The 72,089-nt window shown below is 34.0% G+C and overlaps 6 protein-coding genes across 10 annotated transcripts in view; 3 read left to right on the forward strand and 3 right to left on the reverse strand.

Annotated features, from left to right (window-relative positions):
• The first annotated feature begins 14,757 nt into the window (after window positions 1-14,757).
• On the forward strand, window positions 14,758-21,196 carry LOC115981975. Its single transcript, XM_031104436.1, has 4 exons — window positions 14,758-15,280; window positions 17,313-17,507; window positions 19,059-19,240; window positions 20,569-21,196. Exons 1-4 carry the CDS (start codon window positions 14,974-14,976, stop codon window positions 20,884-20,886), a joined length of 1,002 nt encoding a protein of 333 aa, XP_030960296.1. The 5' UTR covers window positions 14,758-14,973; the 3' UTR covers window positions 20,887-21,196.
• A 4,796-nt stretch (window positions 21,197-25,992) lies between these two features.
• On the reverse strand, window positions 25,993-26,805 carry LOC115980641. Its single transcript, XM_031102872.1, has 2 exons — window positions 26,524-26,805; window positions 25,993-26,409 (listed from the first exon to the last, which is right to left on the reverse strand). Exons 1-2 carry the CDS (start codon window positions 26,803-26,805, stop codon window positions 25,993-25,995), a joined length of 699 nt encoding a protein of 232 aa, XP_030958732.1.
• Window positions 26,806-26,823: 18 nt separating this feature from the next.
• Window positions 26,824-27,375, reverse strand: LOC115980642. Its single transcript, XM_031102873.1, has one exon. The coding sequence runs from the start codon at window positions 27,373-27,375 to the stop codon at window positions 26,824-26,826; it is 552 nt and encodes a 183-aa protein (XP_030958733.1).
• Window positions 27,376-32,474: 5,099 nt separating this feature from the next.
• Window positions 32,475-36,085, reverse strand: LOC115980065 (GDP-mannose 3,5-epimerase 2). Its single transcript, XM_031102270.1, has 7 exons — window positions 35,920-36,085; window positions 34,641-35,051; window positions 34,436-34,529; window positions 34,208-34,337; window positions 33,984-34,116; window positions 33,176-33,383; window positions 32,475-32,968 (listed from the first exon to the last, which is right to left on the reverse strand). Exons 2-7 carry the CDS (start codon window positions 35,048-35,050, stop codon window positions 32,813-32,815), a joined length of 1,131 nt encoding a protein of 376 aa, XP_030958130.1. The 5' UTR covers window position 35,051; window positions 35,920-36,085; the 3' UTR covers window positions 32,475-32,812.
• An 11,785-nt stretch (window positions 36,086-47,870) lies between these two features.
• Window positions 47,871-52,362, forward strand: LOC115980066 (V-type proton ATPase subunit F). 3 transcript variants are annotated; one of them, XM_031102272.1, is made up of 6 exons: window positions 47,871-48,037; window positions 48,257-48,303; window positions 48,407-48,488; window positions 49,451-49,532; window positions 51,427-51,509; window positions 51,922-52,362. In XM_031102272.1, the coding sequence occupies exons 3-6, from the start codon at window positions 48,426-48,428 to the stop codon at window positions 52,084-52,086; spliced, it is 393 nt and encodes a 130-aa protein (XP_030958132.1). In that variant the 5' UTR covers window positions 47,871-48,037; window positions 48,257-48,303; window positions 48,407-48,425; the 3' UTR covers window positions 52,087-52,362. The 3 variants fall into 3 exon arrangements, with proteins under 3 accessions (XP_030958132.1, XP_030958131.1, XP_030958133.1); XM_031102271.1 differs by lacking the exon at window positions 48,257-48,303; XM_031102273.1 differs by lacking the exon at window positions 48,257-48,303 and having other exon boundaries at window positions 47,871-47,998; window positions 48,406-48,488.
• A 19,247-nt stretch (window positions 52,363-71,609) lies between these two features.
• The window catches only part of LOC115980119 (light-inducible protein CPRF2-like), a 5,799-nt gene continuing 5,319 nt past the window's right edge, over window positions 71,610-72,089 (forward strand). For all 3 annotated transcript variants that reach the window (XM_031102396.1, XM_031102397.1, XM_031102398.1), the window contains exon 1: window positions 71,610-72,089. This exon is cut by the window's right edge and continues 98 nt beyond it. In XM_031102396.1, the coding sequence (XP_030958256.1) occupies window positions 71,651-72,089 (439 nt within the window). In that variant the 5' untranslated portion in view covers window positions 71,610-71,650.

Raw genomic sequence — 72,089 nt, forward strand, 5'->3', positions numbered from 1 at the left:
ACCCCAGGGACGGAGAAAATGGGCTTTTGCCCTTTTTTTTTTTTTTTAAAAAAAAATCCAGTATTTTACCCTATTTTCCAAACTAATTAGGGAAATGCTCCTGTTTTAAAACTCAATTTTTGGACAACTGAGTTATAATAAACTGAAAATAAAAAATAAAAAATTTGGAGCCCTATAGTGGCGTTTTAAGGAGACCTATAGTGACATTTTAAGATCCTATAGTGTTGTTTTGGAACTCGAGTTCCATGCAATTTTTTTTTTTTTAAGTTTGATCATCCCATACCTATAGTGACGTTTTAAGGACCCTACAGTGGTGTTTTGAAACTCAATTTTTTGACAATTGAGTTATAGCATGAGCATTTTCCTAATTAGTTTGGAAAAATGGGTAAAATGCTAGATTTAAAATAAAAATAAAAATAAAAATGGTAGAGGCCAATTTTCTCCTCCCAGGGACCTATGGCCCTCTCTCCGTCCACCACTGCCTAAAACACAACTAAGTTTTGCCCAAGTTTTAACGAGTTTGGTTTTTGAATTTGGTATGATTTTTTTATTTAACAACCTTCCGTCCACATTCAATAATAGCGTGAGAGTTTCCAGTAATGGTTCATATATATGATTTTTGCAAATTTCAATTTGACAAGAGGCATACATGCATGCATGTCAATCGTCCGCATCTAATTGAAGTGTCCAAACACTAGACAACCAAACAAATAAAAGAGTGAAGAAAAGAAAAGAAAAGCAAGAATTCTGATAGGCCAAAAATGAATTGACCCCTTATAATAAATTAACTAATTAATTTAGCCAAGTGAATTAATTAAGTTAATTAACATGCAAAGCGTGGTAGCACAAACAAACCACCAATTAAACTAAGTATGCAGTGGAAAATAAATTGACACGGTAATTTATTTACGAATGGGGAAAACCTACACGGCAAAAACCTCACCGAGTGATTTCAAGGTTACTACTTCCGAAATTCTGCTATTATCACAACAAGTGGTTACAAGTAAAGGAATCTCAGTATCTTTTACCAACCTACAGTTGAACCCTTACACCAATGCCCAATTGGACTTGTTCTGTAGTAACAATTTCTCCTTTTGATACACGTCTCCCAATACATGACTAACCAATTGTGCGGATCCCAATACGCGACTTCAAACACTAACTAGAGAAGATTGTAGGCTGCAAAGTTCTTCAATTCATCCCAACGATGAAGATCAAGAAGATGCTTGGTCACAAAACCCTACGGTGCATAAACACAATAACTTCTTTAGAAGAATGATGAACTAGAGCAAAACTGTATCTCCGGTCATAATTTGCTCGAACAAACTTTGCTCAACACTTGTGCAACTTGTGAACACTTTGACGGCCCTTAAAATAATCCTTTTATATGTCTAGGGTTGTGAAAAAAGAAAGTTCAAACACATAATCACAAATTGGAGTCGAAACAGAACTGAAACTCTGTTTTTCATAAACCTCGATAGATGCCTATCTATCGAGCTGCAGTCTAGCTACGGCGTTGGAACAGCTTCTTAAACTCGATAGATGGCTAGCTGTCAAGATTTAATGATAGGTACTTGTTCAACTTGTTTCTTAGACAAACTTGCATGTCTTTAATTCTTGATCTTGAAACATAGTTTCTTGAAGTATTAAACACATTCTAGATCTACCCAAATACAAGTAAAATGCGTTTTGTCATAGGATTAGTCAATTACATAAAATAGTGACATATATTCCTAACAAATGAATCACATATGTCCTAACAAATTCTTTAAGGATATGGAATCATTTCCAAAAATCTTCCAATCCCTCTAGATTACAGTGAAATAGTCATGAGTTGTGGTTGTTTCTAATTTTAATAATAAGTAGAAAAGTACAAATTCTCTTTTACCATTAAAATAAGCTTTAACATAACCTATAGTTGAGGCTTTTATAATCTTTTTTAATAAAGTCTCTCTAAATTAGTTTAAAGAGATACCTTTAAACTATCACAAAAAAATTAACATGGATATATATATATTTGAAAATTTAACCGATGGACTACATTTTCTTTATGTTTTTAACATGCATGTCTATATGTTTTTAGACCCCTTAAAACACAAGTTGTTTAACCTAGTTATTTAGCCAAGTGATTACTTAGGTAAATTATTCAAATCTTGGTTAACACAAGTAAATCATATCAAGTAAACAATGCAAAAATAAAGAACACAACGATATGATACCCTAGGAAAACGAAACCGGTAAAAAACTTGGGGAGGATTTAACCTAGCCATCCTCAAGGTAAAACATATTCACTATGAAAGAATTGAAGTTTTATAATAGTAACTTAGACCACTAACATCCTATTACTACCTTAAGTAAAAAAACTTACTACCATGACTTCGTGACAGCCTCGAGTCCGTGGACTACCTCTTTCTTGGATTCATAGCAACCACAAGTACTCCCACTTGTGTTTTTTTTTTTTAAGCTCTTTATGCAGCAGCTGAAGTGATCACCAAGCTCTCGACATCAATCTTGATCTTGATAACCCTAAGTATGTATGAAGGTAAACACCTCTAGATCTTACAAGAGATTCACACATACAGCATAAACAACAACTTCAAAATTTGGCTAGGGTTTTTCCTTTTATACTTAAGGAAAAACATAAAACCCTACACGTCATATGGGCTTGGGCTGAGTTGGAAAATTTTGCAGAAAAATATTTTGTACAATGTTCGATCGATCGAATCTAATTTTTGATTGATCGAGCCTTGCAGAAAGTGAACAGTAATTTTCTACAATTACTCAATTCCAACTTTACAATAAACATGCTTTGAGCAGCTTAAATCTAGACTCTAAGTTTTGATCATTTGCCAATATTACATATTGAAGTTCTAAAACATTTAAATCCTAAATCCTTAGAACCTAAAAAACTCCCCCTTTGGCAATCCATGACAAAACACATAATAAAACAAAATGCTCAAAGTTACAAAACAGCCCATTACAATAAAATTGCCCAACCAAAAACAATTCAACCTAACTATTATCTATCAGTTGCAAGTGTAGACAGCAACACAATTGAATCAACCTGTATAATCCTATAACACTTAACAAATACATAAACGCATGTGTGGAAAATACAAGTAAAACAAAATAAATTCTTGATCTCACAAAACATAAAATAAAAGACATATATCATAAATAATCTCATAATATAAATCAATAGCCAATGTAGCACAATGTGAAACAAGAAATAGAAATAAAAAAACATAATGTCTCCCCCTAACATATATAACACATAAAAATAAATATATCAAGATAAATACATCATGAGCAAAAAATAAATACACATCATGAAGCATCTAGATATAATCTAAAGCTCCAAAAACTCAAAAATCTCCCCCTATCTCCATCCATATGTACTCCCCCTTTTTGTGATGAATTGCCGAAGGGCAATTAAGACTCATCATCAAAAGGAGGTGGTGGAGGTGTCCGCCTAATGCTCACCAAATCCGCACGTAGGGCCTGAAGCTTCGTGAGCACATCCATCAAAAGCTGACCATGAGCCGCCTGAACGATCATGACAGTGTCCAACATACTCCGAATGCTAGAATCACCCAAGTAGAAGGTGGAGAATCAACAGCGGCCATCAAATCAACATACTCCTCAGCCTCATCCGAGCAGCTCTCTGCCAAAGGAAGGTGGCATATATGGGAGCTATAATGTGTACGGGCTCAGATGCAGGAAACCCATCTAATCCTAGATTTGACAAAATCCGATGAATAAAAATAGGGAAGAAAAGACCATGTGCAGTAGAACTACTATGAACCTTAACCAAGGATCGAATGAAAAGAGTAGGAAAACTTATAGGAGTATCTGTCACAAGGGCATACAAAAATGCACATCTCACAATAGGAATGGTGTGCAAGTGAGAGATGGGCCAGATGGAATGACAAGAAATTCAGAAAAACAAGTAATGAATCTCGGTCAACTCATAAGAGGTAATCTAAGGATCTGTACCCCATTGAATGGAAGTATTAATGAGATATGAAATAATGTCATCTAGAGGAGGGGTATCATCATAAGGGTACACAGGCTGTTGTATCTTAGGCACCTTAAGAGCAGAGGCCACTACCGAGGGAGTAATGACATATTCTTCACCCCGTATCCAACTCTTCACAATCTAAGTGTTGGAATCATTGGAGTGGATAGAGAGGTTCGAGTAGAACTCTCTAATCAAGGTAGCTGGAGGAGGATGATCTATATCCAACAAAGGTAACCAGCCCCTACGCTCAAAGTTCCTCCGAATTCTCGAATCAAGCTCATCTAACCCTACCTTCCTCTTAGCCCAAACAGATCAAAGGATGTTCAGCTTCTCATAGGTTTCTTGGTTTTTCTCAATTCGAAACCTATCACTATCAAAAGCTGGAGTAGAGGAGGAGTTGAATGTCCTATAGGCTCTAGTCTTCCTAACCATGATGCTAAGGGTTGGAAAGGATAGACAGAAAAGAAACCAAAGAAAGAAAACCAAGGGCATACTGCATCAGACAAGGTTAGAGAGAAAACAACAATTGAAAATATCACTCTATATGATGCATGAACAGAATAAACACATGATGCATGCTCTAATGCAGTGAGAACAGTCCAATTATACTTTTAAAAACCAAAAACTGACTTGAACATAGAGTTTATAAAAAAAAAAAATAAATAAACAACCCCAAATTTTGAAAACCCACTTTCAAAAATTTAACCAAATCGAGTGATTAATCATTACACTAGATAGAAATCAGCATATAATGACATAATCAATAAATTTCACAAGTCAATTTTACCAAATTAAGTCCAATTGAACAAAATCCCCAAATCCGTGTAGTTACAAGCCCTAGGATTTCAAATTGTTCTCAAATCACCAAAATAATCAAATTAAAGCATTGTAAACATGTTTACATCATCTTAGAACAAAAACCCATTGATCAATTTGGGCAGAAATCAACTCAAAAATCGAAAACCCCAAATTTTTATAGGTTCGAAAATATCCCTAAAAATGAATGATAATAGTGAATAAACTAAAAAAGAAGGGGTATAAAGGTCACATCGGCACTAGAAGAAAAAAACCTTGAGAAAAATTTGGAAGGAAAATGACAAAAAGTTTACTTGAATCTAGATCGGTCGAAGAGAGAGAGAGAGAGAGAGAGAAAAGCTTTTTGAAAAGTCTGAAACAGTGAAGAACAAGTGAAAAGCTTGTTTTAAAAAACTCTCTTAACAATTTTTGATCAATCGAAAATTAGATTCGATCGATTGAAAATCACATTCAATCGATCCAACATCAATCAAGCAGCAATCAAGCTAGGCAGATTCAAACCAAGTTTTTTATTGCACTTTCAATCGGTCGAGCAATAGGTTCGATCAATTGAAAATTTGGAAAAATAAATTTTTTGAAAAACAAAGCCTTTTAATGTATAAACTCCTTAAAGCACAATGTTTTATGAATAGAATGTATGAGTATGAGATAAAAAGTTTTTCAAAAACACTTGAATTCAACCCAGATCTTCCAAAAACAAGTTTTTCAACTAATTTGTCTTCAAATCTCAAACTTTAAACACATTTTGCATTAAAATTAAGGAACTCTTAATCTTGGTTAGCCACAACAAGATCACACACAATATAATGTACTAAGTTTAGGAAAGAGTAACTTGTGTAATGTGTGCAACTAGAAATAGTTTGAGATATATGTGAGATGATAAGTAAATAGTGATCAATCACAATTTTTACAAAATTCATCACATAAGTTTGAAAGTGACTATCACCTAAAAAGTTACAACATATAACTCTCACATCTCCTAGAATAAAAGCTTGCAATCATGTCAGTTTCTTGTTTTGCCTCATAATATACATACCAATTTTATTTGATTTGAAATTTATTATATTCCAATAATATACACACCAATTTTATTATTATAAGCCGAGACTACACCTTCTGTTCTTTTTGTGCATGTATTACACTTTCTCAAGCACAAAATCTTATGATATGCATTAAGGTAAATGTTTGGCTAGTAAACAGTGGTAAAATGGTCATTTATACCTTTCTCTTAGGATTTTTTAGTCCTTACAATTAAAAGCATGTGACTTCAAGATCAAGATCATGTGATCAAAAGTTATAAACAACTCCCACAAAACATGCACTACAAAGTTCAAACTAATAAAGAGCAAAAAAAAAAAGCTCATCCAAGCTAAACAAGGTACATAAACATGTTATGTAAGGATAATATGGCCAACCTTGATTTCAAATCCAAGAAAAATAATGCAAAACACATTTTTCTGTCATTTTCCCCTTTTTTTGTTTTTTGTTTTTTGTTTTTTTAATTTTTGAAAATAATAACAAAAACAACATAGTATGAAATGCATAAATGTTATGCAATGCAAATCCTAGAAACAAAGAAAACAAAAACAACAAAGACGAATGGTCACAAAGAAGATGAAGCACAAGGACCATGTCAAAAAGACTTAAATAGATTGAGCCTTTTGCATCTAAAACTTTTTAGATGCAACTCTTGCATTAGAGTTATTATTCATATTAGAATGCTAAGCAACTCCAAGATTGGAATAAAGGTTTAAAGCCTTTACCAACTCACCAATAAGTACCATAGGATCTTGTGCTTGAGGTACGAGTACTTTTGGCTTATTTGCTCGCTTAGCAGCTTACAACTTGAAACAGTTTGGACGAATGTGTCCAGACTTTCCACAAAAATGACAAACCCACATAGGTCTATCATGCAACTTGTCCTTAGAAGGGTTAAGAGTCTTAGGTTTAGACTCTTTAAGATCAACCCTAATCTTCCTAGGAGGAGTAACTTCTGCTGGTTTCACAATCTCACTCACGGGAGGCTCAAAAAAAGAAATAAAGTTTGTGGAATCATTCTTAGGCACAAAGATGTTATCTTCAAAACCTAGACCAATTTTTTCTAAGGTAAACTTCTGAATACACATCATGTGTTCAAGTTTAGAACTAGCAAACCAATTTGTTTGTTCTCTAGCAATAGATAATTCTAGTTCCAAATTCTTAGCTTTATCAAGCAACAACATGTTCTTAGTCTTCACCTTATCAAGCAATTCATTAACATCAAACAATTTCAAGAGCAAATTTTTCTTATCAAGTTCAAGAGAAGCAATTTTCTATAAACTTAAATCAACATTCATAACATCCTTTGCAGTAACCTTGCAAAGCTTATTATAGGCTTCTTACAAATCAACATTCTCAAAGAGTTCCCCATCAGAATGGTTCTCAATAACCACAACACTTTCATTAACTACAGCAGTAGCTGTGAAAGCAATGAAGTTTCCATCCTCATCACTACCAAACTCATGATCAGAACTTCATCATCACTAAGTGTTATAGCCAAAACTTTACCCTTTGATCTCAAGAATGTAGAACATTCTGGTTTCACATGACCATATCCTTGACAACCAAAACATTGTTGACCCATAGAATTATTAGAGGTTTGACCTACTTTTGCCTTAGTTTTTTCAGTATTGTTCACTTTAGTGGGATCATTCCTCCTAAAATTTCTAGGTTCAGCATTGTTTTTACCTCTTGCCCTTTTGTTCTTGTTCCTAAGAAAATTTCTGAAGTTCTTGGCAAGATAAGTAATCTCTATAGCAAAGAGTTCATCATCAAGTCCATTCCCATCAACATCATCAACTGACTTAAAAGCCATTGATTTGGATTTGTTTGTCTTGGGTAGGTCCAACTCATAGGAGAGATCCTACAAGTTCATCAACAGGGATGGAGTCCACATCCTTGCTTTCAGTTATGGCAATCACTTTGGGTCTAAAGTCCTCAATCAAAGATCTAAGTATCTTCCTAACAATCTTAGGTTAATCATAGATTTCACCCAAATTGTAAGCAAAGTTAACAATATCATTCAATTTAGCATAGAATTTATCAAAATAATCATCATCAGGCATTCTAATACTTTCAAACCTAGTAGTTAACAGCTGTAGTTTGTTAATCTTAACTGCCTTTGTGCCTTCATCCATAGTCTAGAGAATATTCCATGCATTATGAGCAACCTCAATATTAGAGATTCTCTTGAATTCCTCTATAGAAACAGCATTATAAATAACATTCATAGTTTTGCTATTAAAAGCAGTTGCTTCTTTCTCAGAAGTTTGCCATTCACTAATAGGAGAAGTGGGCTTCTCCCATCCGTATTCAACGGAATTCCAGACTCTCTCATCAATAGATTTCAGGAATGCTTTCATCTTTACTTTCCAATAGGCATAGTTGTTCCCATCAAAATTAGGTGGGATCATAAGAGAGTGATCGTGTTCCATGACAACAGGGTCAAGGATCAACTCTTAGATCAAAGGATCTAAATATTAGAGCTAACCCGCTCTCATACCACTTGTATGTTCTTAGACCTCTTAAACACAAACATATTAACCTAGTTATTTAGCTAAGTAATTAACTTATGTAAATTATGCAGATCTAAGTTAACATAGATAAATTATAGCTAAGTAATTATATCGCGACGACGCTTGCAGTTTCCCCTCCTCGAGACCCTTATTTGAGAAGAGGGCACAGAGCTCAGCTGCTGTGAAAGAGGGTTAAAAAAGGAGGAACCTCTAGCATGTGACTAAATTGAGTCAATTTTAATCTATTATTACTAAATGTAATGAAGTCGCCACCAATCATTGGACTTTTTCTAAAGTGTGATTAGTCATCTAATTCTATTTGATTTTATTAACAGTCCTAGGCTAAAAAAAGTGGTCATTTTTCCTAATCTAATATGAATTGTAAAAAATCTTGATTCTTGAGTTCGGAAGTTTGATTACATGTGGGGAAAGTGTTAGGCACTCTACAATACCATACCCATCAAATATATAAGTTTTCTGTCTCACCATACCCTGATAATGGGTCCAATAGACTCGACATTCTCTAAGAGGAGTGTCTCCCAAGGGTTGCCTCTCCATGTCATCTTCCTCTAAGTCATCGATTGTTTCTTCACGAGTTAAGTCCATTAAGCTATCTTCAAATAATCAATCCAATAACAACAATAAAGTCTATCAACTCAACCGAATCTTGAAAACTCCAATTTAACTTGGCTATTTAATCAAACAGAAGATTAAACTTGGCTATTTGGTTTGTGTTCAGTTGATACGTGGGAGGCCCCACACCGTTTGGATTTTTTTTTAAATTAAGAAATTAATAATAAATTAAATATTAAATATTAAATTAAGGCCAAAATAATGTCATTTTAGAAGCTCTTAATGGAAAAACAGTGGATGACAAGTTGACGGAGGACTAGATGGAGCAGTTTTGAAACTTAGAGCATTTAAATGAACGAATTCAAATTTAGAAGATTGAAATGAAAAATTGTGAAACTTAGAATGTGGGTTTTGCATTTTTTTTCAATAAACTTTCTCACTTTTATTTTGTATAAAAATATGAAATTTGGTGAGTTCTAGTTAGCTCAACTGATAAAATTTATGATAATTAAATAAGAGATCTAGAGTTTAATCTCCACCTACACGAAAAAGCAATTGATATTTTAGTATAATAATAAAAAGTGCAATCATCAAAAGCGGTCGCTATAGATTGAACTTTATAAAAAACAATATATGAAAATTTAATAGTTATGACTTATGATAGTTGTATATGAAATATTAAATATGAAATTTAATCATTATGGTATTTATTAATAGATATTTATTATGATTTTGTTTTTATATGAAACAATTAAATATGTAATTATGATAAATATTTAATACAATTGTCTTCATTTATTGAACTACCTATTATGTTATTTGGTAATGATTAAATATATAATAGAATTTAAGTCCAATTAAAAATAAATATAAATTAGCATATGTATGTATAAAATAGTGAGTACACAAAAGCTTATGTAAAAAATTATTTCAAGGTTGGGAATTGTAATTAACAAAGGGAGAGAGAAAAAATAAAGCTAATATTAAATGCGCAATAACAACATATCCCAAGGAATATCCATTTTCTACAATTTTTTATTAATTCTAAATTTGTTAAATGTTGAAGTAAAAGTAATATATAATAGGAAAATCAACAAAAATAATACCCAAGCAACACTCAGTTGTCTCCCTCCAACAACAAATCTCAATCAAACATCATGAGTCCATTCATTAGATTAGCATACTTGCTGCTTCTCTTGCTCAAAACTACGTGCGACGCTTTTTTTTTCCCACCAAGAGTACATATGAAAGTCTCTAATAATTTGGAAAATGGTTTGGTCTTGACCACCCATTGTCAATCCAAAAATGACGATATTGGAGTCATTTCACTCCCTAAAGGTGGCACATTTGGATTTAGTTTCAAACCTAACATCTTCGCCACTACAATATACTTTTGCAGAATGGATTGGAAGGGTGCATCACACTATTTTGATATTTACATCTACAAAAGAGATTATGATCATTGCCCACACACTTGTTGGTGGAGTGTAAAAGAGGGGGGTCCTTGTCTCTACGATATTGATAGTGGCAAATATGATCTTTGTTATCCATGGAATAAATCCCAGAACAATAGCCATCCTTAGACAAGTGGTTCCTTTTGGAAGAAAGGGAAAATTCATGTTATGCCCTCTCATAGTCTCATAGTCATGAATTAATTTGTAAGAGTTTGTTTCTTTTTAATGATATTAGTATCATTTTTCATTTCTTATATGTAAAAATTAATATCAGGGCAATGTTTTAGCTAGTTTGGTTTCTTCAATTGCTTATAAGTCATAAGGGTATTTGATGTTTTGATTTAACCTTTTATCCTTATTATATGATAGGGTGAGACTGAGAGTTACGAATATGGATCATGTATACGTTGTGCAGATTGCCATAGAATACTGAAAAATCTCATTTTGTGAAAATAGACAGGTTTGCATGCATGATAATTGCTAGCAGTGGTGTAGCTAGAGTGGCCATGGGCCCCTAGCTTTATGAAATTCCCATTTGTGGTGGTACTAAACTTAATAATTATCTTAAATTAAAAAAAAAATACTTGTTTTGGATTTCTCTCAAATTTTAGACATGGGGTTAGAAAAAATCCAAAAAAGTAATACAAAAAATGATACATGGAACTCAAAATTAATAAAATCTAGCCCATTGATTAGCCCATAGCCCATCCAAACAGATAAAAACAACAATAACATCTTCAGTAAATCCCAAATCAGCAATATTATAAAATAAAATATTTAAAAAAAAAAATAAGAGTCTATATACTGTTTCACTAAAAAAAAAAAAGTAAAATAATATTTTTATCTCTAAACTTTACTAAAAGTTTTTTTTTTTTTTTCATCCCTAAATTTTAAAAAGTTCTTCTTTTTATCCTTATATTTTGTAAAGAGTTTTTTTATTAGTTTAGAGACAAAAATAGGGTTGAAAAAAGAATTTTTCAATAATTTAGGGGACAAAAAATAAACTTTTGGTAAAATTTGAGGATGGAAAGTAAAATATTTTCAATAGTTTAGGGACAAAAATTGAACTTTTCAATTGTTTAGGAACCAAAAAACGAGAGTATTTTAAAGTGTAGGAATCAAAATAGTATTCCCCCCCTCCCCAAAAAAAAAAAAAAAAAAAACAAATCCATTTAGATAAAAATAATCCTTATGTCGGTCTACACACAATGTTGCACACTTTGCCTCCATAACTTGCCAATAAACCCACACCTAACTACCTAAGCCATAGACGAACTCCACTTCAGTCATTGGTGTGCTGTGTGCAATGATATCTCATTATCTCTCTGTGTTTAGAAAATTTATTAAGTAATTCGAGAGTATACTCCCTCCCTCTCCCCCATGGTAGGTGGGACCCTCCCCTATGTGAGAGGGAGGGAGTATATTAGAGCTATCTTCATTTATGATTTACAACTATCTTCATTTATTTTAGAATATAATATTATTTTATATTTGATAAATTGCAAATTATACTCCTAAATTTTGAGAGTATTTAGATTTTACACCCTGAAATTTCAGAATTTGAATTTTACCTCCTGAAATTTAGAGGTATTAGATTTTATACCCTAGCGTTTCAAAATTTGGATTTTACCGCCTAAAGGCTAAAGTTTGAAAGTATTTGAATTTTACACTCCAAAATTTTGAAACTTCAAGGTGTAAAATCCAAATACCTCCAAACTTTAGGAATGTAACTTATAATTTATCCTTTTATATTTAGTATTGATAATTGTACAATCTCTTTTCATTAATGTTTTAGAATTTTAATTATTAGTTTTCAGTTTTGTTTATCTCTCTCTCTCTCTGTCTCTGTCTCTCTCATATATATATATATATATATATATATATAATAGTGGTTTAAACAATTAAATTAATTTATTGTTGTACTTAAATGTTTGTTTATGATAAATATTTATATTTTCAAATAATAATGAGTACTTATCTATTTATTTTATCGAAGTAATTCAATAAACACAAGTTTTTTTAAAAAAATTTGTTATGATGAATTTTCTCAAATTAAGAGATAACACTTAACAACTGTTTAATTTAAATAAAACCAAACAATTAAAGTGAATTTGTATTTACTGATTTACTTTGATAAAATAAATAAATAAATACTCATTATTATTTGAAAATATAAATATTTATCATAAACAAACATTTAAGTACAACAATAAATTCATTTAATTATTTAAACCACTATTATCAATATATATATATATGAGAGAGAGAGAGAGAGAGAGAGAGAGAGAGAGAGAGAGAGAGAGAGAGAGAGAGAGAGAGAGAGCGTTTAAGTCTTGATAAAGGGGAAAATGAGAAGAAAAAAAAAAGTAAAAATATTGGGCTTAGTGGTCCTAAGCCCAAAAAAAAAAAAAAACAAAAAACAACCTGTGTTTTATTTTTTATATATAATTTTTATTTTTAAGAATCTAATTTATAAGTGAATAAAACAATTTGAAAATCAATGGAAGAGTAACCCTATTTTTTATGTAATGTTTTAGTGAGAGTTTTTTTTTTTTTTTTTTTGACATTATCTTTTAGTGAGAATTAGAGTTATATTTTTACCAAATTGTCTTTTAGTTTTGTCTCTTCTTAAATATAGGAATGTAAGGGCATTTTTTAACCAAAAAAATAAGAATCCCAAATAAGGGAAGCCCCTTAAATAGTAGTATAAATAATAAACTTTTAGTTTGAGTAGAATTTAATTTATTGACATTTAAATGATAATATTTTACCTATATTAAAAAAATTTTAAATATCATTCCTTAATTTGAGGAAATATATTCTAAAAAATAATATAAAATTAATTTACTAATTAATTTAAGTAAAAAAATTAAAATTTTATGTAAGAGAACCAATAACTTAAATGGGTGTCTATTGTTTTACTTCTTTATATTAAGCTACTTTTTTTTGAGAGAATATTAAGCTACTTTTGGCATAATATCCTTCACGCAAATTTAAAAGCAAAGAACAATAAGTAAGATGGATTTATTAAAAATATAAGCGTAAGTTGCATATTGGGAAAAACAAAATACAACAATGTGGGGTGTATCATGTGGGATTCAATTATAGAGATGACTTTATTGGTTAAAAGAAATTATATCGAAAAGTCATGTCCTTAATATGTGTATATATATATATATATATATATATATATATATATATATATATAAATTAGTTGGAGTAGAATTTAAATTTCTAAAACTTAAATGGTAAAGTTTTATTTAAATTAAATTATTGTTACATCTTATTCTTTAGTCAAGAGTCTTGTAACTTAATATTCTAATAAAATATTAATTTATTAAGATGCAACTTGAGGAAAAAAACAAAAACAAAAAAGTGAGATGTATGGGATTTAAGTTTAGAAAATTTTAATGATAGATTTTTAGTTTTATTTTAATTACACAACTGTTGAATGTTACCCCTTAATTTGAGGAAATATATCATAACAAATAATATAAAATTAATTTACTAATTAGTTGTTCATAAAATGTTGATAAGAGACTTTTAGTTGGAGTAGAAGTCAAGAATTTTTTTTTTTTTTTTTTAAGAAAGAATACGTGGGTTGTTATTTGGGATTTAAGTTTAATTTTTTTTATAATAGAATTTAAATTTATTGAATTTTAAATATATAAAATTAATTTATTAATTAGTTGTTCTTAAAATATTGGTAATAGAGTTTCAGTTGGAGGAGAAGTTAAAAGGTGGGTTTTTTTTTTTTTTTTTTTTTTTCAAGAGAAAAAATGGTTGTTATTTGAGCACCTGTATGTTTTGGCATGTGTCAACATTTCACTCACGATTCATCCACTCGAATCCCATTTCTAATATATATATTACTTTATTTAACTTTAAAAATTTTTATAATCTATACTATATATAAGAGAATTTACTTCTTTCAACTGTACTTTTATGTGATTCAAAAATACCCTCATTATTAAGGGGTAACTTCATTTAGAAATACGGTCATAAATGTCAAATAACAAATTTCATTTTAAATTCAAAAAGAGAATTCCTAAAATTTAAGATTTTTTTCATTCAAAAAAAATTACATTTACTGCTTATCTTTAAAGTTTTTCATTTTTATTTGTTTGAAAAATAAAAATATATATTTCTAAATTGTAATAGATTCAAATTATTAACTTTTATATAAAAATATAAAGGAATCTCTAAGTACGCATGCTCAGAAGCTCATAGGTTAATAAAGTTTTACCTAAATTAAATAGTTGCTAAATATTATCTCTAAATTTAAGAAAATTAACTGTAACAAATAATATAAAATTAATTTATTCACCAGTAAAAGTAACTATTTAGCGCAATCAGATTTCAATCTCAACTTTTATTATTCAGTATAGAAATGTATTTAATAATGCGCTAGGATGTCAATTTTCAATAAAAATCAACAAAATGTCCCAAACAAACAACATTTCCCATTTCAGAATTCAGACAACAAAGCCAATTTAGTTCAAACCCACCCAAAAAAAAAAAAAAAAGTCTTCTCTCTCTCCCTCTCTTGGCGAAAATGTCAGACGGAGCGTTGACCATCGTAGACGGGACTCAGCTGAGAGCGGCGGACTTGACGGTGGTAGCGAAGGAAGACGACGCCGATTTGATGACCGGAGCTAAGGTGTTGGAGCTGGCGGAATCAAGAGCCTCCTCCGCTCTCTTCGGTCTCTCATTACCCCAAACTCTCAAGTCCTCCGCTCTCCAAAGCATCAATCTCAACGATGAAGACGACGTCGTCTCGTTCCGCCAAACCCATCTCTCATCTGACCAAGCTTCCCTCAAGCTCAACCACTACCTCACCGCCATCGCTGACCAACTTAAAGGTACCCACCTCTAAAAGCAAACATATTATATTCATATTTATATTTGTATAATGTATAATAATATAATGTCACGACTTGGACACATAATAAGTACTGGTCACATGTGTTTTAAAATAGATTGGTTATAATTGGAGCTCCTCGTAATTACTTATATAGGCCAGATCGATATAGTATATGTACGGCTTGGACACATGATATAAGTGCCAGTCACATGTGTTTTAAAAAGTACTAGTTATAATTGGAGCTCGTCGTAATTGCTTAGTCAATATAGTATATATACCACTTGGACATATAAGTGCTAGTCACATGTGTTTTAAAATTTAAAATAGACTGGTTATAATTGGAGCTCGTCGTAATTGCTTATATAGCCTAGATCAATGAAGTATATGTATGGCTTGGACATATAAGTGCTAGTCACATGTATTTTTAAATATATTGTCTATAATTGGAGCTCATCGTAATTGCTTATATAGCTTAGATCAACGTTGTATATATTCAACTTGGACATATAGATGCTAGTCACGTGTTTCGAAATCAACTGGGAGCTCGTCGTAATTGCTTATATAGCCTAGATCGATATAGTATATGAACGACTTAGTAGATGCACATATAGGTGTTTTATACATGTATTTAGCTTGATCAGCAATTGCTTATATAACCTAGATCGATGTATTATATGCACATATGGGTGTTATATACATAGATATGGAGCTTGATCAGCAATGATCTTAAACGTTTTCTTATAGTTTGTTAGTTGGTTATGTTTGGTGTTAGGGAAATGTGAGAAATGGAAAGAAAAATCAACTTTTTCTGATCTTACACAATCAAAAATAGTGTGTTTGTGTGTGTTAATTTGGCCTTGTTTGGTTGTTGGGAAGATGTGGGAAAAGGTTAAACATTGTGTAATGTAGGCTATTTGGAAAGAGAGGAACAAGAAAAAGAGAGAAGCTGAATGTTTTTGGATCTTGAAATTCTGTTTTTTCAAGTGCTTGGACTAATTAATAGATGATTCTATGTATGTTTGTTTGTGTGTGTATGTATAATTGAGCTCAAATGCCTATGATGTTAATGTGTAATGGTATATTTTGTTAGAAGTTTGGACTTTTGGTTGTCCTTGTTGACTGAGAAAATGTGAGAAATGGAAAGAAAAATCAGTGTGTATATATATATATATATATATATATATATATATATTACTTTTGGCCTTGTTTGGTTGCTGGGAAGATATGGGAAAAGATTACACGTTGTGTTATGTAGACTATTTAGAAAGAGACGAACAATCGTACTTTTGAAGGGGTTGAGAGATCCATTAACGATATCAAGTTTGTATAAGGGGAAAAAAAATGGGAAAAGAAAAAGAGAGGATGAATATTTGGATCTTGAAATTGTGTTTTATCAAGTGCTTGGAACAATTAATAGACAATTATATGTATTTGCATGTATAATTGAGCTTAATCGCCTTTGATGTTAAAATGTTCTGGTATAATTTGTCAGAAGTTTGGACTTTTGGTTGTGCTTATTGGCTGAGGAAATGTGGGAAGAGAGAGAGAGAGTGAGTGAATGTCTGGATCTTATTGATTGGAACAGTTTATATGAAATTGTACATTTCATATATACATATATATGTGTGTATGAATTTATAATTGAGCTTAATTATCAATGATGTTACATGTTATGATATAATGATTTGGCCTTTGGGTATGCTTGGTTGCTAATAAAATGTGAAATTCGGAAAGAAAAATCAACAATTACGATTATTAAACAATCAAAGACAATATGTTTTGTTTTTTACTTTGCCTATGTTTGATTGCTAAGCAATTGTGGGGCAAAAGACAACTAGAATTTTTTAATCCTAAAATCATATGACAACTAGAATTTTTTAATCCTAAAATCATACTTATTAATTGGTGGAAATAATTAATTTACATTCATAAGTATATATGTATATGTTTTTGTATGTATGCACATAATTTTTGTTAACATTTTTTATGGATTGAAAAAGATACATGCTTGTGTGCAAAACTTTGGTCAGATGATCCGCTTGTTATATCGATATTGGATGGGAATATTCTCCGATTGTTTTTGGATGACGAGGATGACTTTGCAATGATAGCAGAGGACTTATTCACAGACTTGGATGCAGAAGATAAGGGAAAGATCAGCAAGAATGAGATACGAAATGCACTTGTCCACATGGGAGTTGAAATGGGCGTTCCTCCTTTCTCAGGTTCGCTTTTCAAATGACTACTAGTAATAATTTTTTCTGGTAAATTGATTTGTGATTTTTTGGTTGACTTTGGATCCTCTGAATATTCTTCTGATATTTCAGTTTTGGATTGAAATCATTGTCTATAAAAGAAAGAAAGAGAAAAAGGAAGCAGGATAGGAAAAGAAATTTTGAATCCTGGAAAAGGGAGAAAGTAGAAGAACTTAATAGACCTAATGGAATGGACTACTTGGAATTGATACTAACAACTTCTGGCCAAATATTAGTCATTGCATTATCCCCTAAAGGTGACATGGGGAACAACCATCTGCCCTCCATATAATCTGAAAATGTTTTTGCAACATTATCAATGAAAAATACACATGCCCATTCATGCTCAAACTGACACATACGCATTAGACATGGTTGATATTATGTTTGTTCTTGCTATTTATATGACATCTCAATGGCCTTTGTCTACATAGTAACTGCCCTCAGAGTTAACTTTTGTCATGTAAAAGCTCCCGTTTAGTGCAAATCTTCTTTTTTGCATGTTGTCTTTGTCAGGTCACCTCTAAAAATTGGTCCTTTTAAGGTGTCTAGGCCTGGCATGAACAGTTCATCAGTCTTCTCCTCCCCCTCCACTCCCCTCCCCTCCCAATTAAATGATTGTAGACCAACCAAACCCCCCACCCCTGCTGCTGTAGTGATTGTGCAAGTATGTTGCCTGGAATCAAGAGAATTTTGTTCTTCATGGGAAGAATCAATTCCCTTCTTCTGGACCAAAGCTAGCTCTTCTATTGACACCATACCATCTATTAGAATAATGGCTAAATTAGATTCACTCTTTTCTAACAATTTAATCTTTTGGGACAAGTGGTAGTTTATCATGGTATTAGAGCAAGTGGTCTTGAGCCTAGGTCCACACATGAGGGGGGGTGTTAGATAATGGTTAGATGATCAAATTTGCAAGCTTAAGAATTTGGGACATGTGGTAGCTTATCACCATACGTGGGGCTATATTGTTTATTCATCTCTTTATTTTTGCATTTTAGTTAAATGGAATTAGACCAATGGTAAAAAATTTTGAATCACAATCTAAGGTAGACAAGTCCACAATCAAAATTATTATCCTGGATATCATAGGTTGGGATCTTATGTGGAAGCAATAGAATTCTTGGGCCAATTGGAGTCCAATATAAAGCTAAAAAATATGCTAAATGGATGGTGTGTTTTGAAGTGCACTCCAATTTAATATTGACATGCGATATCCTCAGAAGGATATACAATTATGTATGTTGCTTGGAATTCTTAACTTTCCAGACATATTATTATGGAAGGCAAGATCAAGGTCAATATTAATTGCTTCCAACCCAGATGACAATAGGAGGAGAGTTCAACAGTGGTACCTAGCCCACAGTGAGAGACTCGCAATAAGCTTGCTGATAGTATTTACTCTTAAACTCGCAATAAGCTTGCTGATAGTATTTACTCTTAAATTTTAAGTATTGGTTTTTAATTCCACTCATTCCATTGTTCTCAATTAATAATCCACAAGGTGAAATTGAACAGAATTTCCTCTGCTAAATGATATCTTGAGGAAACATGGGGCTGAGGGAGAAGAAGAATTGGGCCAAGCACAATTTGCACAATTGCTCCAGCCTGTTCTTCAAGAACTAGCAGAAGTGTTGGCTGAAAAGCCCATTGTTGTCATCCAGAATATCAAGGTTATTAATGGCTCTAAGCTAAAAAAGGTAGTCCAACCCCATATCTTTTCTGTTTATTATCAATTCACTGTGAGTTATTTTTTCCTTTTATTTTTCATTTTTGTCTTTTCTGCTAAGAAGTTTTTTTCTCTTTAAATTTCCTAAATGTATTTATTCAACAACTAGTTTTGTGAAATCTACTTCCTCTTCAGGAAAATGAGGTATTACCGGTCCTTGGGTATAATTTTGAATATAACAAACAATGTTGATTTCATTTCTAGTTAGAAAACTGACTGTAATATGAATGTGGAAAATAACTTACATATATATATATATATAGAGAGAGAGAGAGAGAGAAGGGAGGATATGCTATCATCTAGAATAATTGCAGGAAGTTTGTATGATTCTAATAAGCATTTCCAATATTTTAAAATTTTGTGGAAATTCTAAAGGTGGTATCATACAGGATAAAATATGTTTCAGCTTACTTTTAGACCATTTGACAATATTCTGAATCCTGGATCTGAGGGGCTGGTTTGGAGTGCATTAAGCTGGAACAGAGGCATTTCATAGAAGAAACTTCAACAAAAGCTTGAAAGGGGGGTGTTTTTTATTTTTTTATTTTTATTTTTATAGTAATTTGAAGAAAGGAAGGAGTAGATAAAGGCATTTTTGGTATTTAGTTTCAAACCCATCCTAGAAGGAGTAGACTTGTAGAGTAGCTGTGAGACCCTCGATTATGTGGATAAGGTTGCATAAGTGTGTGATGCGCATATGCTAAGTCCTACATTGAGTGTTTACTAGGTCGCATTGGCTTATATAAGCAATTACGAGGAGTCTAAATTGTAACTTTACTTGCCCTTTTGGGCACAAATGGAGCTTTCCTCTGGTCATGATATTAGTTTAGGCTGAAAGTTGTTTTTCAACAATAAATCAACTAATTTGCTTTGGTCAATTGATTTGTTATAGGAAACTTAATACTAAAATTTCTAATAATAAAACATTAATAAGTTTGATCTTAAAAGTATAAGTTAATGTATATTAGTAAAAACAATATATATCTAAATCATTTTAAAATTAACTTTTTGGCATTGGTAATGGGAAGAAGTATTGGAAAGTCATGTGACATTGGCCGCCAGATTGGCCATGCCTTTTGAGTTTTGCTCTAGTTTTTTACTATCCTAGCCCTTCATCTGAACGATGACCAAACTAATTTTACAAATTTTGCTGGCCTGAAGCTCTAGCTTGTTTCCTGCTTCTTCCAACAAATTTGGAACTTTCTCACAATTGTAAAAGGCATTGTCAATAGGTATTCTATTTTGATAATTAGATTTTTCTATTCAGTAAATTCTGATAAACTTGAGATAACTTTGCAGCTTTTGGATGATGAGAAGGAATTAAACAACATCGTTGACAAGATATGGGAGGAAAAGCATGGTGGAAAAGATGGTTTAGCAAGTGTTGAATTAATCAGGGGCTTCCTTGAGAGAAATGGGACTGGGTTGGGCTTGCCACCATCAGAAGCCAATGAGGCAGTGGTTCTTCTTTATGATGCAGCGTTTGCTGATGTGAAGGATGGAAAAATAGATGTGGAAGTAGAGAAGGATGAACTTGGAAAACTTGTGAAGGAGATCCTTAATAAATTTGCTGAGCTGCTTGAAGCTAATCCCGTTTTTCATGACACTAATCATTGAGTTTGAGGCAGAGACACAGTCGTTACCCGGCATATCAGATTCTCTAGTTTTCAGAGCTTCTTCCTGCTAATGAAGCATTACATATCACCAGTTTTCTAAAGTTTGTATGTCCCCCTTACAGCAATCTATCAACAAAAAGTGCACTGTAACCTCATTCTATATTGGTGGCGTTGGTTGATAACATGTTTCAAATGATTTAAACAATATATATGAGGCCCTTGAGCGGCTGCATGGGTATATATACCTATGTTATAGAAAACATAAACAAGTTTTTAATATAGATTAAACAGGAAAAGAAGGGTTTTTTGATCCAGTTTGATGTCACTGAGCTGAATTGGTTGTTGCTTTACTGTTTGACATATAAAGTGTCTGAGCCAAGAACCATCTCGGATGGAATTGGACCAAACAAAATTTTAGCAGCCAAGTCTTGTTCTGCCAGCTGGGGGGCGAGATTTTTATTTATTTATTTAAATTTCTTTCTCAACTCTAGAATGTCAAAATATATAGCAGAATTCACATAAAAACAAGTTTTCCCCTACATGTTCATGAGTGATATCGATACTGTCACTCTATGTTCATGAGGGATATCTATGTTAAGCCTGGAATGGGGACTGCAGTCAGATTGGACATCGGCCTAGATAATGCTTCTACAACAGCTCTCCAGCTACACTAATCATTATACAAGTTTTCACGAGAGAAGCTTTGTTTAGTCATTTAGAAGAAGCAGCCTTGGAATTGAGCACATAACAATGTCCTGCCCGTTTTGGACCTTGATCAAGCTTTTGGTTGAGACAATAAAAAGAGACTTGGCAGGGCAAGGCTGGGCCTGATCATTGGTGCCTCGTTCCCATCTTCCTATATCTGTAAGATATATATAGACACACATAAACACACAATAGTATTTGAGACTATAGGCTCCATAATATTTGTTCTTAACCACCATGTCAAGAAACCTAATTTTTTTTTTTTTTTTTTTTAAGGTGTAATCAAATCTAACACATTTTAAAAAAGAAAACTGTGGGTGTTTGGTAGAGTAGTTTGAGATGGGATTTTTGTAGTTTTTGTAGTTTTTTGAAATATGTGTGGGTGAAAAAGTGTGAAAATGTGTGTAAGTGTGTTTGAAATGTGAAAATTATTGTTTGAACTTGGTGACCAAACAGGCCTCACTTTGGAAGTTCCTTAAAAAAAAAAAAAGTCAAAAAGTGTTTTAAAGAATCAGAAAGTGTGGTGCTTTTTCAAAGGAAAAAAAAAATGCTTTTCATTTAAAGATTTACAAAATCACTTTTTCAAAAATGGGACAAAGTCCAAAAGTTCTTAAATCTATGATTTTCTTTTTTCTTTTTTTAATAAAGAAAAGTGAAAATAGAAAGGAATATGAGAAACAGGTTAAAATGTTCAATTTATTATCAGTGCTTTGGCTTACCATTAGCACATTGAAATGCAGTATCACATGCCTATCATGTAGTATGTCAGACATTACTACTTATCAGTGATCTAAAGATTAAAAGGATATCTCACACCAGTCCAAGTCCCAAAAAGGCATTTGGAAAGAACAAGCACCACATGCAACTCTGCCCCACCTTTGATGGATTTTCTCAAATTCAATTGTCAAAATCATTACTTTCAGAGATTTTTTTTTGGTTGTTGATGAAGCATTACTTTCAGAGATTGATATGAGAATTGAGAAAGAGGTTGATAGATAGTACATCCCAGTACTTGTTCAACCTCTTGTGCTACCACGTAAACAAGATGGGATCCCCATGTTTTTCGTGAACCTTAACACCTTTGCATCACAACCGCGTCAGATATTATCCCATCTCAAATTCTCAACCACTCAATCCATTATCCTAAATTCAAAGGATATCTATCAAAGGTCACAATAGTTTTCACCTTTCACTATCTGAAATTATGACAAATGGGGACAATAGCATTACTTTTTTATCTGCTTGAATTGCCTGGACGATTAGGGGCCCAAACACTTAATAAACAAGAACGTGACTTCATATTTATCATAAGAGGCTTACAAGTTTCTGTTTTTTCTGTTTCGGGACATGGGCAATAAAACATTTGAAATTTCTCTATTTCACTTGAAATTTTTATTTAAAGAAAGTCGACTCATTGGCAAGATTTTATTTTTTGGATCAGTGAAATGAAGAGAAGACACTTTATAGTTAAGAATTGTTTTTTGGATTTGACAGTGTGCAAAATGTCACATTATTCATTTATAAAATAGATTCATGAAATAGATTTATTATATTTAATCTGAATTAAGAAATTGATTCATTTCAAATGAAGAAAGTCCTAGATCCATTTCGAGGATTCTAATATGAGGGAACCAAAGCTTGAACTTTAAAACTAAATAAACAAAAGAAAAGGTGGTTCATTCATGATTTCCACAACTGATATGAATTGATATTGCTAAGAATCTATGGGGGTTGAGATTAAGTTATGATTATACTCTCAAGAGGTAGCATCTAAGGCATTCTTACCCTCTAGGCCTCTAATGTATAAGTTTCTGTTATGTCCCATGTACACGTGGAACCAAAAGATGTAGCTGCAGCAGATAGTGATGCTGAGATAATGATGATATTGCCTCAAGTATTAGTTGTTACTAGTGAAAGTCTCGTGCCTTGAATGACTTTAATCATGAATTTTCTTTATATATATATATATATATATATATATATATATATATATTTAAAAGAAATAATAACTAAATAACTTATTATTACATAATTTTATAACTCGTTTATAATAAAATGAATGTGTACGGTACCGAGATCCCAAGACCCATATAGGCCCTTGGGCCCAGGCCCAATAGGAACAGCCCCATTGCCCTAAGCCCTTCTTGGATCTGCCTTAGCGCAAAAACCAATTTTGGGCCTTGAATTCTGATGTGTGCTCGGCATAAGCTTTCCCGAACAAGCGTATTAACCGTGCCTGGATAAATCATTATATGCTCGGTAAACTGCATTATCGAGCACTATCAACTAAGCTGGAACCAAGTTTCAAGGCCATAATTGTTGCATCCCACTCTCACCTAAAAATCCACTTAAATCAAATAATACTGGACCTTCAATAGCACTAACAGAGACTGAAATCGTAATCTCACCACTAACCTTGGCTATAAATAGCAGAAGTTTGGAAGGAAGAAAGGGTTCAGAAAAATAGAGAGAGAAAATAGTCAAGTGAGAAAGGAGAAACTGAGTGTTGCTTTGAGTGTCTCTGCCGAGAACGACCCAGAGTAGAAAATCCTCAAGCCCACTACAAATAAATTGTGAGCCCAAGTGATTTAAGGCCCAACGGCCTCATACCTGATTCCCACAATTGGCGCCCACCGTGGGGCTCTCCTACGAAGCTGTTGTTCGATTGAGACTCAAACAAGGGAAATGTCTGAGGAGCGTTCAGGAGGGCGCGCACCGAGCAGTTCCATAGGATCTTCTCGGGGATCGACGTGGAGGGAGAGAAGGCAAAAACGGCGGGAGGATAGGGAGCATCCCAGAAGAGAGGAAAGGTCCGGATTGGGAGAAGGGTCGGCCCAAACGCACCGAACGGTTTCAGGCATCTCGGCGCATCGGCAGTATGATGATAGAGACCGAGAGCTGGAGCGGTTGCACAGATTGGTAATGGATTTGGAGTTGGAAGCAAGGGGTCAGCGCCAAGAAAGGAATCGCAACCCCCAACAAAGGAGAAATCAGGGCGAGGAAGGCTCCAGCCGATTTGGTACGCAACGATTCCGAGACCGATCACGCTCTCAAGAGTCACACTGGCACTCCCGGGAGCCACGTCATCAGCGGGACCGTTCACGGTCGCATGGATACGGGGACCGAGAGTCAGAATCGCCGGAGGAACAGCAGCACCACAATGCTGCCATGGACACCATGAGCCGAGCCTTACAGATGGCAGCTTGGTCTCCGTTCTCCGATGAAATTGAACGGGCCAGAGCATTTGAAGCACCCAGAGCATTTGAAGCACCGTCCACAAATACCCTCCACGAGCGAATTTCTGCGCTACAAATTGCCTTGCCGTCGTTCTTGGGTGTGAATTCTGTGATGAAATCTGCGAGAACCTATCCCTTCACCGAGCTTCTAGGTCGGTATCTTATGTCAAACGATCCCAACCGAGTCCCCCATTTGGCAATTCGGCCTGTGAAGTCTGATCTCTTTAACAGTGACTGTAATGGATGCTCGGTGAGGACGAATACTGTATGTGCCTGGAAGTAATGTGGCAACTTCCTAGTGGCATGCACTAGGGCTAAAACTAACTTCTCCAAAGGCAGGTACCTTGTCTCGGCATCTACCAAGGTTTTACTTAAGTAATACACTGGCATTTGTACTCCTTGGTCCCTTAGTAACACAGCACTTACGGCATGCTCGGTGACTGAGAGGTACATAAACAAATCCTCCCCGGGCTCCGGGGCCGTCAACCTTGGCGCCTTTGCCAAGTATTCCTTCAGCTCTCTAAAAGTCTCATCACATCCCTCGTCCCAACGAAACCCCTTCCACTTCTTCAGAAGTTGATAAAGCGGCCAGCAGCGATCAGCAAACTTGGAGATAAATCGGTTCAGGGCAGCTAACATTCCAGTGAGCACTTGCACCTCCTTAGGATTGCTTGGTGGTTTGAGGCGGTTCACGGCCTCTATTTGGTCGGGGTTTGCCTTTATTCCCTGAGTAGAGATTAGATAACCCAGGAACTTGCCAGCCCCCACTTCGAAAGTGCACTTCTCTGCATTCAAGCGCAATTTGTGCCGTCGTAGTATCTCGAATACTCCCCGGAGATCTTCCGTATGCTGTGACTCTTTTCTGCTTTTTACCACCATGTCATCAATATATACTTCAACCGTGCATCCAATTTTTTCTCGGAACATTCTCGTCATCATTCGCTGGTACGTGGCTCCGGCGTTCTTCAATCCAAACGGCATGACCTCGTAGTGATAGTTTGCATTCGGGGATATAAATGTTGTCTTTTCTCGGTCCTCGGGCACCAAGGCAATCTGGTGGTAGCCCTGGAAGGCATCCAGGAAGCTCATCCTCGGGTGCCCATACGTGGCGTCTACTAGTTAATTAATCTTGGGCATTGGGAATGGGTCTTTAGGACACGCCCTGTTCAAGTCTGTGAAGTCCAAACAAACTCTCCACTGTCGTTCTTCTTCTTCACTACGACAGTGTTCGCTAGCCATCTCAGGAAGAATATTTCCTTTATGACTCCGGCCTCCTTCAACCGCTGGACCTCCAGGTTTACTGCGTCGACGTGTTCCTTTGATGCTCTTCTCGGTTTCTGCTTCTTCGGGGGAAATGATGGGTCCACGTTGAGTTTGTGGACGATGAACTCGGGATCTACGCCAGGCACTTCATATGGGTTCCATGCGAAAACGTCTACGTTCTGCAAAAGGAACAACAACATTTCTACCTTTTCCCGGTTATTCATGCTTGTACCTATTTGGAAATACTTGTCAGTATCTGGAAGAATTCTAACCTTCAATACCTCCTTGGCCACGTCCGCCCCCGTTTCCCCTCGGGGCTTCTGTAATTGCTATGAAGTTTCTTTCTCGGTATGTTCAGCTTGTCCGAGCTGTTCATTTTTCCATCTGACCGCGGCGACAAGACACTGCCTCGTCACTTGTTGGTTCCCCCTCACCTCGGCAACTCCATACTCAGTGGGAAATTTTACCTTCATATGGAGGGTGGACGGAACAGCCTTCATGGCGTGAATCCATGGCCTTCCCAGGATTGCGGTGTATGGTGAGAATGATCGGACTACTATGAAGGTAACTATAACTCCCTTACCTTCCATGTCTACCGTGAGAGAGATTTGTCCCTCAGGAATTACGACTCTCCCGTCAAATGAGACCAGTGGTGTGTCATATTTCGCCAAATCATGGGTCTTCAATCCAAGCCCTTCGAAGAGGTCCGGGTACATGACGTCAACCCCGCTCCCTTAGTCGATCATTACCCTCTTCACTAGGAACCCGCCTATCCGAGCCGTTACCACCAAAGCATCGTCATGGGGTTGGACTGTTCCTTCCAAATCGTCCTCTCCGAACGAGATGGTTAGCCATTCAACCTTCTTCTTCTTCTCGGCTGAATCTCCTCCCGTGCAAGCCACTGTTAATACCCTTTTTGCTGCTGTCGTTCCTCTTGGTGCAGCATGGATGACTTCGATTACCCCCAGTGGAGGTGGGAGGGGGTTCCTTTTCTGTTGGACGCCCTGTCCGGATTCTCGGTCAGTGGAGTCTACTACAAACTCTTTCAGGTACCCTGCCTTTACCAGCTGCCCGAGATGATCTTTTAATACCCGACACTGCTCGGTGGTGTGTCCTTTGTCTCTGTGATATGTGCAGTATAGGTTTTGGTTCCTCCGGGACGGGTTGCCTCCCATTTTGTTTGGCCACCTGAAGAATGACTCGTTCTTGATCCGCTCCAAGATTTTGTGCACGGATTCTTTAAACACCACATTAACCCCTTCGACTTGCACCTCTGCTTCCTGCATTCTGAAGTCTTTTTTGGGTTTTGTCGGCACAATGACTTGCCGAGATCTCCCAATAAGTGGAGCTTTCCCCCTGCTCTGCAGCCGGTCGTCCTCCAGGCGTTTGTACTCCTCTATGCGTCTCATCAGTTGCCTCATATCCTCGGGGGGTCTTTTCGTCAATGACTCCCGTAATTCAGAGTCTTCGGGTAGCCCCATCCTAAAGGTGCTTGCCGCAATTTTCTCATTCCCTCCACCAATCTCGTTGTAGAGTTCCCAGTATCGGTTGGCATAACTCCGAAGGGTTTCTCCGACCCTCATCTTCATGGAAAGTAGCGTGTCAACCGGCTGTTGCACTCGGCTGCATGTCACGAATCTACTGCCGAACTCTTGAATCAGCTCGGCGAAGTTATGTATGGAGCCTTTCTGTAACCCATTGAACCATCTCAGGGCCGTTGAGCCGAGACTAGAGGGGAATACCTTACACATCAATACATCATTGTGTGCATGCAAAGACATCATGTGGATGTAATGACTGACATGCTTCACAGAGTCTGTCTTCCCCTCGTAGGAATTGAATTGCGGTCGCGTGAATCTGCTCGGCATAGGAGCCCATTCAATTTCATCGGAGAACGAAGACTAGGCTGCCATCCGTAAGGCTCGACTCATGGCGTCCATGGCGGCATTGTGGTGTTGCCGTTCCTTCGACGATTCTGACCCTCGGTCCCTGTATCCATGCGACCGTGAACGGTCCCGCTGATGACGTGGCTCCCGGGAGTACCGGTGTGACTCTTGAGAGCATGATCGGTCTCGGAATCGTTGGGTACCAGATCAGCTGGAGCCCTCCTCGCCCCAATTTCTCCTTTGTTGGGGGTTGCGATTCCTTTCTTGGCGCCAACCCCTTGCTTCCAGCTCCAAATCCATTACCAATCTGCGCAACCGCTCCAGCTCTCGGTCTCTATCATCATACTGCCGATGCGCCGAGACGCCTGAAACCGTTCAGTGCGTCTGGGCCGACCCTTCTCCCAATCCGGACCTTTCCTCTCTTCTGGGGTGCTCCCTATCCTCCTGCCGTTTCTGCCTTCTCTCCCTCCACGTCGATCCCCGAGAAGATCCTATGGAACTGCTCGGTGCGCGCCCTCCTAAACGCTCCTCAGACATTTCCCTTATTTGAGTCTCAGTCGAACAACAACTTCGTAGGAGAGCCCCACGGTGGGCGCCAATTGTGGGAACCAGGTATAAGACCATTGGGCCTTAAATCACTTGGGCTCACAATTTATTTATAGTGGACTTGAGGATTTCCTACTCTGAGTCGTTCTCGGCAGAGACACTCAAAGCAACACTCAGTTTCTCCTTTCTCACTTGACTGTTTTCTCCCTCTATTTTTTTGAACCCCTTCTTCCTTCCAAACTTCTGCTATTTATAACCAATGTTAGTGGTGAGATTACGATTTCAGCCTCTGTTAGTGCTATTGAAGGTCCAGTATTATCTGATTTAAGTGGATTTTTAGGTGAGAGTGGGGTGCAACAATTATGGTCTTGGAACTTGGTTCCAGCTTAGTTGATAGTGCTCGGTAATGCAGTTTACCGAGCATATAATGATTTACCCGGGCACGGTTAATACGCTTGTTCGGGAAAGTTTATGCTGAGCACACATCAGAATTCAAGGCCCAAAATTGATTTTTGCGCTAAGGCAGATCCAAGAAGGGCTTAGGGCAATGGGGCTGTTCCTGTTGGGCTTGGGCCCAAGGGCCCATATGGGTCTTGGGATCTCGGTGCCGTACAAGAACAAATAAGTAGTCGTCTCGATCAATTGAAACTTAGATGTATGTTGCATATTTTGTTAAAACACTTATTGTCCCATAATAATAATAATAATAATAATAATAAACACTCATTCTTACTTTATATAAAGAAATTAATAATAACAAATAAGTTATTGTTTCTATCCACTAAATTTTAGAAACATGTTGCATGTTTTGATAAAATACTTAATGTTATTTTATTTAAATAAATTTATAAGAACAAATAAATTGTTATCTCTATCAAAAAATTGTTTTTATCCAAAATATTTCTGTAATTTAGTGTGCAATTATGGCTTCTAAGTCCAACTTAATGATATAATATGATTTTTTCATAAATTAGTTGTTATTTAATTGTATTGCCATAGTTGTTATTTTAATTGTATTGCCATTTGAATTTGAGTTGTGGGGTATTAGAATAGGTAATATCTGGTGAAAGGACTCTCATAAATAGGATTAGGTAATTAATTTACCTTTTGTCGTTAGAATTTGAAATTAGAATCTAATTTTGTGTTATGCGCCTAAATTTATGTAAAGACTATACCATAATTATCCAATTAAGTTTGTACTATATATCCATTTAAGTTTTTTAATCTTTGTGACAAGTGAGTTATTGAGTGCAAAATACTAAGAAACTAATATTAATGAACTATAAAATTTATAAATAAATAAAAAATCACATATACTCAATAAAAATCACCACAAAACAAAAATCACCACACATTCTTTCTTATTAAAAATTAGAAAAAAGAAATTAGCATAAGTAGTATTAAATTTAGGTAAAAATTTTAATGTGACTAATTATGTTTACTTTTTTAAAAAATAATCTGATTAATTATTTATATTTTTATGATAAAAATTATGTTTAATTTTAAATGAATCTATACATATGCATTAATGCATGTGTTACATGTTATTTTTTTAAAAAAAATTGACTAATTATTTATATTTTTATAATAAAAATTGTGTTTAATTTTAAATGCATCCATGCGTTTGCATATGTTACATGCTAGTATATATTAATAACTAAAACTCAAAGAAAATCCAATTAGATTTTAATTTGATTCTCAATTTTGCACCACATGTTCCATTTAATTTTTAATTTTGTGCCAAGTTAATTATTGGGTGCAAAAATCGAAGAGTCAAAAATCAATTAAATTCTAAATTATATATATACATATATATATATATATATAGAAACTATTTATAAGAGAATTCTCCAATTTGGACTGGACTTTTATATGTGTTTGCATAGGTTACATGCTAGTATATATTAATAACTAAAACTCAAAGAAAATCCAATTGGATTTTAATTTGATTCTCAATTTTGCACCATGTGTTCCATTTAATTTTTAATTTTGTGTCAAGTGAATTATTGGGTACAAAAATCGAAGAATCAAAAATCAATTAAATTCTAAATTATATATATGTATATATATATATATAAAAACTATTTATAAGAGAATTCTCCAATTTGGACTGGACTTTTATATGGTTTAGATATATCCCTAGGCTCTATGTTTAACAGAAACAAAACTTGGAGACAACTTGATAAAAATATATATCCAATTTTACTTAAAATGCCTACAAAATAGAACATTCTCATACTAATCCATGACTTCAAAAAAAAATTATCAAAAAAAAAAAAAATTCTCACTTTGTATATTTTCTTCAAAACCAAATTCCATTTTTTTTTTTTTAACTTTATCAAGACTTGCCAGTTTCTTTTATTTAATTTTTTTTTTTTTAATTTCTGGTTTCCTTAATTCCTAATCTCACGTAAACTAGACAAAAAAAGAAAAGAAAGAAATGAGTCTCATCACACGTGCTTAATATATATATATATATATATATATGAGAAACCATTACATTTTTAAGAAATGTATGGTTTAAAAAAATGTAAACTAATACCATGTATAATTTAAATCTACTTTCAAAAAATATATATAATTTAAATAGTATAATTGTAATTGTTTTTAATTGTAACCATGCATATGCAAAGCTACGCACTAGTAAAAAATAAGAAGCAAGCAAAAATATTAACAAAAAATGTACATTTTCTCAAGAATCAAGATATCTTGAATAGACTAGGCTCTTTTTTTTTTTTTTTTTTTTTTGAGAAACAGATAGATATTATTATTGAATCAAGAATCAATTAATTTTCCGTTCACATCAGTTTCTTATTAGCTAAATATTATTATTATTATTATTATTTTGATAGAATATTAGCTAAATATTATGATTACACACTGATACGATCATTAGTTTTAGCACAATACCTTCTTTGGTTGGGAATAAAAATAAGATTCAACAGCGTTTATTCTTAAGAGAATATCCACAGCGGAGAAGGAATAGCTGCCAAATTTTCGGAGAGGATCAATAATTAATTAATTATGGTGATAGGTGTCGGTTAAGATTTCACTTGTTCAAAAAGCACATTCTACACTGCAACACGACTAACATTAAAGAGAAAGTCTAGTGCCACAACCACAATGCACAACTTATGCCACAACTCGCCACATGGCGAGTTGTGGTTGGTGGAAGGGTGTCCCCACATCACCCTTCCACCAACCACAACTCGCCACATGGCGAGTTGTGGCATAAGTTGTGCATTTTTCTGTGGCACTAGACTTTCTCAACATTAAAATGTCGACATCCATGGACCACGACCAAAAGCCGAATGACCTATTGATAGTGTCCCCCCTTCATAATGCAATCTTATCCAACTTAACCGTAGCTCCCAGGTTAGGTTACCACAGGTCCACATGCTTTAGTACTGTATACAATCAACACTAAAAAAGAGATGTTTGATTTACCGTGTTGTTACATTAATTTATAATATTACGTTATTGTAATCTTACATTAATATAATTTTAATATAAGAATACAATATTATATTGTTTAAAAAAGTGATAAAATTAAGATGATGTGATACATTTTGTAATTTTAAATTAAAAGTAATATTAAATAAATTAAATAAATCAAAAATCTTAATGTCACATCATTGTAATATGCATTACATAATCGTAATATGCATCACATTAAGAGCACATCACAATGAACCAATCGCCACTAAAGGCACATCACAACATCACAATCGCACCCCCCCCCCCCCCCACCTCCCTCCTCCTCTAGAAGCTTTAAAGTGGCAAAAGCTCCAAGGTCTCTAAATCTACTTTCTAAACCAATCTAGTAATAGTATGGCCTTGGCCCTTGGTGACCACTGCTTAACATTCCAGTTGGTAGCAAGTGATCTAATAAGTCTCCAGAATTAACATCTTACAGGCTACAACAAGTATTCGAAAGAAAACGAGCACAATACTTCACGAAATATTACAAGATTTAACCACAAATTTATCTCATAACCACAAAATAAATATGGATCAAGACATCCTACAATAGCAGGTTGTCTGAAAAACTAGATCACATACCTTGGGAGCATGAAAGCTTCCTTAAACAAAACAAAATACTACAAACATGATATCTCTAAATAATAACAGCTCAACATGGCAAGTTTCGATTACCATAAATACCTTCCTATGCAATGAAACATAATAACCAAACCTTAATAAAACTTGGGACTTCATCGGTGCAATTTATTGAGCTATCTGGCTTCAACTATCTCATTCTTTGCCATTGAGCTATCTGGCTTCAACCACCTCATTCTTTGCCATCAGCAGCACGAAGTGAGCCTAGCTGAACTGGAGCCTGAGTTCCAACCACCTTAGATGACCCATAAGTTGACAAGTCAACACCTTGAGCCTTCTCTTTCTCAATCTGCTCCTTGATCCAGAAGTATGTAAATCTCAGCCCATCCTACAACAAGCGAAATCAGATATGCAATTAGTAGCAGAGCAAATTGACACTAAAGGAGACTTTATGAACAAGTCATGGTTTAGAACTTTATTTTACAATATACACTTAACAATTACACTAGAGTTGAAGGTAACCTTACTTGACACAAACTTCAGAGTTATTAAGAAACCTCACATAAAGGGAAGTAAATTACTGTTCTATAAGTACCTTCAACTTCATGGTAGGAGCCCAACCAAGTTTCTCTTTGATGAGTGTGTTGTCTGAGTTACGACCCCGGACTCCCTCTGGGCCAGGAATGTGGTGGATAGGGAGCTGCTTGTTCTCAAAGCTAAGCACAATTTCAGCCATTTCATTCATGCTAACCATCTCATCACTTCCAATGTTCACTGGCTCGCGGAAGTCTGACTTCGTCAATCTAAACAAAAAAGTTGATCCACAAAGGTTAATTCATGAGAAGTGAGAACATGTAACTTCAGTATCCAATCAAACACGTCAATTTGTATGATACAAACACATTTTTTGTAAGTTTCCAATGTGAAACACAAAACTGGGTACAATAAACTATTATTACCCAGTCAAGGCCGGCCACATGAATAGATTCCTAGCTTTAGTTTCAATAGAAATCTTAGAACAAATTATGCAAAAGTAATCAGTATGGTTATTGACAAGGTAAAAAATATCTTACTGCCTTAAAAGCCTGATCCTATTACAAGTAATATTCAGGAAAACAACACCTTATTTACTTAATTCAACAAGCATTTTGAAATAATGTAAAATAAATCACATCAGAGCAACCCCTTAAATATCCAATTTCAAGCTGTTTTCTAAATGGTAATACTCAACTCAACCAGTTTCAGGCAAAGCTTTGGTAGGAAATGGAATAAAAATCTACTGTCTACCTTGATACATATTTGTGAATGGGAAAAAAAATGTCAACATTACATTAGACAGAAGAATCTCATATATGTAAATACGACCTTCAGCTATACAAGTTACAATATAACGAGGCACTTACCTAAGAACACCTTCTACACATTCATCAATGAAGGTGAATGATCTGGTCTGAAGTCCATCCCCCCACATCTCAAACTTATCGGTGGAAGTTTGAGCCTTTCTACAAAAAGCAGCTGGAGCCTTCTCCCTCCCACCTGTTCAACAGATATTAGAAAGCAAAAAAATTAGTAAAAATCCAACAAGCAAAGCATATGCATAAGTTTACCACTAAAATCAAGAGCTTACCTTTCCATGTTCCAAAAGGACCATAAATGTTATGGAATCTTCCAACACGGCACTCAATACCAAAATCTTTGGTGTAGTGCTTGCACAACTCCTCTGTTGCAAGCTTCTCTAAGCCATAAGCATCTTGAGGCTAAATCCAGTTGTAAAAGCAAACTCATTAACTAAATCCATAATTTATAAAGGAAAAACTAGTAGATTAAATTTTCTTGACCACTAAGAGTAACAAACCTCAGCAGGCCAGGCATCAGACTCCTTTAGGCTCACATTAGTTTCCAGCTGCTTAAATTCAGGATAGATACAAGCACTAGAGGCATAGAAAAACCTGCACAAACCCAGTTATATTTTTAGAAACATATAATTGTTGAGGTACAAAAAACAACTCTGTACATTTAATGGGGATTTTGCAAGCTATACCATATCCAAGACAACTAACCTCTTAACACCATTAATCCTGCCAGCCTCAAGCATGTTGAAACTGATCATTGTATTGTTATACATGATAACTGAGTGGTTGGACTGAATGAACCCCATGCCACCCATATCAGCAGCAAGATTGAACACATGGTCAACTCCATTAGTGACCTTCAAGCAATTATCCATGACCCTCAAGTCCACAAGGTGGAATTCATGACAGAACATGTCTTCAGTCATGTGCTCATTCTTCTTCCAATCAGAAGCAATAATGTAGTGACCCTCGCTCTTCAAGCGCCGGGCAATGTGGGAGGCAATAAAACCACCTGCTCCAGTAATAGAAATTCGGAGCTTCTCTGATGGCCAGTATGGTTCCCTCTCAAGGTTCTCATAGGTGTATGCACCATATTTGGCTTCACCAGTACTTCCCATTCTGCAATAATTGGATTTTTCAGAGAAGAAAAATGAGTTTACAAGGATTAATGGTTCAATTTAATAAATATACTGAATAGGCAAAAAAATTTACAACTTTTTACACCACACAATCCAAAATTGGATACATCAACAACAAAGCAATCCACAAATCATTCAAACTTAAAACACGAACCAAACAAACCAAAAGAAGAATGCTAACCTACAAAGTTACAAACTTAATACTATATTTCCATTAGTAACCATCAAATTGTAAAATGCAACTTTGAAAACACTATGATTTGAAGAACCACGAGTTTAAAACACCCCCCCAAAAAAAAAAAAAAAATGAAGCTGACAAAAAGGACTAATATGCTGACCCAAATCATAAAGTTACTATTTTAAATCTGTGGAACCAAATTATTTTGCAAAAGAAAAAATGGCAGAGCAAAGCAAACACATTTCACTAAGGGAAAAAAATCTTTAATCAGATTTGACAGAATCATATACCCAAAAGTTAATTCTCCAAAGAAAACGAAACTTGCAGACAGACCACATTAACACTTCCTTCTCGAGAAGAAAAAAAAAAAAAAGTTACCAGTGCACATAAGAGAATATACTTATGAATAAAACAAACAAATAAAAAAAATCATTAAAAACAAGACACGAACATTTAATAATAAATAATAAAGTAAAGAAACAAAAAATCTAGAAATGTAACGCACAGAGACATAATATAAACAATTTAACACAAACCCATAAAAATTTATACCCTGACTGAGAAAGAAAAGGTTAAGAACTAAACCAAGAACGCATGTGAATCACAAAGAAGAGGGCAGGAAAAACAGAGAGATTGAGAAAAACCCAGAAAGCCCAGATGAGATTCTGACCTGAAAAGCGTTGAAGTTGAGCCTATAGAGCTGTGGAAACAGAGACGGAGAAAATATTGTTGAAGAAGAAATGGTTCAAAGAGAAGCTGAATGGGTATGGTTTTAGAGGAAGTGATGGCCCTGCTATATAAAGAACTTGAGGCCCAGCAGTCAAAGGCCAATCATTTCAATAGAGAGAGAGAGAGATGTGATTTTGTGGATTTTTTAATTTGTATTTTGATTTTTTTAGAAACTGATAGTATTTAATTTTGATATGCTTCTTTTTCAGTTTTTTTTTTTTTTTTTTTTTTGGGAGCAGTTTTTCTTTTACTAAAAGTCTGTAAATACAAAATACAAGGAGTCCTTTTTATTTAGGAGGTTGGATTATTATAGGTACTTTTTTAACTGAATATCTTCTATTATTTTAAATATTAAATTTTAAGTAGTAGTGAGCTTTAATATCTACCTTTATTTAGTTAGTGAGTACTGTGATAGTTTCTTATTAAAACAAAAAGAGATTCTAATTAAAATAATAATTGAGGTAAGTTAAACCATTTATTTACAATGACGAACTATGCAATATTTGTGATCTATATGTTAAATTAAGAAATTCTTTAATAAATATTTAAATACTTTAATTTAAATTTTTTTTAAGAAAAAGGTAATTTAATTTTATTGAACTAAATCAAGTTGGAATACATTATCCAAATCACTAGATAATTCTTCTACCTATTGTAAGGACACGATTTAGTGACGAACCCAAACAGTATTGGGTTCGTACGTAAAAGGCCCAGACAATATGATTTGTAAAGCGTGGGTGTAAAGAACTAGGTTAACTGTGGTATCTCCCTCCAAGATTTACCCTCAAGCCCGTTGAAGGTTTTAGAGTTGGTAAACGAACGTCTTTCTTTAATGACTAGTACAATTCTCTCTCTCTTCCTTCTTACTTTCTTCTCTCTCGTTCTCTCCGTTTTTTCCTTCTTCTTTCTCTTTTTTTTGTCGATCCCCCTTTTTCATGTTCTTCCTTTAGTTTATATATCTCCCTTTGCGCTCCATCCTTGCCGCACACGTGTAGGTTGGGTTCGGAGGATTTCTTTCTGTCCCGTCTGACACCTCCTGGAACTTCCTTTGGGCAGCTGTAAGGCTGCTTCCCCACTGTTCAGGTATCACTTCCACATTAATGCGGCCAGAGAGTTGGTTGAGAGGTCATTAATGCGGAGGTAGCTGTAGCTTCAGATATTTGTTTGCCTTATCTCTTTCATCTTTAGTCGGCTACTCTATCCTTTTAGATGACTGAATTCTGAGATTTGATCGCAACGAGACCACGTCCTGATCGTCCTCGAACGCGATCGTCCTCGGACGCGTTCTGCCGAGGACTATGGTGTCCTCGGACGGGTATATGGCCTCCGATGGGCCACTGGCCCAACAATCCTGAACCCATTCTGAATCCTATGGGCCCATCAATCGAACGATCCCCACACCTATATATCAATGTCTGCAAATAAAACTAATCATTTAGTCATAACGTGGACCAAGTTAATATTAAATTTGTTATGTTTACCTCAATTCCTCGTAATTTAAATTAACTTATTTTTTTTAGAAGGATTTACATCAACACATATTAGTAGGCAATTATCTATCAAACTTATTTTTTACTTTTAAGTTTAAGATAGATCTTAGTTTAATAGATTAGATAGGATCTTTCCTAAACTTACGTAGTATGTGTCATATGCATAATGCATAGAATATAATTATAATTATTTATGTAATTGTCATCCTAACCTAAATTAAATTTTTTTTTGATATATATTAATTTAAATATTTATTTTAAAATAATAAATTTTAGATACTATATCCTAAGTTTTTCTAATTAAATTCAATAATATGATTGTATTAATTAATATAATTAATCCTTTTTACAATTAAATTCAATCAGGTGATTCATTTATCCGTATAACCATATTGTTGAATTTAATTAAGAAATCTAAGTTATACCAACTATTAATCAAATTTGTTTTTATTATCTATCCAAAAAAATTGCTTTTCTTAATTAATCTCAAATTAAGGTATTAATTATAAAATTATGTGGTTTAAAATATAACTTGCAAATATTTATAATTGAAAATAGGTAGCAATAATAAACAAAGGAAATAGTTACAACTTACAAGTGAGTGGAGGATCCCCAAGAAAGACAATTGATCCTGCCAATGTTGCCAGCCAACCAACCTTCCCTCCCTGGCTTGGTGGTTAGTTGTACTTGTATGTTTTGTTATCCTCAAATCAAAGATTGTTACTACCAAATTCAACGTTTGGTCCCCCACCCCCCAAATGAAGAAACCCTTTCAAACCTTGGTGAATCAAAAAGAGAAAAAATTAATTGCCAGCCAAAAACACATGTCAGGTGCCAAGAAAAAAAAAATTGCACCTTATGCAGGAAGCATTTATACCAGGGGCTTACATACTAAAACTTATTTCTCATTATAAAACAAAGTTTTGATCACCGTTTCGAACCCGTTCCAGTTTGTTGGAAAGATTTCGGTATTAACTCATTTTGGAGCTATCACTACTCTCTCTCTCTCTCTCTCTCTCTCTCTCTCTCTCTCTCTCTCTCTCTCTCTCTCTCTATATATATATATATATAGATATATGTTCGTTGGAAATATTATGACTCAAGTTAAGTATTCAAATTAGTATACTTGTAGGTAGGGGAGTTCACCAAACTGCATAAACTGCATAAACCGCAAAAATTACAACAAAATCTCCCACAAAATGGCAAAAGCATAAGCACACCGCACTGCAAGGTACAGTGTAGTTTGCAGTTTTATAATAAGAAAACCATACAAACCACACCTCAACCTCTCTATATATTAATATATTTATTTTTTAATATTAAATATATTATTAATAGTTTAATAACCCTAGTTTTCAAAAAAAAAAAAAAAAAACTCAATAGTTTAAAACTTGGCCTAAAACAAAGGGAAAAAAAAAAAAATCAATTTTGGGCTAAGCAGGAAAAGCCCAAAATTTAAAAAATTTACCGACTTTGAACCACATCTTATATACTACACCGCACATATGACCACAAAAATGATGTGCACTACGGTTATGGTTTTGACTAAATTTTAAACCGTATCACACCACACCGCACATATAACCACAAAAATGAGTTGTGGTGCCGTTATGGTTTTAGCTAAACCGCACCACAAAGTGTGGTGCTAAAAATGACCCAAAATTACACTGCACCGCAATCACCTCTACTTATAGAACAAACATATTAACCTTAGGCTAATTTATGGTTAGCCTAGGGTTAACCTTATAGTTAGCCTAAAGTTAGTCAAATATTCTCTAGTATATAAATCGTACCTTGGGTTTATTGTAAACTTGAATATGATCCCCTTAACAATCTATTCTTGCAAATAAAGTTACAATTAATTAAAACTTTTGATCGAATCTACAAGTGAAGTGGCTGAATTTAAATATAATTTTAATTTGTTATTTGTAAAGTGGGGATTGGGGCTCAGTCAATCAGTATTTAGTAAATGTTAACACTAACAGACAATGAAACAATTAGACAAGGGATGATTCTAAAAAAAAAATTAAAAATTAGACAAGGGGGATAGGAGAGCGATTAAGTGAAGACAAAAGCAAATGTTAATTAACATAACAAAAATTTTCTTAGAATTACAAAGACCAATAGTAGTCAAAGTTGAGATGAATTGTAATATAAAAGAATTGTATAGAATAAAGACAAACAAATTGATAAAAATATTTTAAGCAATAATAATTAAAGTTCACTTAACAACAATAATTAATATGTTTATTATATTTTTTTAATCTGAGATAGAAATCTCACTCTAGCATAATCTAAGTGTATATATGTGTAAAGTTTCCTCCTAAAGACTCAAACCCTGACCTATACCCCCATCTCCAGCCCACAAGAATTTTTACTTATGAAGTGACCATTACGCCAAGGGTATGTGGTGGTATTGTATTTAGAAATAATAGATTATTTCCAAGATATAATCTTAGCAATCATAATTAGTATGTTTATTATATGAAGAAACAATATTACAAATGAACTTGTAATTATTTTTTATTATCTTCTTCGTACTATGGACAAATTTGTAATAAAACCATGTAGACCACAAAATTCATCTCCTACTTAAGATTCATCTTCTTATTGACCCCCTTTAGGAAAAAAAAAAAAATCCTAGAGCCGCCATTGCTATTAGGACAAATCACGTAAACTTTTGTACGTATTCTACTTTTTATGCTTCCACTCATAATTCAACCTTCACACACAATTACACAACAACTTTAACAATATTTAACTATTGATCTCATAAGTTTTATAACATTTTAATTTAAAATCAAGCAATAAAATCCAAACGTTATTCTTCCATTAACCTTTTCTTTCTTTCTTTTTGTTATTTTTTTGAAAACTTCTAATAGTGGTAACTACTTGCGTCACTCTTTTGTGAGTGGTTCCACTTCCACCACAAACTTACACTTTGATTCAGAATTATTGCCAAGAACCCAAATATGCACCAGAGGGGGAAGAACTTACCTTGAGTATTGATTATCATGAGCAAGAATTAAGCCATTATAGATTACAATTAATATTAATCTATTAGTTCTACAAATCAAAATAACAATGAACTCCCATTAAAAATCCCCAAAATATTCTATTGGTTTGTTCTTGATAAGGGTAATTTTGTAATATTCGGACTACACATGACAAGGGGTATAGTGACGCCCCGAATAAGCCCGTCGGCCTTGTGTATGTCTACACCTGACGAACCAAGAAGTCTACAAAGCTGACGACATTAACTCTTGACTTATGTTGGAGGCTGACGTCACCAAGATGAAGGGAATAAATAGGCTGACGGTTTTGATGAAACCCTAACGTGGTCTCCATGTATATATATATAAGTAAGTTTCTCGTGCCCCACGTACAATGATAATAAAAAAGACTCCTATAAGGAAAGGATTTCGAAGAATACGCTTATAAGGATTCCTATATGGAAAAGATTTCTAAGGCAAGTAAAAAGAGGTCGACTTTTCTATTATAAAAAACCCAATACCCTCACTAGCCAAGGTACGCATAATCTACCCGCTCTGGCACTCTAGAGTTGTGAGAAATCCTAACTTGACCTTCGGAGGGTATTTGGCCGGCATCACACCAGTGCTCTCTGCGAGGTCTTCTCTTTTGTGTTGTGCAGGTATTGTTTCGAGCCCATGAGACCGTGTAGCTTACTGGTGGTTTTTTCGGCATCATCAATTCTTTACCATAGGATTTGAAGCCACGATGAACGTGTGCCTTACGAGGCTTGCCCAACTGCCGATACATATTTTAATTACCCAATCAAATTCCTAATTAAGAAAATGGCTATACATGCACTTTCATGCAAAGTTTCCCTAAATCAATATCAAATAGACAATATACAAGAATCCTTTAAGCAAAACATCGTGCAGGAATTCAAAAAAATTAAACAGCATATATTGATCAAAATTTGAATACTTTTTATCAACCAAAATTGTGGCCTTGAGATTAGGGTCTTGTTATGGGATAGATCAAGAGTTCGAACTTTTTGGGGCCAATTACCTGACCTTGGTCCAACTTTAGGTATATTGTCTCTCACCACCTGAAATGACTTGTGTTTTAGATGGGGTCGAGATTTGGTCATGACTCAACTTATTTGAGAAAGTGTCTACGGCCTCTTATCCTTATCTAGACTCCCTCAAGTATCAATTTGATTGCCTAACAAATAGGCAATCTACTACGATCACACCTACCTCCGTAATGTAAGCACAATTATTAGTACCATCTTCATCTTTCTTTTTCTTTTCGTTTTTAAATATTTTCCTCCCTTAATGCAGATAGGCCTGAAATAACAGAGGATAAAAAAAATTAAAAAAAAAAGGGCTCCGCATGCATGCATGCTACATGTATGAAAACTTGTTACTTCGAATTAAACTCATATTAATTTCATTAGGGCGTCCTCCTAAGTCCTACCCTTGTTCATAATTCATAAATATATAATGAAATCTGAAATGCAAGTTATATTGAATATTCAACCAAAAAAGAAAAGAAAAGAAGTAATAATATTATACTATCTTATAGTAATAGAAAGCTAGCCCTCCACAAAATGCCAGCAAAAAATCACACTTAGGCCTTGGTCCACTGACTTGCTAGGTGTTCCTTAGAGAGTATTAATTTTTTAGTAATAGACATAACGTGTGTTCCTTAGAGACACATAACGTGTGTTCCTTAAGAGAGTATTTTATAGTAATAGACATAACGTGCAAGACAACTCTATTCACAGGAGGGCTACGAGCCTAGGAGGGTTATGGGATTGGTTATTGATGAACATTGTAAGATGGGAAAAAAAAAAAAAATAGCATCACCCTCCATATTTACACTTCTTGCTATAATCCCAGGTAAATAAGTTCCGAAATCCAATAACAAACCAAAAAATAAATGCTACCAGTACAATGGCACAAGATACAGGCACTTACAGCACCACAACTCAAGGTACAAGCATAATAGAATGTTATGGGTAATAGTAAGAGGTTTTACACGAAAAAAGAAACATGGATTCTTATAAAGTTATGATAATTGGAAATGAATAGTTTTAGGTTATGGAAATTGGCAAATGGCAAAGGATCTTAAATTTAAATTCAAAAACTCTTAGAGAATTCACATCACTTAGTGCAGAAATTTATGTCTATTTTAATATAAGAATCTTTTTTCTTTTTTTACATATTCAATTTTTAAAAATACTCACATTAAATTATCTTTTCTATATTCTATTTTAACATTATATATATTTTTTTTCTTTTTATATTTCAATAGATAGGGGGGAGAGGGAGAGAGAAAATGAGAAAAAACAAGAAAAATAAATAATATTGTGATATGCACATGAACAGTAACCGTGTATATTACTGTTACTGTAACTAAAATGTAAATTTGCAAAATTTTAAATGAAGAGTGATTTTTAGAATTGAAGGTATAAAATTTAATTTTTTAAGCTAATATTTTGGCTGATACAAGTAAGAAAGATCGGAGAAGAAGTGTTTTTTTTTTTTAAAAAAATATAATATTTTGGACATGCTTGAGGTACTTTTTTGTCTTTTAGTGCCCTTTTTGTAATCAATATTCTTGACTTTTTGTAACGCTGAGCTGAGGTTTGGACTTATTATTCACGTGGGCATAGAACAGCCCGCGATTCAGCATTAGCATGTGTGAGAAGATTCGTGGAAAGAGGGTACTGAACGTTTCAGGTCTGTTTGGCTTGATGGAGACTAAAGGGAAGCTACTTGGAAATTGCTTAATCTTAGGTCCTTCTCGTTTTATCCAATATTTTTTTGGATGGGAGAGACACCACCAAAAAATTGGAAGCTTATAATTTTTTTATGGCAATTTATTATAATTATTTATGGATTGGAATGTTTTGATAAGTACACAAGAGGCATCAATTGATTTTTTTTTTTTGGTATAAAAATGTACGGGTATCTTAACTGCCATAAATATTCCAAATTGAAAATTGAAGTACAATGAGGCATATACTAAATAAATATTCCTGGAATGTATATTGAATTTTATAAAATTATTTTTCTTTTTATGATCGGTCTTGGTTGTAGTAAAACTCCTTTTTAAGAACAAAGTTTCATTCAGTTCTACTAGCAAGATAATTTGTGAACAATATTTTTTTTTAGAGAAAAAATTTGTGAACAATTTAGGACAAATATAATAAGATTTTAAGTTCATTCATTCCGTGTACTGTTATTTCTTGATTTTTGTTTCTCTACCAAAGAAAAAAATGGAATATAATAAGATGTTAATTCCAAAAAGAAGGGAAAAAAAGTGAAAATAAATTATAAAATCAAATTTAGATCAAGCTTTCTAGTTTTAGAAGGAAAATGCTTTTAGATGATCCCAAATTCTCTGTCAAGATCAAAGTTGTCCAATACTATAAGGACAGTCTAGGAGTGATACTACTTGTCATTTTTGAACACATATCTTGTCCGTGTTGCATCCATTACAATTGAGCACTTGCCTTGGTCAACTTCCAACGCCCATTCCCTTTAGATGTTTACTTTTTTAGTTTAAAGACACAACTTTTGTCATGACTTTGAAATTGTCGGTTGTAAATAGTGGAGAAAAAAATAGTGAGCTTATGTGAAAGCAATTGTTTACCGCTTACAATTGACCACTTTATTAAGTTGTGACAAAATTTCTAATTATAGAAGAATTGTTTTACCTTTCTATTGGTTACATTTTTGATATGCTCATTGAAAGTGCATCAAAAAAAAAAAAAATTATGTATAATCTAATAGTTGGGGAAGGGAGGATTTGAACATGGATGGTTCCATAGAAAACTGCAAAAGGTACTAATTGAGTTACAAAACTCTTGACAATCACAATTATATGTACATTATGAACAAACATGGAGCAGGGCTACACTATCCCTACATTTGACTGACATAGTCTTCTGAAGGAAGCATGAGACTTTATCCTTTTTATCTATGGCGAGTTCCGTAGGTTATATGTACCAAACTTGTGGTGCATCTTTGAATAAGGAAGGTGTTGAGACATTTGCACAAATGATATCAAGGGTTCATGTCAATTTATTAGACCTAGAATCAAATGCAGTCTCAGACCAATTTCCTTACACATATTAATGTAGAATGCGTGTAAATAAAATCCATTTATACTCGTGGTATTAGTAACGTCAAACAACTATAGGGACTGCTAGTGCTTGCAATTGTTGCCCCACTTTCCTTCAAAAGGAAAGTACATGTAGTATTAATGTACATGGATCATTTCCAATATTGTTGTACATAAAAGAAAAAATGATGGTAGTACCCAAAATGCATAGGAATAGGGGAAAATAGATAGCTGCTCTAACATTAACATATCCAAGAAAGTGGGCGATACTCTTAGCATATATGATTTCTACCCTATAACTGGTGTGAAGGTTTCCTTACCAATTAAATTAAAGTGGAGTATGGTCTGCCTCTACGGCTCTACCCATAATATTCTCCGCTAGACTTTAGTTGAGCTCAAAGTCTAATCACATTTAAAGGTATGCATGGGTTGGGTTGGGTCAGGTTGAGAGGATTTTTTGACCCAACCCACCATAGTGGGTCAAAAAAATTCAACCCAACCCATCACATAAGTTCAACCCAACCAACATGGGTTGGGTCAGGTCGGGTTGAACTCATGGATTGGACAATTTTTTATTATTATTATTGTAAGGACGCGATTCGTGGCGGACCGTAACAGTGTCGGGTTCGCACGTAAAAAGGCCCCTAACAATATCATTTGTAGAGCGTGGGTTTGAAAGGCTAGGCCCTGGTTGACAGGCGGTGGGTTTTTCGCGGTGTTCGTACAAGTTTAAGTTTTCCTTCACCCCTGGAGTCTTTCTCCTAGAGGTGGGCTGGGAGGCTCTGGTTTTTGGCCATTTTTCCCAACCCCCTCTATAGATTACTTACTCTTCCTTTTATACTAGTTTGCGTCCACTGTCCTTCATCCACGCGTAGGGTTAAACTTTCCAAGATTGATACTTGTCCCATCAGTCCATACTCAAAGTCGTTTGTAAAAGCCAAAGAATGCGGCTCTGTCAGGTTCAGAGCATTAAATGGCAGTAACAGCAGCTTTCCCTGGATATTTTAGATCTTTCTTCCAAGTTTCAGTCCTATACCATCTTTACCCTTATTTCTTTTTGGGGGGACTTTGGGTCTGCCGAGGACTGAGCTGTCCTCGGCGGTATCCGAAGGCTATTTTGTCGAGCTTGGGCCATAGCCCTCCTCGGCTTGGGCCTCTGGATTCTCCCCGGGTAGATGGGTCTGGCCCATAAATCATTTGGGCCCCACAATTATTATTATTAAATTGAGCAGAAAAAAATATATTACACTTACCACCTGAGTTGATAAACAAAATATACATTAATATATAAACTAATATTCCAACTTAATTGTAGACAAAATATGTTTAGGTATCCAACTGAGTTGATAAACAAAATATAAATGACCTAGTATCCTAATTCACTTATAAACAAAATATACATAAGTTTCTAACTCATTTAAAAACAAAATATATCTAAAATTTTAAATTTTTTATTATTAATTATATAATATATTGAAATATATATTAAAAGAACTAATAGGATTTTATATTATATATGATAGTAGGAACTGAAGAATTGCTCTATAGCTGGTTTTTTTTTTTTAATTATTAAATATATAATATATTTTAAACATATATTAAAATATGAGTGAGTCGGGTCGGGTTTGGCGTGTTTGTAATTTTATGACTCAAACCCAACCCGACCCGCTATAAAAAAAATTTTGTAACCCAACCCAACCCACCAAGCCCTAAAAACCAACTCAACCTTGCGGGTTGGGTTTGGCGGATTTTTGCACATCCCTAATCACATTCATCCCTTTCAACTTGCAAAGAAGAAAACCTCACCCCTTTTTTTCAATATAAAAATAGTAAACTCAAGCTCAAGATTTTATCCCCAAAAAAAAGCCCCTAAAGGATCACATTATAGGGCAATACTCCATTAAAATTTATGAGACCACACCATTTTGTGTGAGCTTTTTTCTTTTTAACAATCTAGTTTATCTGCTTATGTACAACTCTTTATTTATGAATATATTTATAGCATCTTACATTCTCTATTTACGAATATATTTATAGCATTTTTCAAAAATTAACAATAATGCTCTTTGCTTAACTTTTTAAGTTCTTGAATCTAATGAAACAAAAAGTTAGATACAATTGCGCTTAGTGCACTAAATTACATCTTCCTTTTCTATTCTATAATATTACCCCTTTTTTTTTTGGCTAAATTCAAAAATTCATCCTCTAAAAGTTTCACTATTTTTCGTTTTAACTCTATAAGTTTGCATTCTCTCATAAGTAAACATTAAATCCTCAATTCAATCCTTTGATGAGTAAACATTTATGGTTGCCATTAAATCCTCAAAACGACGTCTCTTTGCCCCTAATTTAATATTTATATTTTACTTTATTATTTATTTCTTAATTTATAAAAAGGTGTTAATTAAAAAAATTTCAGAAATTAAAAAAAAAAAAGGTAAATTTCACAAATTTACCCTGAGGTTTGGATTAATACCAATAAAGTCCACAACATTTAAAAATGACCATTTTGGTCCTTTTCCACAAACGGTTTGTAACACCGTTACCTTTTTTTTCATTTTTCTTTGTTCTTTCCTCTCTCTCTCTCTCTCTCTCTCTCTCTGAGTACGTACTATCACTCACAACTCACAATTTCAAAAAATCAAAAATTGAAAGATAAAAGAAGAAAGAGACATCGGAATCGACGAGATTGCCGGAAAGACCAGGGCCGAGTTTCAAAAACCCGCTTAGATCCGGCGATGTTTAAGCTTAGACCGGTAACGTTTCACTCTCCTCCGCTCAGATCCGGCGACATTTCAATCTCCTCTGCTCAAATCCGGCGTCGTGGTGGTGGGTTTGCAATTTCTCTTCTCTCTTCCTCTTTGCGGTGGCGCTGTGGTGGTGGGTTTTGTAGTGGATCGTTTTTGGTTTGGATAGAGAATTTGGTTTTTTTGTGGGTGCGTTGGATTTTTATGGGTTTTGGTTTGTGTTTCTGGTTTGGGTTTGTTGTGGGGTGGTCGGTATTGCTAACGGGTTTGTGGGTTTTGTTGGTGGTCGGTGGGTGGTGATCGCTGGCTTTGTGGGTTCTACACTCAGAGAAAGAGAGAGAGAGAGAGAGGCGATTTCTGCAAAGAGGAAAGAACAAAGAACCAAAAAAAAAAAATAAATAACGGTGTTACAAACCGTTTGGGAAATAGGACCAAAATGGTCACTTTTTAAATGTTGTGAACTTTATCGGTATTAGCCCAAACCTCAAGGTAAGTTTGTGAAATTTACCCCAAAAAAAAAAAAATTGCCATACGGTGTTATTAGTCCCCTCCCCAGTAAAATCAAAATAATAACCCGACTGAGAGAGAAAGAGGGAAGAGGAAATTAAGATCGTGAGGGAGAAGGAGATTGAGAGAGCTGTTTTCGGATTCTCCAGTAAACCCACAACACAAATCGGCTTCGGCGGCTCCAGGGAGGTGTTTTCGGCGTCTTCTCGGTTGGGTAAGTTCAACAAATTTTGGCATTTTGGATTATCAATGACAATAATTCTATATTTCTCCTTCAATCTCGATATCTCTCTTTCTCTCAATCTCCTCTACCCTCTTTCTCTCTCAGTCGGGAATTTTGCTGAGAAAATTTGTCAATTAGATTCTTTTATTTTCTGGGTATCTATTATATTTGATCCCCTCTCTCTGTTTGGCTGCTATGAAAATTTTGCAGTTTTAAAAACCTCAGACTATAAATGCAATTGTTTGGCAATAGTTCATGTATGTAAATTATAGTTGTTAGTGTTTTATTTATTTTTATTTTATGTAATTGATAGGATCACATTTTTTTTTCCTGATCGGTTTTTGTTCTTCATTGATCCAGTTGAATAATACAACCTTAAATGGCTGGTCGGGCTCCAATTGCCACTAAAAGCTCAGCACTTATTGCCATGATTGCTGATGAGGTATGGTTAATGCAGTAGGTTGTGCTAGTTTATAAGTATTTTAGAATTTCGCTTGGTATTGAACATGAACAGCATGATTTTTTGCCGTAGTAGCCACTTGAGATGGTGGAATGGGGGTTTACCCACCTTAGAACCCAACACAAAACACTAATTCTCCTACTTGCTGAACATCTGGTACCACTTTACTTTTTCCTAGATTTACCTTCAGACATGTTACTGACTAAGAAGCACGGACACTCCAAAATCCCCGGCCTGTTTGTGTTAGATGGCTGCAAAAAGTTTTTTTTTTTTTTAATTAAAAAATTTACTTTGATTTTAAATATGCTTTTATAGAATTTGGTAGTTGTTATTTATGTTGAAAACTTAAACTAGACATAAAATATGCTTAAAATATGTACATTAATGAATTAATAGACATATCCTTTTTCTCTTTTTTGATGACGAGGAACCTCACCAAGGCAGGGCCTTTGAACCCACCTTTGGGGAGTAAAGTACAGATACACAACCTCACCTGTTAGAACCCTGTATCAGGTAATCAAGGGTAACTCCTAGTGGGGATTAAACCTTGGATAAATGGGTCTACAACTTATCCCAAACCTCCAACCATTAGGATGCACCCTTACGGGGTGTCCTTACCATGTCGTGTCTTAATTTTTCAAGAATTTTTGTTTCAGCGTGTCCGTGTCCATGCTTCTTAGGTTATTGCTTTAAAGCAAAGGAGCATGCATTATAAATAGCCTAGTTGTGGTGGGATTGTCTCACAGTTTATGGGTGAAAAGCTCAGACTATAGATTTTATAAATTCATTTTGCCTTCATCAATGCACACAATTTTTACTTTGTTTTCATTCCTTTTTGGTAGGTTCATTGAGTATAATGCAGAATTCACTAGTGTAGGACATGCTTTGTAGCTTACTTCTTATAAATTTTGACGTTTGTTCTCGTGGATATGTTTATCATATAGGACACTATAACTGGATTTTTGCTGGCCGGTGTGGGTAATGTTGACTTGCGGAGAAAGACAAACTACCTTATTGTTGATTCAAGTATGCATACTAGCCTTGTAATGTAGAAATTGTTATTTTGTGGGTTTATTGAACTAATAGAGTAACAGTAATCATGTTCTTAACCTTAACAAGTTTATGTTTAATCATTCTAATTTTCGCATGTGTGTATGTGTTTGGCCTTATCAAGGAAAAAAATTGTTTGTGTGGTTCTTTTTCCCTCCCAATTAAAAATATATGTAACAGATTCCCCAGTCAGTGACCATCAATTCTGCCCTTCCAATTCAATCATAAATAAAGTTGATGAGAGTCTTACTAATAACTCAATTAATTAAGAGAGATTTCATTGCTAGGTTTTGGGCTCTGAAATGTTTGCTTTTGCCCCCTATAAAGTTTTGTCATGGCATGTAAAAGTACTTTTTATGGTGTCTGTTCAAAGTTGATATGTGTAGCTCACTAGCTTGCAACCTAAAGACCTCAATTCTTTCTACTTAATTGAAGTTGATCATACTTGCCCACCACTCTCAATTCATCAGGATTCTGGAAAGTTCTCCCTATAATTCCTCTCCATAATGTTGTAGTCCATTCATGCCTCCCATTTACAGAAACATCTTAGCTTCCCTGAGGCAACTGACTGAAGGAAATGTTTGTTAGCAGGTTAGGTATTTTGCAATTTGCATTATCAGGAAGGTTAATGAGGTTTGTGCGTAGAGGCAGGGTCTTGAGGTGAGGCATGAGGAAATTGACATGGGGTGGTGGTTAAGACTCAAACAAATTAGCCCACAAGGTCTGAGGTTGTTCCTTGTAGTGAATCATGATTTTAGGGATGCTTTATGTGTGAGGCCAATGCATAAAATGTGGGTCCTCATTGTAGAATTGAGTTGTGTGTGTAACTTACCAATCGAGAGAGAGAGAGAGAGAGAGAGTCATTTTTTTAGATCTTGAAACTTGTTCTATGCGTGAGATACTTACTACATGGAACTATTACAGGTGCTTTTATGATGAAAAAGCAATAAATAGTGTTCTTATTGATTGAAATATTGTTGAATTTTTCATTAAAATTTCCTTATCATAATCAATGCTTCTTTAGTGAGCTATTTCTTGGTTTGTGAGGCCTGGAGTTTAGAATAAGAAAGACTATCATGAGTTCTTGGGGATTTACGTATCTTTGGCCTTCTTACAGAAGCTCGTAGGAATTTTATATAACTCAGGGCCTGAATTGATTTTTCATTCAAGGTTTATCTTAGATGATAAAGCATATCCAGTTGTTTTGAGAATAATTGTTAAAGGGCCAACCTAGAAGCTAGGAATGAGTGGTTATATAGAGCTTCCAAATATTTCCCAAGCTAATATACTTGGTGGTCTGTGGCTTCTGAGTTAGTCAAGCCTCAGAATGTCCAATTACACCCTTAATTTGGATATAATTTGCTGTGATTATTTTCTCAGATGATAAACCCAAGGTGCTAAAAAAAGCTCTTATAAAAGGTGGAGCTTGGCTTTGTGAAATTGATTATTTAAGTGATTGACTTGGAACAATGATTTTAATGAATTTTTTTCCAAATTAAATTCCTCAAAATTTTAGATCTTAAGATGGAAATTGATGTGTGTGACTTTTCATTTATGATATGCCCGCAAATAAAGATTTCTTGAAGGCTGTTCAGATTTCTTCTAGTGTGTGTTTATATGAGTTTCTTAGATTGCAAAAGCAATGAATGATAATTTTCTGATTCATCGAAGTTAGATGGATGATCTTGTATTTTTATTAAGTGATTTTTGGTCAATGGAACTGATCCTCTACCCCATATATGCTACACAGTCTACATCCTGTTCCTTTGATGAAAATGTCAAAGATTAATAGAATCTAAGAAAGCTTCACTCTTATCAATTTATAAAGCAAAGTCAATTGAAACTTATTTTCTGATTGTGTTTTGTCAAGAAACAACGGTCAAAGCAATTGAAGATGCATTCAAAGATTTCACCACAAAGGAGGATATTGCTATCGTCCTAATCAGCCAATATGTAAGTCTCCCCCCCCCCCCCCCCCCCTCTTTAACTTTGATATCATATGTTCTCCTCTTCCCCTCTTGAGGATGTAAGTGGACAAAGAATTGACAAAACCAGTTATTTTATATTGAATGTTTAGAATTGTTGCCCAAAAAAAAAAAAGAGTTATGCTAGCAATAACAGACTTTTAAAATCCCCAGGTGTATGATATTCTTGTCCAATTGCATAGTTGTCTAAATATATATGCAGGCATAGATAAGGGGCTAAGGTCTAAGGGCTACTGATCAGTTAGTCAATAGCTTAGGGGTGTAAGTGGTTGCCTGGCCACTGTACTAGTGATATGCTGTATTGTGTATATTCTTCCAAATTTATTATGTGGCCTAAGATTTCCATTACAAACTTACCGTTTCTGCGCTTCACTTATCAGGTAGCAAACATGATAAGGTTCCTGGTTGATAGCTACAATAAGCCAATACCAGCTATTTTGGAGATCCCTTCAAAGGATCATCCTTATGACCCTTCACATGATTCAGTTCTTTCACGTGTGAAGTATCTCTTCTCTGCTGAATCTGTGGCATCTGATCGGCGCTGAGTATGTGTACATGTTTCACCCATCATGTTGCAAGCGTGAGAGTTTTTTAGCTGATAGCTGCATGTGCTCTGCTTTGTGCACACTATTGTATGCTATGTTTCTTATTTCCTTTGCATTGATTGATATATCTGGATACTATTTATTCTCTTTCTGTGCCTAATTATGAATTATCATTGCAAGTTGGGTTTTGTTTGTTATGATAATAGGAATAAGTTGCCATCTTAAAAATGTTCTAAAGAAAGGAGTTCCTGCAGTTGCTTCTGATTCTTTTGTTCATTGTTTGTGTTCTTAATATTCTTTTAGCATTTACTTTCCATGTACCATCCTTCAGGTTGGGCAGACAATACAATCCTTAGCAATTCAATGAGTGCTACATTTGTCATCTGTATTTTTAGGTGCAACTTCTCGAAGGTAGCACTCAGAAAGCTGAAAGCAATTCATAACTAAATCTAGATTTCCCCTCCTGCACTCTCTCTCTCTCTCTCTCTCTCTCTCACACACACACACACACACACACACACACAAAAACAAAGTCAACATTGGAGGATAGCATTTTCAAATCTCTATCACAGTTTTGACATAAGCACAAGTATATAAAACTAAAAAAGTAATCGAGTCAGAATGCAGCAAAAATCTTGAAGTAGATATCACACTTTTACATTTTGATATTTTTGCTAGATTTATTTTCTTATATTAAAAAAGAAAAAAGAAAAAAGAAAAAAGTGAAAGCCAGTTATCTGCAAATCTGCAATCAGAGGATATTAGCTATACATGTGCATACATGTGCACATGCATACATGTGCATTTTTCTATAATAAAAAAAAGATATTAGCTATACATGTGCATTTTTCTATCTAATCTTTATCAGATCTTTTGCCAAGTTTTTCTAGTGGACAATAAATAAATAAGGAAATCATAGTGATCTGTGTCTCATGAAACTGAGTCAGATAATTATTGTTGATGGGGGGAATATTATATACAAGAATGTAAACAGATCTAAAATGCAATCATGGTTTTATCCTTCCAATCTTTATGTTTTATATTAGTATATTGTACTATTTCCCACAACTATATAAAAATATGAGACGGAACATTAGACTGTTTCCAAGTCCATCACTAACAAAGTAATACGGCCCATACATGATATATTAGACAGTCATCAACACAAGACACCCTTTGGGTAACAAAACCAGGTGAGAGAATTGTGACTTCTCTCAAGGATTTCATATAACTTTACCCAAATACCCAGCCCTGTACTCTGCATCCTCTTCTTCTTCCTCTCCATTTAATGGTGCAGGGATAGAGACCCTTCTTCTTTTTCTTCTTGCGTTTGGCCTGGGTCATAATACTATAATAATACACTAGACCCGATATGATTCTGACATACGTTCAAAGTTGACCACATGTCCATTGTCCATATTGTGAACCACGCAATGCACTAGAGCACTTGATGGAAGCTTTGCCCTTTCTCCTACTTGAGGAGGTCTAGTCTATCACGCCAGCCGAAGGTGCTTGCCACATACCAAGTATATAAAAAGTATTACCATTAACAACTTTTGGTGATCTCACCTGGCTTTTTTTGCCACTCAAAACGGAATTTGATAATCCAAGGATAGACTCTAAACTTGATTAGCCAAAAGGCAAAGGTAGGTTGGGATTTTCAACAAGCAATCATCATGTGTCGCATCGTTGTAGTTCTATTGTTAAGAAATATATCATACCGGGCCCTAGTGTTGAATTGGAACAAAACTCATTCTTAACCATTCTGGAAAAAGGTTGGGCTTGTTTGGTTAGAGATTCCAAATATCAGAGTTTAGTGTTTAAATATTCAAAACTGAGTAAAAAAAATGTTTGGTAGGAGATTTCATTTAGGAGTATTTGAGTTACATTTTTCATTTTAAGTTGTTTAAACACTAAATTTAGAAAATTCATCTTAACAGTTTTCAGTTTTCAAATAACATTGTCCAATAACACTTTTGTAAATATTTTAAAAACTGTAGGTCTCATTGATTAGATATGTCATCACTTTTTAAAATACACACACACTTATACCAAATTAACCAAACAAGTAATTATGTTTTTTTCACATTATAAATTAGTATGTTGTTTGAAACATGGTACCAAACACATTTTTTTGCATTATAAGTACTTTAAACATGTGTTTTCACAATACTTTTTAAAACACAATTTTCACATTATTTTGAACAACAATACTTGAAAACTGTTACCAAATAGGCCCATAATGTTTTATGTCTCATTATTTTTAATGTGTCTGAATTAAAGAAAGTAATGTTAGAAATTTATACATTTTTATCATGTATTAAATAATATGTAGTTGAAAAGTTTGATTTTTTTTTTCCTATTTTAAGTTAAAAAAACAAAATGAAAACAGAAAAAAAAAAAAAATTAGGGATTTGGTGAAACAAGCTACGTCGGCCATGTTAGTATGGAATCCACACTATAATGGTTGGTTGATGTGTTTTTAGTCTAAATTAAATTCACCTCTGACTATGCGTATTGTAATTTGAGAAGGAAAAAAAAAAAAATCCTAGAGAAGTTCGGCTCTAAAATGTTGGATTTCAGTTGACCCATATAGAAAATAATATCCACCACTTATAATCCACTACCCTACCAAGTTGTGGTAAAATTGTGTCCCTAAACTTCTTGCTGTAACATACTGAATAATCTTTGTTAAATTTGTGTTTGCACTCTAGATTTTAAATTTAGGTTTTGAATTTCTTTTAAGAGCATTTGTCTACTCGAGTTAATTCTACACACATATATATAGACCTATAATAGTGAGCTCAACTATCTAATTATATTATATATTATACAAAATTGGAGAATGCATGCAATGATATCATGTGTCTTTTTTTCTTTCTTTCTCAATATAATATATATATATATATATATATATATATATATATATATCATGTGTCCTTTCAACAAAGCATAGGACAGCAACACGTCAAAACCATTATTATATTATTATATATTTCTGAAAAATTAGGAAGACAACAATAGAGATAATTACTCTATTCCCTCTTGGGAATTCCAAGTAAATAAATAAGCTATTAATTAAATAATTTTTTTTTTAAAAAAGGCAATTCAGGTAATAACTAATAAGGGATTATTTCCTCATAACTCAATTTATTTTGATTGTAATCATATACTTAATACTTTTTGTGGGTCCAACTGATAGTTCTGATTCTTCCCCTTAACCATTATCGCTAATTCCTTCTCAAAAAGAAAAAAACCCATTATCTCTTATTTACACTTTTTTATTATTATTATTAATCATGCCGTTAATTTAGATTTTTCCATGAAGTAGAATTGTAGGTGTAGGGACACAATTTTTACAACCCAAGGATGACATTGGGCTTTTGTGTAAAGGGTCCAAACAATATGATTTGTAGAGAGTGGGTTTGGAAAAGGCTAGACCTTGGTCGTTGGGCAACGGTCTTGTCAGGATTTTTATGGAAGCCCATATGAAGGTGGGTTTGGCCTGCATGGCTAAGCCTTACGCGGACTCAGTATGAGGATCTATCTCCTCGGAATAATTCCGAGGAGAGTCTCATCCTTGTCATCCCTCTTCTTTATGAGTTCCTTCTTCTCCTTTTTCTGGTTCTTTTTCCCCTCCCTTTGTCAATGCCCCGAGCTTCCCTTTTATACTAGTATTTCCTTCCCATTCTTCACCCACGTGTCCGTTTTTCCTCGTTCTGGGTGGTTACTTGTCTTATCAATCCTTATGTCAGAATGGCTGGGGAAAGCTGGATAGCAGGATATAAGTATGGGTTTGTCAGGCGCTGGGCCCCACATTAAGGTGGTGGCAGCCTTCTCCCATGTGCTGTTCCTGTGCTGAATTTGTCATTTTCTTCCAACGTTTCTGTGGGATGTTGGACGTAAAGTCGTCCTCGGCCACATTCTTGGGCCTTCAAGGAGTTTCCCTTTCCGCGTCCTTGACAGTAGGGCTCCTCGACTTGGGCTTTGGGCCCTTAATACAAAGTGGGATGGGACCGCAAATTTCGGACCTCACAATAGCCCCTCAAAATCCTGCTGCCCGACTTTTTAATTGGGAAGGAGGGTTTTGGTGATGTTAGGCCCACATTATGGCCCGCTCAAGTCCAGTACTCCACTATTATTTGTATTTTTTCATTTACATGGGAGGCGTGTCAAGGTAAGGGCCGCTCCTTTATTTTTCGCTCACGCGGGGTCCTCTGACATTTCGGTACTCGAGGCGCACTTTCACGAGGATCTTCAAATCCTATGGCTGAGGATGAAGTTGGAAATTGAGCCAAGTCTGCTTCGTTCGTAGCATCCCTTGGAAATTTGCATGCATTAAATGCCACCGGTTTACTTCTGTGTATAAATAGGGCAGGGGGTCACTCCATCTGCACATGAACTCTCCTGTTTTCTTCAGGATCATACTTCTTCTTTCATATTCGTGATCTTCATTTCTAGTGTCACTCTGCCTCAAAGCAAGATGTTCGAGGCGTGGATAGGGATGAAAGGTCTCCGCACGCTTCAGAGGCACCGAATCCTCAAGGTGGTATGGTATGGACAAGGAAGGCACAGATTCAAGCCAGTCCTCCGTTTTGACAGGGGGAAGATGGTATTCCTCCCTCTTTTAGTCAAAATCCGAAGCAGGTTCTGGTCATGCCAGATTTTTGGTATGTCAGAAGAAGGAATTTCCGTCATCATCGCCGTCTGCCTTGTAGCAGGCAAATTTTTGCGGGGGCTCCTCAACTTCCGGCTCCCTGCACCTTTTCTTCAACGGTGCAGGCCTCCAGTTGGGTTCTCTGCACCTTTTCTTCAGCGGCGCTAGCCCGAGGCCAGGTGCTCTCTGCACCTTTTCTTCAACGGTGCAGGCCCCACGTTGGGTTCTTTGGCTGCCTGAGTTATGGGCATGTAAAAGTATTGAGGAATGGTTTTCTTACACAACTCCTCGGAACAGCAGCCAACCTCTCATCTGTGCTTTTTATTCGGCTTTACCTTCATTCTCTTGTATTTTTTCTTTTTACTCATGTAGTTAGCTTCAGTATAAGCTTATTTCAGCTTTTCATTGTACACTGTACTATTTCTTTGTCTTAATAAAAGATAAGTTTATTTCTTTCTAAATACTTTTCTTTTCTGCAACAACTACTTAGTGCATGAACATTAAATACACGTTCGTCTTTAAACCTATCGATGTTATCAAGTATCACAATGGTAATTATCAATAAATTAAACTCTGGAAACTAACCGGAATAACGGCCGAGCACTGAGCGATGCATGCAAAACAAATGACCGAGATCGATGAACTCTGAATAATTCGTCCGAGAGGGTAGCCGAATAGCCAAGGATTTCGATTGTGTTTTTGGGTAATATATTGCACTACATTACATCAATCCCTTTGGTGTTGGGGATCCGAGGGTAGACTGGGGGATCCGTGCAGTTTAGGGATTAACCCAACTGTTAACGGGGAGTTCTCCTCAGATGGATTTTAATGTTCAAGTAACAGTTTTTCTTTTATGTACTTGGTTTCCCCATAGGCTTGAGTCCGAGGACCATGCAAGGCCTTGGTTCTGTCCAAAACTTGTGGATTTTCTTTTTTGTACTTAGTTTCCCCATAGGCTTGAGTCCGAGGACCATGCAAGGCCTTGGTTCTGTCCAAAACTTGTGGATTTTCTTTTTTGTACTTGGTTTCCCCATAGGCTTGAGTCCGAGGACCATGCAAAGCCTTGGTTCTGTCCAAAACTTGTGGATTTTCTTTTTTTGTACTTGGTTTCCCCATAGGTTTTGAGTCCGAGGACCATGCAAGGCCTTGGTTCTGTCCAAAACTTGTGGATTTTCTTTTTTGTACTTGGTTTCCCCATAGGCTTGAGTCCGAGGACCATGCAAGGCCTTGGTTCTGTCCAAAACTTGTAAGATTTTCTTTTATGTACTTGGTTTCCCCATAGGCTTGAGTCCGAGGACCATGCAAGGCCTTGGTTCTGTCCAAAACTTGTGGATTTTCTTTTTTGTACTTGGTTTCCCCATAGGCTTGAGTCCGAGGACCATGCAAGGCCTTGGTTCTGTCCAAAACTTGTGGATTTTCTTTTTGTACTTGGTTTCCCCATAGGCTTGAGTCCGAGGACCATGCAAGGCCTTGGTTCTGTCCAAAACTTGTGGATTTTCTTTTTTGTACTTGGTTTCCCCATAGGCTTGAGTCCGAGGACCATGCAAGGCCTTGGTTCTGTCCAAAACTTGTGGATTTTCTTTTTTGTACTTGGTTTCCCCATAGGCTTGAGTCCGAGGACCATGCAAGGCCTTGGTTCTGTCCAAAACTTGTGATTTTCTTTTTGTACTTGGTTTCCCCATAGGCTTGAGTCCGAGGACCATGCAAGGCCTTGATTCTGTCCAAAACTTGGATTTTCTTTTTTGTACTTGGTTTCCCCATAGGCTTGAGTCCGAGGACCATGCAAGGCCTTGGTTCTGTCCAAAACTTGTGGATTTTCTTTTTTGTACTTGGTTTCCCCATAGGCTTGAGTCCGAGGACCATGCAAGGCCTTGGTTCTGTCCAAAACTTTTGATTTTTCTTTTTTATACTTGGTTTCCCCATAGGCTTGAGTTCGAGGACCATGCAAGGCCTTGGTTCTGTCCAAAACTTGTAAGATTTCTTTTATGTACTTGGTTTCCCCATAGGCTTGAGTCCGAGGACCATGCAAGACCTTGGTTCTGTCCAAAACTTGTCAGATTTCCTTTTTTGTACTTGTCTATTTTTCGACCGTAAGCCCCTATACCAGGGCGGGGAGAGTTGGCTTGAGGCCAGAAGCCCCTAGAGATGCCTGCGCCCTTGGTACTGTAAGGCGTAACCCTTAGCAGAAGTTTATGTCAGAGCAACAATTGTATGTCGCCGGAGACGGAGGAAACCCCGCGAACCTCTGCTTGCTAGAGAGTTGACTCCACCGCCACCTGCGCCAACGCGTAAGCCTTCCCACAGACGGCGCCAATTGTAGGGACACAATTTTTACAACCCAAGGATGACATTGGGCTTGTGTGTAAAGGGTCCAAACAATATGATTTGTAGAGAGTGGGTTTGGAAAAGGCTAGACCTTGGTCGTTGGGCAACGGTCTTGTCAGGATTTTTATGGAAGCCCATATGAAGGTGGGTTTGGCCTGCATGGCTAAGCCTTACGCGGACTCGGTATGAGGATCTATCTCCTCGGAATTAGTCCAAGGAGAGTCTCGTCCTTGTCATCCCTCTTCTTTATGAGTTCCTTCTTCTCCTTTTTTTGGTTCTTTTTCCCCTCCCTTTGTCAATGCCCCGAGCTTCCCTTTTATACTAGTATTTCCTTCCCATTCTTCACCCACGTGTCCGTTTCTCCTCGTTCTCGGTGGTTACTTGTCTTATCAATTCTCACGTCAGAGTGGCTGGGGAAAGCTGGATAGCAGGATATAAGTATGGGTTTGTCAGGCACTGGGCCCCACATTAAGGTGGGGGCAGCCTTCTCCCATGTGCTGTTCCTGTGCTGAATTTGTCCTTTTCTTCCAACGTTTCTGTGGGATGTTGGACGTAAAGTCGTCCTCGGCCACATTCTTGGGCCTTCAAGGAGTTTCCCTTTCCGCGTCCTTGACAGTAGGGCTCCTCGGCTTGGGCTTTGGGCCCTTAATACAAAGTAGGCTGGGACCGCAAATTTCGGACCCCACAGTAGGTTAGATTCGTTTAACATGACAAAATTTGTCAAATAAATGGTAAAAGTTGATGATGATTATTATTTTTCTTTAATTGTATATGTAATATTTTTAATCTCACTTATGGATAAATGGTGCTCTTTTGTTAAACCTCTAAAATTCTGGACATTTTTTTTCCACGTGATTTTGTTAAATCTCTAAAGTCATGTACATGAATTTTTTTATTTATCTTATGGTTGGATTTATAACATTATTTAACTCCCCCCACCCCCAAGCCCCCTCATTGACTTAAAACAAAAGAATATGAAAAAAGTTCATCATGTGGTGAGTTATGTAACATGATTAAAAAAATATACATCGATGATTTATGAGTCACTACATATTAGATTAGGATATTCCTCCAAACTAGTTTGGAGGAAAATTTTGTCCAAACAATATAATCATGTAAACATAATATGAGCATAAACATAAACAAATATAAATAAAATAATAAGATTTTTAGTTTTTTCAAGTATCATATTTTTTGTTCAAAATATATAGTATAAGACAAATAAATATTTAAATGGAAAACTAAATTAAAATATTGATATCATTATAATTTTATTCAACAACATAATCACAAATAAAATATCCTAGGTTTTGCTATAGCTTTTATTTAATATTGTATTTTCATAACTGTGATAGAAACGTATTAATAAATTAAGCATAAATATTTAATATTGTAAATATATTGATCATTGAAAAAAATAATCACCTAAAGTTATTTCTTTGTTAAAAAAAGTAAATCAATGTCACCACTATATTAATATATTGATCATTGAAAATATATGGCATGCACGCAGACAATTGTGTTTAAATTTTGTTATCGATACATTCCAACATTTGCTATAATACTTTTTCTTTAAGAATACTTTAAACCTTGTGGCGTTGGGCATTAGTGAGCTATCAATTGACTTATTTGGGAGAAAAACGACCATGTTTAGAATTGATAGTTTTCATTACAGGCTCCTTACTTATGGCGGGTATTAACTAATCAAGTTGTACTTTACCAAGGTACATGATGGTATTCAAATCAAGGATGTCAATACCGTACCGGAGGCCGTACCGGTTTGGCTACCGGTACGATATATTTCGGATACCGGTCAATACCGGTATACCGTTTCGGGTTTACCGCTATTTTTATATTTATAAATATATATATATATATATATATGTATGTATGTATGTATGTGTTTGTATATATATATATATATTATAATAAATATAAAAGTTTACCATAAAACATTTCCTCAATTCAAAACTAATTATTCATGGTTTTAAACTTTAGTATCAATTAAAAGGGAAAAAAAATAAAATAGAAAGCTTAAAAGTTACCATTGCATACTAAAAAAACAAATAATACTAATAAGTTAATGCAAATAAGTTACCATTCTTTCCTAACAAAAATTCAAAAATTACAAAACTTAAAAAAAAAAAAAAAAAAAAAATTTATGTACCGGCCGGTATGCCCGGTACCGGCCGGTATTGCCCGGTATTGGCCGGTACGGCCGGTACGAGGCCGGTACGGCCGGTATTTTTACCGGTACGAAACGTAGGGGTTAACCGTACCGGATCACCGGCCGGTACGGTATATTCCGGCCGTACCGGCCGGTACGGTACGGTATCAACAACACTGATTCAAATCCGCAAACTCTATGGTTTTACCTACATGTTACTTGTCAAACATAAACATAAACATTAACAAATATATAAAATCTCATAAAAAATATATATATAAATAATATAATGAGCCTTTTTTATATTACAAATATTTCTTTTAGAATGTATATAATAATAATAATAATAATAATAATAATAATAATAATAATGGAAGCATTTTGACTCTTTTTTTTTTTGTTGAACTTCTTCACCTTATGTCACATGTTAGTTACTTCTATCATGTATGTATTCTTTAAAAGAGAATTATGAAGACTCCTTGTATAAATAAAGCTAGTAGAGCTTATATAAGATTGAGTAGTAGAGCTTTGCCCTTTCAAGCATAACTGTTAATTCTTTTCCCTAATAAAATTACTTCTCTAAATAGAAGGTGAAAAATAAACATCGAGAGGACAGCTGATAATTAAGGGTCTACTAACGTGGCTTGAATTGGTTAGGCTGTCTTTCAAGGATGCTGACTATAAGATTTTGTTAAAACATGAAAATCTTACTTGCTAATAATTTATGATTGTTATTCGATATGCCCCAAGCTAAAGTTGATATATTTAATTAACTACAATCCAGTAAGAACTATTCATGGCCTAACCACTATTTTTTTTTTTGAGAGAGACAGCCACTTTTCATTGGAATATTAGAGGATGATATATTGATATTACCCCACTTAAAAAAAATACTATTAGCACATTAATCCTTTTAAAATTTTAATTTCCTATTGGGTACTCTTTGAGATGTTCAAGGCTTCTTTTTCTTTTTCTTTTTCTTTTTTTTTTTCTTTTTTTTGTGTGGATAAGTTTGGTCATCATTTAGTTGAACCCACTTTATCCATCTAAGTTGTGGCGACACTTTAAAGTTTTGAATCCCTTTCATCTTTTTTTTTTCTTTGCCAAATCACTTTTTTATTTTTATTATGTCTCAGAATTCAAATTTGTCAGTAAATGGTGTCAATTTTGTGACTTCAAATCAACTTAACTGGTAGAATTTCATGACTCAAAAAAAAAAAAAAAGTAATAACTGGGTTCATATCCTGTATTCACAAAAAAGAAACCAATTGAATTTTCATAAACTTCATAGGTTTCAAAGTTTATTTTATCTTAAGAAATAAGTCAAATTTTTTTCCTCTAAATATTGAAAACAATATAATATTATCCTTATCTCCACTTGTCATCAAAGATGTCTATCAAAATCGTAGCTGTTATGTCTTCCTTGAATTTTTTGATCTGTTATGAGTAATGATTAGCACATGATTTATAAAGTAATCTTACAGAGATCATTTTTTTTAGCAAAAAGAGTAATTAAAAGATAGAAAAATGTTGCTACAGTAAGATCTAAAATGGTAAATATATATCATATTTAGCAAGTTGTAAAAAAAAAAAAAAATTGCATCTTGCATTCCCAAATGTGAGGGTGATTTTAATTTGTGTGTTTTTGTGCATTTGAGAAAGCATTTTGCATTTTAATGGGTCTTGCATTCCCACAAGGATGGACACTATGTCTATACTTGATTAGCCAAAAGGCCAAGGTAGGTTGTGATTTGCAACTAGCAATCATCATGTGCCAAATCATCGTAGTTCTCTTAATTGTTAAGAATTATGCCATACCGGGCCCTTGTCCTTGAGTATTGAACTAGAATCAATTCATTCTTATCACCTCATAAATTAGTTAATGTTTTATTTCTCTCTTCTTTTTTTTTTTTTTTTTTAAATGTGTCTAGATTAAAGAAAGTATCGTTAGAAACTTCTTTTTATCTAAAGAACCATGCTTTAAATAATATGTGGTTGTAAAGTTTGATTTTTTTTTTCTTTTTTTAAAGTTGATCTAAGGAAGCAGAAGGAATAAATTTTTTTTAGGGGTTTTGGTGAAATAAGCTGTTTATGGAATCAGTACTACAAATTGTAATAGTTGGTTGATGCGTTGTTGTAGTCTTTTTAATTCATCAGTAATTGTGTGCACACTGAAATTTGAGAGGGAAAAAAACAATAAAACAAAACCGAGAGAAGCTTAACTTTAAAATGTTGGTTTTCAGTTAGCTCACATTGACAACAATTTTCATTATTTACAATTAACTATTTCAGCAAATTGTGGTAAAAATTGTATCATGAATTTATTGTTTTAACATTCAGAACAATCTTTGTTAAATTTGTATTTAGATTTTCAATAATTCCATACAGATACTTGATATAGACCTACAATAGTGAGCCCGGCTCTATAAATAAAGATGGTGACCTTTTCCCTTTCTTTCAAGGATAACTGGATAAGTGTTAATGCTTTTCCCTTGTAAATTACTTCACCAAAAGAAGGTGAAAAATAAACATCGAGGAAAGCAGATAATTTTAAGGGTATGCTATAGCTAGGCTAGCCTTCAAGCATGGTAAGAGTCCTATTTGCTAGTAATTTATGATTGTTAAACTGATAAGCTTGAAGGTAAAGCTGTTTTATTTTTAATTTTATTTTTTTTTAATTTTATTTAAGTAGGTAAAGTTGTTTGTTTGTTTGTTTTTTTTTGAGAAACAAAGTTGTTTGATTTAATTAACCACAAATCAGCAAGATTTATCCATGGGCTAACCATTATACCACGAGTCCATGGCCACCACTTTTCAAAGGAATATGAGGAAGATACTAGTATTACACCTCACTAAAAATATATAAAAGTAATGCTAGGGATATTACAACCAATTTTTATTACAAGGAGTTTACAATCTGATGTGTCACAAATTATCAAAATACACTTCAAATATTGTCACATCAGCTTGTAACTCATTATATTAGGACATTAACCCTTTCCTTTTTCTTTTCTTTTTCTTTAGATTAAGATCTGATATAATATCTAGAGTATTGCACTGGTTGCAATTCACCCTCCTCTCTCATAAAATTTGTTCACATTTTGCTTTTTAAACTTTTACTTTTCACTTTTCTTAACTTTTCTCATAATTTTTTTAATTAATGATTAAAATTAAAAGTTATTTTTGCAACTTTCAGTCTCAACTATGCATGGTAATTGCATCAGTTGCACTCAATGCCTTTTCTTTTCTCCTCTAACGGTAGTTGAGCAAGCGTGTAGTCAAGATTTAGTTGAACTTGAACCACTTTACAGTGACACTTTAAAGTTTTAAATCCCTTTCAAGTTTCAACTGTTTTTTTTCTTTGCAAATCACTTTTTTTTTGGGCTTTGAATTTCTTTGGAGAGCTATCTCTAAAAAAAGAAAAGAAAAAAAAGTAATAATAATGATTCTTTGGAGAGCATTAAAATAATCGAGTTAATTCCAAAAAGATACTTGGATATGGACCTACAATAGCGAGTCCGGCTCTATAAATAAAGATGGGGCTTTTTATTATTAGTATTATTATTATTATTTTTTAGAGAAGGTATAGCTGTTTTATTTAATTAACCATAAAAGCAAGAATTATCCATGGGCTAACCATTATGTTTTAAACCATGAGCCCATGACCACCGATTTTCAATGTAATACTAGGATGATGTTACCTCTCACTAAAAAGATAGGAGTAATGTTAGGATACTTCAACTTTTATTATATGGAAATTATAAATTGATATGTTACCAATCATCAAAACATATTTAAAATATTTATTTATGACATATTTCTACATCAATAAGTAAAACTTGTAGTATTTTTAGCATTTTCTAAAATATAATATTATTAAATTAGTACATTAACCATTTTCTTTTCTTTTCTCCTCTCTAACAAAAGTTGATCAAGACTGTTTTATTTTTTTTTGGCAAGTGTGATCAAGATTAAGTTGAATCCACTTTTATCAGTCTAATAAGTTATAGTGACACTTTAAAGTTTTAAAACCCTTTCAACAATTTTTTTTTTTTGGGTTGCCAAATCAAATTTTATTTTTTATTTGAACTGTTTTAGAATTCAAATTTGTCAATAAATAGTGTAAATTTTGCAAGTTCAAATTAATTTAACTGATAAGGTTTTGTGTCATCAAATAAATAATTTGGGTTCGGATTCGCATTTATTCAAAAAAGGAACCAATTAATATTTAATTGACATCATAGATTTTAAATTCTATTATATCTTAATAATGAAAATGACAATATAATTTTTCAAACCTTGAAAATGATTCGATATCATCATTTATCTCTACTTATCATCAAAGATAACTGTCAAAATCACACATGCTATGTTTTCTTTGAATTCTTTTATCTCTTATGACTTATGATCAAATTTAACTACAAGTTAAATTGCATGATTTGTAAAGTAATTTTCTAGAAACAACTTAATTTTTAATAAGAAAGTAGGACCATGAATAACATCAAATCTTCTTATCCCATTTTTAGGTTTAAAAAAAAAGTATTATTGAAGGTTTCTACCATAGTACCCTTTTTCTTTAATGAAAGGTACCCAATAGTGGGCTCCAATGCTTTTAACAAAGCTCGTTTTACTGTCGTTGTTAGCCAAATTGGTGGTATAGAATGGACAATTCATATGATTATCAAAAAAAAAGAATGGACAATTCATATTAGCAAAATGAAGCAAAAGCACATATACGAACAAATGAAACTTTAACTCTTCAAGTGCTTTGAAAGACAAATGGATGATTGGGCCCCTACAGATACCGTGGGGTCCACCAAAAAAATGTGTGGGCCGAATTTAACATTTATCCACAAGGAATGGGAGCCACCGCCGCCGCATCTCGCGGAAGCCGTCTAAAATTCCAATTGGAGAGAGCCACTTGTCTTAAGGAGACAAGGTCTCTTCCTATCCAACTGGATTACCAAAACTAGCCAATTGCAATGCCTTCAATACGTGTTTCCAAGGTGTACCCATTACACAAGTTTTTAGATTTTTTTTTTAAAACATTTATCTAGTTTTTTTTTTTAGTGTTTTTTATTTTAAATTTTAAACAATAATTCAAACCAATACAACAATAATAAAAAATAAAGTCTTAATCCCAAAAATTTGGAATTGAGTATGATTTCTTGATAGGACTGTTTGGTAAAAGTATTTAAATATAGTTTTTTGTTTTATAATTTATAAAATAGTGGATTTCACACTTGAATTTATTGTTTGGCTGATGTTCTCTAAATCCAGTTTTCAAAAAATTGTATCCTATTTTCCTTGTTCAAAATAGGATTTTAAAAACTGAGAGAATATTTTCAAGATACATAAAATGTTTTTAATAACATAGTTGCAAATAAATTGAAAACAATGGATCTCACATATTTATCCAAACTCCTTTATCTCTTAAATTAAGAATCTTATCTTTATCACAGACGATACATTAACTCTATTCCCTTATCATTATCCACACAAAAAATAATAAAAATAATTTACAGATTTTACAAGTTACTTTTTTAAATATTTTAAAAAAATCTCAAAAATATGAATGGTCTCCTAAACAATTATTTTTTTGTTTTTAGTATTTTGAAAATTGTTCTGAAAAGTGGGAGCCAAGCACTTATAATATAAAAATTGTTGTCTGGAAACTAGTTTCAATTTCAATTTTTTGAAAATGGTTTTTATATTATTTTGAAACAAAAGCAAAAATCCTCCTACCAATAAGTGCCTATTGGGTTGGCTATGTGAGTTTTTTTTTCTTCATTTTATTTTATTTGAAGTCATGCTCTCTATTACTTCCCGAATTGATATATTATTATTATTATTATTATTATTTATCTAACATGATCAAACTATTTCAAGCAACTCTTTCTCATCTTTTCATCAATATGAGCTACCTTTATCTTTAAACATATATTTTCATTTTGAATCCTACACAATAACTACAAACCCAATAAATTTCACAATTTTTTTCATAATTGTTAAGGTTTGTTACTAATACAAAATCACTTTCACTATGACCATAACTAACCTTAATTTTATTGTACATCGATCACAATCTGTTTATCTCAACAGTAGTGAAAAATGTTATAAAATTTATTGTGTCATAAGATTTATTTATTTGTTTTTGTATTTTTAACGAGTGTCCCAAGTACACACGATAAGAATAGTAATAAATACTTAATTATGAGTTGTAATATTATTCAAAAAATAAAACCCACTTGCTAGTAAATTACATTTTTTTTTCCATAGCATAATTTTTATAGATCATTGTTTTAATCAACCCCGTCTTTTAGTGGATTTTGAAATTTGTGTTAATTTTGAAAAATATTTCATTGAAACCTCTAATGGAGTGAACTTATTTTATTTTTGAAGAGATACTATCTAGTTTTCCTTTTCCCATTGAGGAAAATTTGTTTTCAAAGGCCCCTCCCTCACTTGTACAAGGAAAATTATATCTCTTACACTTATAGTTATTGTATTTCATGTGAAAACAATATTATTCCAATAATATTTTACTATCTTACTTAACATGTTGTGAAAAATGTTACAAAAAAAAGTTGTTTCCATAATATTGCTCTTCATGTTAAAATGCAAAGAGATTTTATCAATTAATTAAACCTATCAATCTATCATTCTTCATAGCAAAAGTAAAAAGAAAAAAAAAATTGGAGCACAATTAAGATTAGTCTTCAATTTGCCCTTTTTTTTTTTTTTTAAATAAATACTCCTTGGAAACATGTACAGTAAGATCGGTTGAAAAAATGACTCATAAATTGTTGGAGTATTTGACTTTTTTTTTTTTTCACATATTAAATTGTTTTTTCATTCTGCACATGTTATTTATTTATTTATTTATGGTTTCATCATCTTGGTTCTTGACTTTTTAATTGACATTAGTAGGAAGATATGAGATAATTTAAGATGCTTGAGTGCTTGAAAGTATTTGCAACGACTTTTCTCCATGAGGCTAAGGTAGAGATGGAAATCCCCCGTGGGCTGTGGAATTTTAAATTTTACTCTTCCATCCACTTATCTATACTACTATTTAAGGGGTTTCTTCTGTTTAGATTCCTCATTTTCATGGTTCTAAAATACCCCTACATCCCTATGTTTAAGTAGAGGCAAAACTAAAGGACAATCTGATAAAAATACAACTCTTAATTCCTACTAAAATATTGTCTAAAAAATAGGGTCACTCTCTTATTGATTTTCAAATTACTTTTATCCACTTATAAATTAAATTTTCAAAATAAAAATTATATATATAAAATAAAAACACATGTAACATTTTTTTTTTTTTTGGGCTACAAAATAGGACCCAAAAAAAACCTCATCTCACGCGCGAAGCGCGTGTGATGAGACTAGTATTTATTAATGAAAATAAATGGTACTTAATATTTTATGGGTTCCGATGTATAATGTTTCATGAAACCAAAGTTGATAAGATCATAATGTGATTCACATTTCACATATACTCATTTCATCTTTGATTATTTTCTACGTTTTTCATTCATCCATATTCCATACACTTGTTAAGAATTCATTTCTAGAAGAATCATATAGGTTGAAATTAACATTAAATGTGGTAAATTTTACATCAACTTTCATATTTGATATAAGAATTTTGATCAAACCTAATCACTAAGCGGGTCTTCAACTTAACATCAATTTAGTTTTGATTAGGCCTCAAATTGACCCATTGAAAAATTTAAACTCAATAACCCTTGATCAGTTCTAATATAGATTTACATTTACATTTGCTGATAGGTTTAACAAACTAAGATTCACGTTCCTAACTATCTTATTGATTAAGTTCAAAAAATGAGAATAAAATATAGTTAAATCAAGATAAGAGTCTTATAACTCAATTGAAACTTTCTTATATTTTTAGTAGAGTTGGAGATGTCTAAAGTTTAAATTTTCACTTCTCAAATTATGTACCACTAGTAAAAAAAGAATTATGAATAAGTTTTTTTTTTATTATTTTAATTTTTTTTGGAAATAAAGCCTGACTAGTAAAAGAGTACTATGGGCTGCTACAATTATCATTGGTGTCCTCATGTCATGCACATGAGATTTGCATGTGCGGGAAAGTGCTATTGCACACAAGTTAATTCCACACAATTTTATAAACATGCCCCAAAACAATAGAACTTGTAATTATTCTTGTTAATTATCCTCGCTAATTTTTTTTTTGGATACAAGATAGAATTTCTACTCTAACTTAAATTAAGTGTATATGTGTGTGAAGTTCCCTTCTAGAGACTTGAACCCCAGCCCTTTCCCCACAAGCATTTATACTTGTGGAGTGATCACCACACCAGAGGTGATTATCCTTAATAAAATTTATTACAAAACAAAACATATTTTGTTGTTGTAAAGTAGGTTCTTTCCTTGGCAAAACCTCAAAAGAATATTCATCAAGGCATAATAGCACATCACGTGGTCCGTCCAAATAAAGAAAAAGACATTACAAGACATAGGCTTTTGGAAAAAATTCACACTTCTCTACTCATTAACAATATAGAAATATATAGTTTCAAAAAACAATATAGAAATTCTATGGGATTATTTCATCCAAAAAAATATATATATATGGGATTAAGTTTGTAGGATCTAAATTTTTTAGTTTTATTTTAATTTTTTTATTATACAAGATAAAAATTTTACTCTAATCTAATCTAAGTGTATATGTGTATGAAATTCTCTTTTGGAAACTTAAGCCTCGGCTTTTGCCCCTTACACCCCATAAGAAATTTGTACTTATAGAGTAACTATCATGTTATATTTTAAAAGGTAATCTAACAATAGACATTAATGAACTCACAATAACTCTCACTCTCCTCATACGCAAAGGTAAGTATTAGATAAATATTATATTTTAAACCTAATACTTTAATGTGATCTTAAATTTAACCTTGTAGTTTTGTAAGATTAAGTTTCAAATCTAACTTGAACTTTTGAAATTGTATCAATCTAAAAATCAAACATCCAAATCAAACATAAAGAGGAAATGATTAAATTGATACCAATTTGAAGTAGGATAAATTGCACTAAGGCCCTCTAAACTCTTATGCTATTGCACTTAGACTCGCTTAGCAATTTTGATTTTGTCAATTTGGTACATGAGCTTTGCTATTGTATCAAATAGACACTATGCTGATATTTTGTCAAGTGTTCCGCCTAATTCTAACATGGAGGCCACGTGACTTAAAAAAGAAAAGGAAAAGAAAATAGATGTATAGTTTTTCATGGCAACCAAAAACAAACTTGATAAAGAATTTTTCATCTTTGGAATAGAAAATTTTCCTCATACGCAAACAAAGAGTTAGAAGTGACCATAAAATGTCATTCAAGAAAGAAAGAAAAAAAAAACAGCAATAACCTTTACAAACCCATCCAAAAACAACAAACCAACCCCAAAATCTGTGAGATATAATATATGTTATTTTTAAAAAATCTAAGGAAATCAAACAATAAAAAAACCCATACTACAACCCGATCACAACTATGGTCACACAACCATCTTCAAAAACACAAACACAAACTCAAACACATTGGGCACATAATAACCCTAAAACTTTTAATAGAACACTGTCAAAATGATCTATATCAAATAGCAAAGTTTATTTACCATTTCGACTGAGACATCTAAAGTTCAAAATCTCACTAATTGATAGTATATCAACAGAATTGTACCAAATTGAAAAAAAGAAAGAAAGAAGAAGTTAAAGTAGGTTTTAGTGGAACAACATCAAAATAAAAAAGGTCTTTCATGTAATAGATTTAAATAATAAGATTTAATTTGTTAGTAACAAATGAGAAGTGTGATATTTACAATATTTTTACAATAAACTTTAAGTGATAAGTTATTACTAGTTCTAATTATTTACTACTAAAATTAACAGTTAGTTATAATCTGTTATTATTTAGGATTTATTATAAAAGTATTATCTTCGTAGTATTTTAGAAAACTTTCTAGAAAATCTAGAAGAGTAATAAGTCGGTAAGGTTATGACTTTTAGAGAGAAATGCCGCGTTTAAATTTCTAGAAAATAACTTTATATATATGTATATACTTAAATTTAGGGTAGAATTTTTATCTACTATTAAAAAAAAAAAAAACCTCCTAAATTTCAGGGTTAAGTCTTAAATATAAAATTATCCAAAGCATATAAAAAAAGAATGGTAAAATCCAAAATCCCCGAATCCCCAAAAAAAAGCATGAAATTTAACTTTGACTAATGTTGCCTCCACCTCAATGCCACCTCAGCAAAGCAGATAAAACCTTTTTTTATATAAAGAGAGAAAACGAAACAAAAAACATAAGACACACAATAGGAGAGAGAGAGAGAAGAGAAGAAGAGAGAAAGAAAGAGAGAGAAATGGATAGGGTGTTTTCAGTGGATGAAATGTCGGACCAGTTTTGGTCACCACCACCACACCCACACCCACAACCACCACAAGCTCCGTCGTCATCGGCTCATTCGCCACCGCAAACAGCCGACGAATCCTCCAAAATGATGAACCGCAGCGCTTCCGAGTGGGCTTTCCAGCGCTTCCTCCAGCTCGAAGTCGAACCGTCCGAGACCGAAACCACAACCGCGTCCTCCTCCGCTCCCTTAAACGACGTCGTCCTCCTCGACACGAAGACCGCCACTGATAATAATAATAATAATAGCCATAGCCATAGCCATAGCAATAACAATAACAATAACAATACTAGGAGTAATGGTAATGGTAACAACGCGGCTTCGACGACGTCGTTTACTAGCAAGAACAAGAGCAACAACGGAACGACGAGCACGACGCCGTCGTTTAATG

This window comes from Quercus lobata, chromosome 3 (genome assembly GCF_001633185.2).
Source record: "Quercus lobata isolate SW786 chromosome 3, ValleyOak3.0 Primary Assembly, whole genome shotgun sequence".
NCBI classification, from domain to species: Eukaryota; Viridiplantae; Streptophyta; class Magnoliopsida; order Fagales; family Fagaceae; genus Quercus; species Quercus lobata.

What these genes read in the sequence shown, in the direction of transcription:
- LOC115981975 (XM_031104436.1), top strand. Translation starts at nt 14,974, where the DNA reads ATGTCAGACGGAGCGTTGACCATCGTAGACGGGACTCAGCTGAGAGCG. An exon ending in CATCGCTGACCAACTTAAAG is followed by an intron (nt 15,281 to 17,312) that starts GTACCCACCTCT and finishes AACTTTGGTCAG; the next exon opens with ATGATCCGCTTGTTATATCG. An exon ending in ATGGCTCTAAGCTAAAAAAG is followed by an intron (nt 19,241 to 20,568) that starts GTAGTCCAACCC and finishes ATAACTTTGCAG; the next exon opens with CTTTTGGATGATGAGAAGGA.
- LOC115980641 (XM_031102872.1), bottom strand. Translation starts at nt 26,805, where the DNA reads ATGTACCCGGACCTCTTCGAAGGGCTTGGATTGAAGACCCATGATTTG. An exon ending in CTGAGTATGGAGTTGCCGAG is followed by an intron (nt 26,410 to 26,523) that starts GTGAGGGGGAAC and finishes TAGCAATTACAG; the next exon opens with AAGCCCCGAGGGGAAACGGG.
- LOC115980642 (XM_031102873.1), bottom strand. Translation starts at nt 27,375, where the DNA reads ATGCAGGAAGCAGAGGTGCAAGTCGAAGGGGTTAATGTGGTGTTTAAA.
- LOC115980065 (XM_031102270.1), bottom strand. Translation starts at nt 35,050, where the DNA reads ATGGGAAGTACTGGTGAAGCCAAATATGGTGCATACACCTATGAGAAC. An exon ending in AGGATTAATGGTGTTAAGAG is followed by an intron (nt 34,530 to 34,640) that starts GTTAGTTGTCTT and finishes GGGTTTGTGCAG; the next exon opens with GTTTTTCTATGCCTCTAGTG. An exon ending in CTGATGCCTGGCCTGCTGAG is followed by an intron (nt 34,338 to 34,435) that starts GTTTGTTACTCT and finishes AACTGGATTTAG; the next exon opens with CCTCAAGATGCTTATGGCTT.
- LOC115980066 (XM_031102272.1), top strand. Translation starts at nt 48,426, where the DNA reads ATGGCTGGTCGGGCTCCAATTGCCACTAAAAGCTCAGCACTTATTGCC. An exon ending in CTACCTTATTGTTGATTCAA is followed by an intron (nt 49,533 to 51,426) that starts GTATGCATACTA and finishes TGTTTTGTCAAG; the next exon opens with AAACAACGGTCAAAGCAATT. An exon ending in TCGTCCTAATCAGCCAATAT is followed by an intron (nt 51,510 to 51,921) that starts GTAAGTCTCCCC and finishes TTCACTTATCAG; the next exon opens with GTAGCAAACATGATAAGGTT.